General features: G+C 37.8%; 2 protein-coding genes across 2 annotated transcripts; one reads left to right on the plus strand and one right to left on the minus strand.

The window, feature by feature from the left end:
• Positions 1 to 21,493: 21,493 nt before the first annotated feature.
• Positions 21,494 to 49,462, minus strand: myom2b (myomesin 2b). Its single transcript, XM_053318294.1, has 38 exons — positions 49,383 to 49,462; positions 46,493 to 46,550; positions 46,239 to 46,393; positions 45,928 to 46,014; positions 44,060 to 44,148; positions 43,538 to 43,588; positions 43,239 to 43,403; positions 42,675 to 42,836; positions 42,328 to 42,469; positions 41,410 to 41,609; positions 40,652 to 40,705; positions 40,323 to 40,450; positions 39,425 to 39,608; positions 39,162 to 39,336; positions 38,935 to 39,056; positions 38,608 to 38,795; positions 38,263 to 38,389; positions 37,763 to 37,941; positions 36,783 to 36,897; positions 36,313 to 36,475; positions 36,042 to 36,148; positions 34,929 to 34,973; positions 34,386 to 34,522; positions 33,237 to 33,381; positions 32,596 to 32,658; positions 31,912 to 31,979; positions 30,831 to 30,944; positions 30,420 to 30,507; positions 29,442 to 29,480; positions 28,395 to 28,500; positions 27,499 to 27,565; positions 26,979 to 27,075; positions 26,263 to 26,299; positions 24,963 to 24,985; positions 24,748 to 24,803; positions 24,564 to 24,653; positions 22,286 to 22,411; positions 21,494 to 21,893 (listed from the first exon to the last, which is right to left on the minus strand). The coding sequence occupies exons 1-38, from the start codon at positions 49,460 to 49,462 to the stop codon at positions 21,663 to 21,665; spliced, it is 4,263 nt and encodes a 1,420-aa protein (XP_053174269.1). The 3' UTR covers positions 21,494 to 21,662.
• A 4,547-nt stretch (positions 49,463 to 54,009) lies between these two features.
• Positions 54,010 to 61,686, plus strand: rnaset2 (ribonuclease T2). Its single transcript, XM_053322425.1, has 10 exons — positions 54,010 to 54,129; positions 55,471 to 55,548; positions 55,758 to 55,812; positions 57,353 to 57,402; positions 58,027 to 58,084; positions 58,416 to 58,480; positions 58,828 to 58,941; positions 59,958 to 60,003; positions 60,261 to 60,335; positions 60,499 to 61,686. Exons 1-10 carry the CDS (start codon positions 54,125 to 54,127, stop codon positions 60,715 to 60,717), a joined length of 765 nt encoding a protein of 254 aa, XP_053178400.1. The 5' UTR covers positions 54,010 to 54,124; the 3' UTR covers positions 60,718 to 61,686.
• Positions 61,687 to 62,601: the final 915 nt, after the last annotated feature.

Genomic DNA, 62,601 nt, shown 5'->3' on the forward strand with positions numbered 1-62,601 from the left:
AGAGAAATAACAAAATAACAGGCCGGCGCCCCGCACACAGGAAGTACATATAGAAATAAATAAAATACCATTTGGAATCAATTTATAATGAATGCTGACAGGTGCTGAGAGACTAACAGGTGCATTTTACAAGCAAACACTTTTTATCTCATAATTATTTATATTTAACATGTTTAAGTTTTGGAGGGGGTGGCACCCCAGCGCCCCGCATTAACCGGCCACCACTGATGGTGCCACAAACAAGGCCAGACGATGTAAGGAGAGACATTATAAAGAAAGAATAACTGCTGGCTATGTATGGTTACTGTGATCCACACTACATGAACTTTGTTATGCAGGCTGCCTGTATAGCCTCTCCACTAGTTAGAGATTCAACGGGTCTTGTATGAATTGGGGGGCTTCTTTAATCAATCTGGCAAGTTCATGGTGATTTTCCAGGAAATGGCAAAATCAGAGCATGATTTCACGTTGTTGAAATCTCTTCGTCCCACCAGGTGGACATTTTGAACCCCTGTCATCCACTGAGTTCCCAGCCTGTATGAGTCAGCGCTGACAGCCCTTGAAGAAATGGCATCATTCGGCTCATCTGACACTTCAAATAAGGCCAGTGGTCTTCATGCAACATTTCTAAAAGGGAGCACTGTGCTTGGCCCTGTAATGGCTGAAGACCTGATGAAGGATTTGGAGTGCCTGAACACTTACTTGCAGCTTAAGAAACTATTTCAGGCATTTCAGGACTATTTCAGGCATGTTAGAGGCTGTGGATCACGTCAAAACAAGCATACAGGTCAAACGAACAGAGGAACACTTTGATGTCTTGTTCACAAAAGCAATTGCTACGGCAGTAAAGTTTTACCTACAGCCTATTCATATACCTTATATCCACAAACCTACAAAGCATTACACCAGTCAGGCTGACCACATATCCATGCGGATCCCCAGTCTTTGCACAGAGCCCAATTCTACACTGCCTTCAACAGTTGCGATGTGGAGATATGGACAAGGTGGTAGACGGACATCCTGAATTGAATTCAAGTCTTCTGCAGGTGCAGCTTGCCATGTTTAGGGCTAATTATACATATAAAACAAGCTGTGATGTTGCTACCTATATTTGGGAAATGGTGCCAGAGGTGAGAGGTCTCTGTGGATTGGAGAAGAGATGACTAGAGAACAGAGAAGAGGAGAGACCTGGAGATGAGAAGACAGCAGAGGAAAAATTAGGACCAGAGGAGAGAGGGCTAAAAATGAGATAGGTAAAGGAGAGCAAATGCCCCTGCTGCCAACCTAGGTTCACTTGTGTATAAAAACAACAAATGCTAAACCTTTGCAGCAATATCTGGACTTGTATTGATATAACAATGTATAGAATTATGTATGGTTGTACTTTATTGTAAAAAATTGGTTGTACATTATTGTAAAAAAAAAAATTTGGTCCCCCCCAGTGTTGACCATGGCTACGACCTTCCTTTCCGATTAGCTTATTTTGCATAATTAGTTGTGAGTTGCGAGGTGTGGCTGGAGTTTGAGAAATATCATAAATGTCTAGCGCACACATGACTGGAAAGATATTATTCAGCATGGTTCAGTAGTGACAACCAACAGTTTTTGGTGAGTAATGTCTTATTTATTTATAACCGCATTATTGTTTGTTGTTGTAGTGGTGGTTGTTGTCAGTGTAGATGATCTAGATAAGTTTGCATCTGTCTGCTTTCATTTCATGTCAACATTGTCGCTGTCCGTGGTGCTGAATTGTGGATATAATACATTGCTTGCTAAGGAATGATGTGCATATTTCTCTATGTTTTTTTTCAGTCTAGTTATTTATTCTTGTTCAACAGTCTCTGACCTTCTGTTGTTGTTACCATGAAGTCAAACATGACATTAACCTTGGTGAACTCATTGTGCAGCAGGTCAAACAGGAGGACATTCAAAACATCATTATAATGAAGTCAAATATAAATAAATACCTATACAAAACAGAATGAGTATAAAAGAGAAGCTATTGAAATATCATTAAAGGTGAAGGTTGACAGATTACGACTGACTTTCACTTCATTTTAAATAGCAGTATTGTAATTCAAAGTCATCATTATAATTGTGTTTCATATAACATATAACTTAAGTCAAGCGGTGAAAACTACTAAATAGGATGTTATTCATCTGAATCTAGCTTATAGTGAGTCTGGAAATTGCATCTGCAATGAAACAGTATCCTACTGTTAAGTTTTAAAAATTCATGCAGACTTGGCTTGAATTTATATTTTGTGATTCATGAATATCTCTGGAAAGCTGATGTGTAGTGACAGCACATTTCAAACTTACCTCAAATGCAGAGACCTGTCTTGTTTGAGGCTTAAAGTTCAGTTGTTGGCAGAAGACCTTGAGATAAACACCCTGCAAGACAGACAAGTGCTTTATCTGAACTTTAAAGGGAATATATAGAGATGCTGTAATTATTGAAACCCCATAGACTGTTCAGAAATCTGGTTTAACTGTTCCAGGTCAATCGGTTTTTCTTAGAAATTTACCTAGAAGAAGACCCCTCTCCATCAGCATAACGCAGGGGAGCTAATTATTACAGAGAAACAGGGCTTTTACCCACAAGCCAAAACACAAAGTGGTGACATTTAGACAATTACCTTCTGATACCACCACTTTAAGCTAAGAAATATGGAGGGAATGTATATTCCATCCCTCATGATAATCTGCTGCGGTTTAAAGGAATAATATTGTGATATGATATTTAAAATACGAGTTATATCAGCCACTAATTAGGAAAACAACTGTTTTCATTAATTAATTAAGAAGCTGCTGTCAGTACAACTTGAAATGTGACAGTTTTGAGGGCCCCCTCAGTAAATTTATGGGGTTTTTTCACATCACTGTCACAAAGGCAGCTTTTCTACACACACACCACACACACACACACACACACACACACACACACACACACACACACACACACACACACACACACACACACACACACACACACACACACACACACACACAGCTACAGACACTGACTCATATACTGCTGCCTTTGACTATTGCAAGCCACCTCTGTTGTAGACAGTGATGAGGTTTGTATTAACTGACTGTAACACTTCACACATTATTATTATTCATTATTATGAAATAGAGACAAAGTTAAATAGTAGCTCAAAGAGGAGAAATGGATGGAATAAGAGTTTCATTAACCCTCACACTGTCACGTATTAACCAGATAGCACAAAAGCTATTCCACCTTTCGTCTCTGTCATCATCTGCACCTCTTTACTTTCATCACATATTATGGTTCTTTAGTAATCATTATATCACTATTACTCAGGTGCATCATCTACTGCCATTAGCTGTTTCAGGATTTAATATTTTGAGTCTGGTACTGTGCCTAGAAATTGATTTCACATATTTAACTCATATTAATATTTTTCACCACTTACCACCCCAACTAACTCATTTCACTGTATAGACATAAAACACTAAATAAGTGAAAACAGAAAATCATGTTGCTAAAATTGTTAGTTTATAATCAGTAACATATAGGTAGGTAGTATAGTAATACATTTTTGTAATTAGGAAATTCTTAGAAATTTAGATTTTAAATTAGTAGAGTATATCTGCCTGATATCTGGTACTTGGTTATCAACTTGGTAAACATGGTTATCAGTGACAAGGCAAGTGGGAGAGTGGGAGATACATCTTATACTGGAGTCAGCAGTGTGTCTGTGTGTGTGTGTGTGTGCGTGCGTGCGTGCGTGCGTGCGTGTGTGTGTTTGTGTGTGTAGACTTTGCTGTTCTATTGTGATTTTTTCCATATTAGCCAACCTTGGAAGATCATATATTAGGGCCGCACCTAACAATTATTTTCATTCATTAATATGTAAAATATGTTATATCAGTTACTTGTTTGGTCTATAAAATGTCAGGAAATTGAGAAAAATGTTGACCACCATAAGATGCAACCAAAAAAATTTTTTTTGTCCTGAGCAACAATACACAACCCAGAGATATCAGTTTACTATCTCAGGGGACTAAAGAAACATTTGAAGCAGTATTCACATTTAAGAAGTTGCAACAGTAGAATCTTGGCATGACTCAAAACAATTCATTAGTAGTTGGGGATTAATATTCTGTTCAGTTAAAGTTCTCAATATAATGTAGACTATATAACAACATTCTCCAACATTCAACAGGATGAACCCCTTTTTTCAGTATGTGAGCAGAAAAAGTGATGACCAAAGTGATTCATCAATATCTTTGAACTCATGAAATGCCTGTCAAACCTGTGCTCAGAATTGTCTCAAAAGGTGGAAAAAGGGCACAGATGCACTGGACTGTGTCAGACTACTGGGATAAAAGGACAACTTGTCATCCATGAAGCTCATTTTCCCTCATGTCTATCTGATCAGGCCATTATCATGTTGATATTATGTCATCCGGGGAGGTTTTAAGTGATGGTGAAAAACTGTAAACAAGAGTGAGCCAGTCTGGAAGTCAGTATCAGGGAAGGAGCTCCAGCATCTGTCTCTCGATAGTATCACAGATTAGAGCCTTCACTGCTCTGGGTTTAATCTTTGGCAGACAGTTGTTGATTTAACAGGAGAACTTCATCACCACGTGGTTTGCTGTCACAGAATTTCATTATTATTGGTTTCAATGGAGAGTTTTAGTATCACATCTAAATGCTGTTTCAGGGGCCTTTTAACACTGCCAAAAAACATATCTTGGGGAAACACTGAAATGCTATTATGTACTTATTGTATTGGCCAATCGCCTGAAATGGGAAATGGCAATGGATTTTGGCATCATTGCGGGGATTCGGGCATGATTATCATTTTGGCATCATCCACGTTTGGCAGCATGAGTGAATCATTTTCCCTCTTACACACTCTCTCCCTCCCTCTTGGTGTATACGTGTGTCTGCAGCAAGGAATGGAAATTCAGGATTCCTGTCGGGCAAATGCCTCCTGAGTCTCCACTCATCTTCCACTCTCCTGCTCTCCTCTTTCTTCCTGTTCTGTGTTTTTCTGCCCATGCCTTTGCTCCTCTCTTTTTTTTTGTTTTCTCTTTCGCTTGTCTGAACGAGTGCAGTGTATGAGGGTTAATATTCAACATGGCAGCAAGTTAGGGGAGTATTTTTAAAGCCAGAAACACTACTTCCATGTCCCAGGGATCAAATACTTAAACAAATGTCATATCATACAAGCAGAGGCTAAGATGATGTGCATACTGTATGTGTTGGCAGAGATTGCAGGAAGTGAAGAAGTAGGTAAGGTTGAAGACAAGACAATAGGAAGCCAAAGAGAGAAAATAAGAGAGGAGAGATGTGGAGAGACAGGTAAAAAACATGTTAATGGGCAGAGGAGAGAGGGTAAATGGGTCTGCACAAAAACAGAAGGAAAAAAATGACATCTAGGTCAACAGGGCCACACACACCAACACAAACACTCCAGCCAGGTAGGCAGGGCATTAGTGGTTGGCAGCTCTAATAAGTAACCTTGGATTGGAGCTTTCTGTGTAAAATCAATCCCAGCACTTTTCAGAGATGTTGGTGTTTGTGTGTGTGTGTGTGTGTGTGTGTGTGTGTGTGTGTGTGTGTGTGTGTGTGTGTGTGTGGGTGTGTGTGTGCGCGTATGCCTCATGTGGGTGTCAGGTGTTATACCCAGGAATCTGCAGAGGTTATTATGACCTACGCACACACACACTCAGGTGTCAGATCATGAGTTTTGTGATAGTGTGGCAGTCCACCGTAATAGAATCTGAAGAGACAGAGACATACAGAGATTTATAAGTGTATGTCCTTTCCCCTCGCTGCCCCAGCAGCTTCGCTTTCTGGTGCTTTATCAAACACCCATATCCCTGGAATTACATTTTGACCAAAGACTGGCCTTTTTGTAAATCTTATCTCTGTAGTCTGCCCCTCTTTATCCAATTCTTTGATTTTAGATCCTCTAAGGAAATGATGCCTTTCAGTCCTACATCTAACACCCATTAGTACAATAGTGGCAGACATATTTTGGGCACCCAGTCTGGCTTTATTTGCTTCCCCTGTCACTTGGATATTAGATGTCAGGTATTTAACATAATTTTAACATTACAGTCAAAGATATGCATTTGATCACCACTGCTAAACAAGGGATTAATGCTTTAGTATACAGATGCTTCTAAATACCTTCCCACACATGGTCTTTACGCCATACTACCTGCTCTAACATTATAAGCTAACATTAAGAGCTGCAGTCAAGGCAGAAATAGCATCATTGTTTTTGGCCAGAATTTTGGAGCCCTAGCTGTAGGTGAGATAGTATAGTAGCTATTATTTTAGAACCAAAGTTTTTCAGCAGAGCAGCATAGCTTCAACTCTCCCTGTAGAGTTTGCAGTTTGTGTTGCACTCAAATGTCTATCCACCACTTTCATCTTTAAACATGGCATCTCTTCGCAGTTTCTTGTCTTATTTGGCGTAAATTGCAATATAATTTGGAAAGGCAAACAGCTTTTGATGAGTGTCTGTTGCTGTTTTGGCAAAGGAATATATAAGAAAGAATATGGGTTCTCGTGGGATTGACGTGACACAATTGTAATCACAACGTACCCTTTATCCAGTGTTTTGTTTCTGTTTTGATTCAGTCTTCAGTGAGACTAAAAAACCTGTGTAATAAATATTGCATGAGCCCAAATTTGGTGCCACTTTTCTTCCATTTTGCTGGTGCAAAATCTCTTTAGTAAATAAGAAGAAACACATTTTGGCTGTTTAGTACCTAACAAGATTCGAAAATCCTTAGTAAATATGCTCCTTACATCTTCCCCCATGTATGTTTGTATGGGTGTCCTCTTTCTACTCTAAAGTCTTCAGGTGGGCATAAGATAGTACTAAGCTTTGAATTGCTATTATTATCTGTGTTCATTTTGTCATAGACTGGCAGCCTTTCATGGTGTTTATGTACATGTTGTCCAGTGTGTGGTTTGAGAGACTACTGACCATACTGATGTACAGCTGGGTGTAGAATATGAATAAATGGATATTCTGGAGCCATAGCTACTTTAATCTATCATGTATCTGTCTGGTGATAAGATATGAAGGCTTATTGCAAGTGATTCTGTTTCTTCTTCCTTTCTGCACCGTTTGACAGCAGTCAATAAGTTTTTGCCTCTTATGGTTGTGACTTTTGAGCCAGACAGCAGCAGGTAGCAAGCAAGGGAGGATTATTATCTGATATAGTTCACTGAGTTGAATTTAGCTTTGCAAGAGGTGTCTTGGAGTCAAGCAGAAAATAGTGGACAGTAAAAATGGTTTTCTAAGCTGAAGGGTTTCATTTCAGCCTTGGTGGGGACACACTTGTGATCAGAGGAGAATTGTTCCATATGAAATACAGTGAGGTGCTACTTAACTGGACTAATGCTTATATTGGGAAAATAATGATCAGAATATGAAATTATCATTTAAAAATGAAATATGAGAGAGTAGTTTCATAGAAAATGTGATGGGAAACATTGTCATCACTCCCCACAGCCTTTAGTATATCCTAGACAAGAATGACAGTCATAGAATAACTTGAATTTTCTGACAAAAAGTACATCAGCCCCACATTAGGCTAACAGCAATTTAGTGGTACCCTGACAAGGTCAAAGTCTCTATTTGCACCTCAGTGTAGACGTACAGAAGAAATCTTTATTATTGAATTATCTGGATTTTACACTTGTGAGCCTTAAGGTAGTTTCTCTCCTAATCTACATTTGCTAGTACCAGTAGGAGGAATTCCCCTTTATTATAAAACAGACACTATAAGATCAAATAAATATTTTCAGTGATCAAACATACATAATAGGCAGGCAGAAGACAATCTACAGTATGATATTATATTAATATCATATTAATACAATAATGTGTTCATGACAGAATACAAATGTTTGCATTTTCAGTCTGTACCGCTCCTTAAATTGTAAATAAAATAACTACAATAAATACAACAGGTAATTGCAATTATGGAGGCATAGTTATATTGGCAAAACGGCAGTAGATGGTAGTAATTGCATGCACAAAATATAGGAGTTACAACACTCCTATATTCTACCATCATATTATAGCTACAGGATGTAACATCCATAGCACTCATTTTGTACCTGCTCCACAAGAGTAAGCAGCAGAGCAGACACTAAGACCTCCCTTTAAGCTCAACAAATATATGCTGTAATAATATGCTGAGAGACATGAGTAGAAAGAGAGTGACAGAGGGAGAGCTAGATTAAAAAGGTGAGAGAAGCATTGAAAGAGGCTGCATGAATAGACAAAGAAGGGAATGAAGCATATTTGGCTCTTGGTGCTCTAAAGCAGCTGCCATGATCACCTGGCATCTGCATACACACACACACATACACGCACACACACACACACACACACACACACACACACACACACACACACACACACACACACATACACACAAAGCCCAGGACACACACATCACACACATTAAGCAACACCATATACTGTAGCTACCTCCACAGCATTATGTAAGCGCCCCACATGCTGGCTAATGCCTTTGATTGGGAACTAGGACAAAAAAAACATAGACAAAAACATAAATACACACAAACACAAACCTTGCTTATTCAGCCCACAGTTTTTAATCCCTCTGCATTGTTTGGGGTTGTGGGTGCATGTGTGTAAGATCATAATTGTATAAATCTTTTGGTCATTTTATTATTTTTCCACTATGGGAACCTTTGAAACAAAGCAAAATATGAAACACTGTAGCTCCAGATTTAAAAGGCTAATATCTATTTGAATAATATCTGTGGGATATGGTATAAATTGTTAAGATATAAAGAAGAATATATTCTGATATTGACATACTGGCATACTGTGTGTCACAATATGGCAAATGTGTATAAAATAAGATTTTTAAAAATTACAATGAATTTTAGCGTAATTACATGTTATTTATATAAACATAGCAGTGGGCATTGTAGATCCATTTTACACAGTATATCTATTTTTATATTATTGTAGTGATATAGATCATGATAAATATTTTCTCAGTTAAAGGACCAGTGTGTAAGTTTTTGGGGGATCTATTGGAATGGAATTTAATATTCTTAATTTTGTTTTGATTAGTGTATAATCACCTGAAAATAAGTGTTTTTGTTACTTTAGAGCAGGCGTGTCAAACTCATCTTCATTCAAGGGCCACACAAAGCCCAATTTGATCTCATGTGGGCCGGACCATTAAGAGGAAGGAAGGAAAAGAAGGAGGAGAAGGAAGAGAATACAGGAAGGAAAGCTGGAAGGAAGGAAGGAAGGAAGGAAGGGAGCAAGGACAGATGAAAGGATGAGAAGAGAAGACAAGAAGGAAGGGGAAGGAAGGAAGGAAGGAGGGAAGGAAGGGAAGATGAAAGGAAGGAAGGGAGCAAGGACAGATGGAAGGAAGGGAGGAAGTAAGGACAGATGGAAGGAAGAGAAGAGAAGACAAGACAAGAAGGGAGGAAGGAAGGGAGCAAGGACAGATGGAAGGAAGAGAAGAGAAGACAAGAAGGAAGGAAAAGAAGGAAGGAATGAGGAAAGGTAAGACAGATGGAAGGAAAGAAGGAAGGAAAAGAACACAGGAAGGAAGGAAGGGAGGAAGGACGGAAGGAAAAGAGGAAGAAGGAAACTGGGCCGGATTGGACCTCTCGGCGGGCCGGTTCTGGCCTACGGGCCGCATGTTTGGCACCCCTGCTTTAGAGTAAACCTTGTATATCTACATAGTGAGCAAGTCTACAGTAGCCAAGAACACAAACAAAACACTGGCTCTAGAGAGGGCCTTTCAGATTTTTCACAAGTTCCACAGCTGCTGGCTGAAGCATTTTCAATACAAGAAGAGTTTTAAAAAAATGTTGTGCCCATTAGTCACTTAGACTCTCATTCATGATTTTGTCTCCAGACATCTAAATGACTGTAACTCATTATATGCTGGACTGCCCCAGAAATCCATTGGCTGCCTCCAATTAGAAAATACTGCAGCTACAGTTCTTACAAGACCTCCAAAATATGACCACATTTCCTCTTATTCTCATATCATTGCACTGGTTACCCATAATGTTCAGAGTTGACTCAGAAACGTATTGCTTGTTTTTAAATCAATGAGTGGCCTTGCCCTGTCTTATTTTATTGACCTTCTCACCCCTTACACTCCCGCTCATACTCTCAGATCTGCAGACCAACTGTTGCTATCGGTCACCTGAGGCAAGGCTTGAGATAGAGGGTAGTATGGCATTTGCCTTAAGGGCTCCACAACTGTGCAATAACTGTCCAAGAATCAGAAAAGCTACCTCAGTGTCCTCATTAAAACTCATCGAAATACTAATTTTAAAAATGGCTTTTAATTTTAGAGTTTTTTTCTGATTGCGTTTGTATTGTACATTGTAATTTATTTATTGTTAAGATTTTTATTCACTGTCTGTTATCTATGTTTCTATTTCTCAATTGCATGGATATTATTCTAATATGTTGTTGCACCGTTCGGTTTCTAGTTTTAGGCCTGTGAAGCACTTTGCAAACCTGTTTTTGGTGTGCTATATAAATAAAGTGTATTATTATTATTGTATTATTATTATTATTGGTAGTAGTAGTAGTAGTAGTAGTAGTAGTAGTAGTAGTAGTAGTAGTAGTAGTAACAGCATCATCATTATTATTATTTTATTAAATTATTATTATTATTATTATTATCATTATCACCAACCTTTCCTTTCACTTACTTATTTATTTACTTTCTTTTCCTTCTTTCTATGGAATTATTTTTCATTTCTCAGCAGATGATGGAACATTTTGAGCACCTCTCTATAGCTTGAAAAGATCTCTTCTCTTTTTTTTTATTTTCCCTGTGCTTGAACACACACATGAAACACCTACTGTAGTATAGACAATAATTCATACACACACAAGAGTGTTTCAGTTGTGTTCAGGGCCACTGAATATGTATGTAGCTTTGTCTTAAGGTTGAAATGTCTGAACATTGTCAAGGACTTGCTTTGTACAATTTTATTGTAGCTTGTTGATGTCTTCCACTCTGAAAGCAAAGAGAATAACAGGTACGGGTGACTGAATAACTGACCCTTATATTACTAGAGAGAGCAAGAAAGTGTTTGTGTGAATGTGTGTGTGGAGGGGCTGCAGTCTTCTTGACAATGATTGGCCATGACAGGAGAAGTGTACGGGCCAGCTGCCAGGAGCAACAGCATCATGCTGACACAGTGCTAGGCAAGGTACTTGGAAAGTGTAGTGAGCTAAGCTACCAGTTACATTAAATGAAGCTCCACTACACTGAAGCTAACTCTCAGAGAAATGTAGCAAATGTAATATGGCAAAAGTAGTTTGCTACATCAAAGCTACTTCCATTATCATCATCATCATCATCATCATTAGTAGTATTACTAGTAGTATAATTACATTTTATGTAATTCACAGCTTTTATTGTGTCCACTCTGTCCTAGTGGCATACATTTTCAGGAAATCATTTTGAGTAGTCACTTTGATTTTGTAGAAACTTGTTTTGTAGCCTCTGTCAGGTCAGTGTTGGCTATAACTATAAAAAATAATATTTCAATGTAATCTAAACCTTTCCATTGTTCCCTCATCACCCCCTCCCTAGTCAAGTGGTTACTTCTGTGACATATTTCCGGTTGCTGTCACAGCACTTGGTCGCTGTTGATTAATATCAACCTTCAGTCACTTGCGCAAATACAAGTACACAATCCTATGAATCCTATGACAAGATTCTATGACTTGTTGAACTAAGAGTTGAACCAACATAACAGTGTTACAGTGAGTCCAATGATGGTAACAAACAAACAAACAAACAAATACGAAAAGAAAAACACATTCAGGAGATGAGAGGAGAGATACAAAGCAGATAAATCAAGTTATTTAGAAGCAGGGAGGTTTAATTTAAGCTACATAAAAGAGACATAATAGACTATCATTTTGACTAGTTTTTGACTGATAATAGTTTTTTTCTCATAATATTTGAAATGAATCTTGACAGCATCAGTCAGATATGCAGTATTAGTTTTATCAGTCCCATCAAGAAGATTCATTGTTAACATTCAGTGATAAAAATGTGTAGGTTCTGTCACACTTAAGCATTTGTATATTAATATTAATATTAAAAATTCAATTGATAAACTTCAACTTATTTTTGTATGTTGACTATTGTCGTCCTAAAAGCAGCTTATAGGCACACTATACCAACAACAACTGGAGTGATTTTGCGCAGTATACCATGATAAATTTGATTCAGACTTTTTTTTTTGTCCTCCATAGAGGGAATTTGTTTTCACAGTCTGTACGCAATCAAACACTCAACACAAGTAACACTCAAAACAGATATAAACAAACAAGAACATCACAACAACACAAGTCTGTTACAGTGTCCCCAAGCTATTTAAGGCAGTGATTGCTGAGGGCACAAAACTCCTCCCTAAGCATTTTTTGCAGAATAGTTGTCTGCAGCCAGAGGGTAGGAGGGTGAAGCATTGGTTGATGGGTTGGCAGGGGTTGTGTGTTATGGTCAGTAGTCTCCAAGTTGTGGCAGTATCAATGAGGGCTGGCAGTAACCAGCTGGGAGTGGGGGGGTCAATTATTTCAGAAGATATGTTGGTGATTTTCAGAAGCTTGTTTCTATTGGTGAGGGGGAGTGTGGCAAAATAGCAGTTGGTGCAGTAAAGGAGGATTTATTCAATAGTACTGTACTTCAGTACAGAAGGGAGAGCAGGGGGTCTTTCAGCCAAACCCCACCTCCTGCTTCTTCTACATTGAAGTCTTATGAGGCAGACTTCTGAAGAATTGTGGGGCACATTTGGCTCTGAATATCACTTTGAAGCAGTATTAAGAAAAGTGTGCATTAGTGTGGATTAAGTGCCGTGTGTGTTCATATATTTCAAGCATGTGAAACACTTGCATACTACCCGTCAGTGCATGAGCAAACACTGAAGTGCTCAAGACAGCAAGTGTGCGTATTTGGATAGAGCCTATATTCCACTGCAGCAAAGATATCATAGGCACCAGCCCAGGAATTGATAAGTGATGTCACTGTCATACAGAGGTACCTCTGTCGGCTACACGCGGTGGTGGCGTCACATACCGATCCATAGGCTTCGTACTGATCCTTAAGCTGTTTTATTTCAGAGCGCAGCAGAAAGCTCTGCTGTGCTTGAACTTCAGAAATACTTGGGAAAATATAGCTTGTGCAGACACTATCACACTACTTCATCAATAAAAGAGCAACTGAGAAATTAAGTTAGTAATGCTGCTATTTGTAGCACTATCACTGCTCAACACTGCTGATATACATACTCAAATGCAAACACACAGACAGATCTTCACAAAACAATTGACAGGCATTTATGCTTATGTTAGTCTTACACTGTAAATCAATTGTTTGCACTCTTTCTGTGATTTTGGTGTTCCATTTCTCTTTCTTCACCTCCTTCTAACATTTCATGTATCTTACTGCCATTGTTATATCAAACTAAATGCCCAAATGAAGTAGGAAACATGATGTATTAATGCCATAATGTTCACAAGGGTATGACAATTTTAAAACTGCATTAATTTATTCATTTTTTTGTCACTTGGGGGCAGCAAAAACAGGTTTTGTACACAACACTGACACATTATTAACTTTTAATGGTAAACTTGTTAGCAAAATGTTGCTTATTGCTTATATTTACACATCCAACAGTTATGGAGCAACATTAACATTCATCTGAAGTCAAGTGTGTCCAAGTCCAGTATTCACTCTCCTTTAGCTCTGTTTTTTCTCTCTATCCACTGCTGAGGGAAATGGATTGCTCTTTAGCTGCTAATGGCTCCATTATATTGACCAACTAGTTACTAATTATGTCTGTTTGCTGTTTGGTGCTGAACAGGTAGTGAACAGTTTGTTTTAAGTGCATTTTCTCTGAAACTGCAGCCAGCTTCTGCTGAAAACAGTGAGAGCTGAAACTCATTATATATCTCTGCAAAACTGAGCTGTAGAGTCAAGTGATACTTCTCTATGGATTCATTCCTACCAGGGATGCCTCAGACATTACACATTGTCATTTGATATATTATTATAAAAAATATCAGTTATAGCCACTTTAAGGAAAAGCCTGAATAACTTAGTGGGGACACATTATGAATGCAGTTGCTTCTGTAAAGGACACAGCAGTCATTGAATAGCTTTAGTCACCAGATTTGAACCCAACTGAACACCTGTGTGGATTCTACATGTGTTAGTCAGTGCTCTTGACTGCCATTATCAAAATTCACTCTGATCTAAAAATTGGCAAGAAAATGAATACTTATGTTCTTCCAAACAAATAAATAATTAAAAGATTATTTTAAAATTTACTTAAACATTTATTAGTTTGTTAGACCATTGTGGGTTTTTTTAGGGTAATATTTGATATTAGTGTCATCATTTTCCATTAATGTGTGTAAAGTGTCTTGATTTTTCTTGATTTGGCTGGTATTAATTCACTGAGTTAGACAGATGCAGACATTCCCATGGGGTTATTTGATCCATAAATGGTTTCTTAATTCAATTTCTAAAAAATGTACTACCATATTAGTACGTATTGCTCACTCCTCTTCTGAAAATATGATGCAATGCTACATTTACTAACACTTGAGTCGAGGATGTTTTAGCAGAAAGCACATGGATGTCCAAGACAACTAAAGATTGCATTCAATTTGGAATAAATATGTTACCGGCTTGGCAACAGTTCAGAAAGAATTCAGTTCAGATTTAAAACTGAACAGAAGACCAGAGCAAAGATTGAAACATTTACTGCTACCTCCTGACTGGGTTCTGCACACGTGGACTTTAGTAAAGCTAAAAGATTTTGCACATTTAAGACACAGAAATATATATATATGCTGCAACAGGTTGAAAAGTTCAAAGTGAATCATTTTATTTAACACCACAAAGAGTAAAAAAGCAGATCAGAGACAGGCAAGACAACTTGAAGGCTTTTATCTCAAATGTTGCAACTTTCAAGTAATTTCTTGTTGGTGGATGGATTCAGAGAGGTGTAAGATTAAAGAAAGGAAGTAAGAAAAGAGACAGAATGACACTGACCACGAGTCAGTGTCTGAATGCAATAACTTTGAAATCTGATAGGCACTTCAACCTGTGGGTCCATCACAACATAACTGACTCACACTGCCCCTGCATGTAGCAGAAATGGCACATACTTAAATACACATACAGTATAATGCATTCAGTGACAGCAGGTGTGTCTCAGGTTTGAGTCTTTCTCATTACACTGCCGCCAGCGAATTTGATCCTCAGGACCTTGTGGGCAAGAGTCCTCTCCTCTAATTGTAAGGTCACAACCACAACCACTGTACTTTCATGTCTATGCATGCATATTAAAACACACTGCAGTAATAGCTCTCTGCTGGACTTAAATGGCTCCTTTCACCTTACCAAAGGCTGGATTTGACCCAAGGACTTTTGACCTCAAATTGTCCTTACTAAACAAAATGTAGGCTGCAGTCTCTACAGTTTTATCAACCAATAATAGTGTAAAATTAAACCCTTTTAATTAGAAATACATGTAGTGCAAGCTCTCAGTTTTATCATATTACTTACTGTTATATAATCTATAGAACACATTATTGATTATTGCCTGGTTTATTTTAACAACACAACAACATTCTCCTCCTGACCTTAACCAAATAGTTGAAGTTGCCTAAACTAAACCAAGCAGCAGATCAGAAAACACCAATATGAATACATTTTGTCAAGTATTGTTCTGATGATGGTGGTGAAAGTGCTTCAGGTTAAGGACTTGTTCAGTGGGCTAACATACTGGGCATTTGCATAAAATGAAGTTATCATTGCTGCTCCATGACTTCTTTTATATTGTAGTCATTCATTGTTGGAGATAAACCACAAATTGTTTTGTTTTCACTGTTTTGTATTAACACTTGTTCACTCATTTCATTGCTTATGTAAGTTCAGAATATGATGAATAGTCTACAGGGATTCATGTGAGGATCAATAATTTAGTATTTTAATTTAGTAAGAAAGCAAAGACATTCATAATGACCTGAGATAAAGCTGCAGGAACATTTTGGAGTATCTGAAATGATACATGGTGTTGAAATCAAAAGTGAATGAATGCCCATGACTTTTGGCAGTGCTGCTTGCTGTTGATGGCTTGATTGATTTGGAAGCAGGGTGAAAAATTGAATTTGAAGTGGGTGATTACAATGTAGCTTCTTCCTCTGAATCTGCCCCTTAGCCAGAGGAGGTGCAGACACCTGTTCACTGTGCCTCAGCAGTTTAACGCAAAGAGTCAAGAAGAACATCTGATACATGGAATAGACAGGTGTGGAAAACCTGGTATTGTGCCTTGACATAATAATCTCAGTAAGACAGCTGGCCCCCACACAGGAAAAAAAATGAAAATTGCCAGCAGACTCGACAGCTCCCTTTGTCTGTGTGTCTTCCACATGTTGACACACATCAGAGTCTGCGCTGTTTCCAAGGAGCTAAAATTCATCTGCATGCAGTTTGGAAGAAAATAAGGCATTATTGTGTGACAGTGCATCATAGTGTATTATGCAACACAAATATGCACCAGGATAAACATATTATTCCTCTTTTAATGATACACTTTTTGAAACTGTCACTCCATCTATCCGCCTTCGCATCTCTGTCTCTTCTTCCAGCTGCAGCCTCCCTTCGTTTGCCTCTCATCTGTTTCCTCTGCCGAACAACTCAGTGAAGCAACTATATGGGTCCCTGCTTGTTGGCACCTTGCCAGAAACACCACCTTTAGGTGTGAATTGTATTTTTGGATGTGTATGTTTGTGACAGAGAGAAAGAGAGAGATAAACGAAATAGTGAGTGTGTGCAAAAGAGAGGGCGGGAGACTTGCAAAGTGTCATTGTGAGTATGTCTGGCTGTGTGGGTGGGTGTGCCCATGAAGCTGCAAAATAATTTAAATTGGGAAAGGAATGCAGGAATGCTCACTAGTGATTCTGATCAGAGCCAAATTTCCCTGTCAGAAAAATTCCCAACCAGCCACCTTGCAATTTGACCGTGATTGGAGAAGGATTGACAAAAGAGTGGAGGAGAGACTGAAAGAGAGAAGAAATAAAGGAAGAAAGGGGGCTAGAATTGAATAGAGAGTAGAAAGATATGAGTGAGAGAGAGAGATGGAGGCAGAATGACAGAGACTGAGAAATAGAATGGTAATACTGACTTCATTTTTGTTAGTAATTCAGCTGTGAGGGTAGAAGAACAGTGCTGTCAGATGAGTCTTCTATCTTAAAAATAAGTCAGCTTTCCAGGAAAAAGCAGCTGAAGTTAAAATCGCACATCACTCTCATTCTCTCTCGTTCTCACAGATGCCATTGAAAATAGCTTGAAAACATTTTTCTAGTTTCAAAAAACAGCTATTCATTTTTTCTCCCCGCTGTCTCTACCCCATTTCCATGCAGGGCAAGGTGACACGGGCTCAGACAGATGGTGAGTCACATTCATAAATATGAGCAATTTAGAAATTCAAATCAAACCAACTTTCATGTCTCTGTAATGTGAGACCTGGACAAATCCACAGGAACATGGAAATGAGAATTTGCATGCTCTTTTGTGGTAATGTACAGGTAAGACAATGAGCCACCGTATCACACCTTCCAATGTGGCTTTACCAAAAACAAAGCAGATCCTTATGGTTCTTTCAGTCTAGAGGATGATTTACTGCACAGTGTTGACACAAACAATGCTTCTTGATTTAATGTGTGTAAGTGCCTACAGTATCCCAGCAGAGTGACATTAGGGCTACAGCGTGGAATGGCAAGTAGGCAGGATGTCCTTGGACCAGAGATCCAGGGTTTCTCCACATTGTCAAGCATACATCCCCCTGAAACCTTCACTGGCCAGTAAGTCACTACGAGCTTCCTGAGCTACTTCCCTGCAAAGGAAGATGTATGTTTCCCTGCAAAGCATCACTTAATATCACTGGAAATATTCCAGATGTGGACAATAAGCTGACCTCTTTGTTAAGATGAGTCAGTTTTCACTCACTAATGCAACAGTTAAATTTAAATACATGTAAATTTAAAACCTTGCATTCAAATTGTGTCTCCTTCCCTCCTCATATTTCAGTCTTATCATCTTCACCTCTGTCCCTGCCCTTTGCTCTGTATGTGATCAGTGACCTTTAAATAATTTATATGATTTCATTTGTATTATACAGGACAAACATTACACCAGTAAGGCTGAAGGTATAGCGGAAGATTCCTGGGCTGATTTACTCTAGGGCTGGGATCTGTCTGAGAGGACATCCTAGCCAGTGGTTAGACAGGGCTGATGGTCAGCCAAGGATTTTACCAGCCTAATCAATGAACAGACACATTCCAGCTGCGTTGATTATGTCAAATTTTCTATTTACAATGCAGCATGTGCAGAGATTTTCTGAGCGCTCCTGTGAGATTGGAGGTGCTGACAGAGCTGATGACTGGGAAACAATCAGGGTTATTTTCACTCATAGTAGTCTGTGTGACATCCCACTCAATTCTAATTGTGTAGTGTTAGGATTTTGTATGGCCATGAGAAAAAATTTGACCAACCAACAATGTGCACCTGATGCAACACTCTTTCAAAAATCAAAGTCTATTGCTTCAATCAATTCCATGTACTCCCTTCCACCTTCACTCGTATCTGTCTCTCTTCTTTTCTCCTCTTTTCCTTTTTTTCCCATCCTCTAGATTTTCCTCTTTTGTCTCCCACACATCTCCCTTCTTACTCCCTCCCAGTTATCTTACTCTCTCCCCACATTACCCATCACCTCCTTTCCTTTCTCATAGAGACAAACTCACAGCAAAACATGTTAAAGTTTCTCTTTTCTTACTCCTTTCTATGTTAGTTGCTCTACTCTCTCTTCTTTCCTTACCTCCTCCCATATCATTTTCTGCACTTCTATCCTCCTCTCTCTTTAGGCAAAAAATCAGTAGTAATCAATATCATCACCAGAATAATTGTCAGCATTTACCTCCACAAAATCTAATCTGCAAAATGCAAATTAGGCGTGTGTCTGTATGTGTGTGTGTGTGTGTGTGTGTGTGTGTGTGTGTGTGTGTGTGTGTGTGTGTGTGTGTGTACTGACAGTATTTTAAAATGTGCCTGTGTGTCAGTGCACACCCAAAAAATGTCACTGCTCCTAGTTTATCTCATTGTTTGAACAGCGCTGCATTAATTAGGACAGGCCTGTCTATCCGCGTGTGTGTGCATGAGCAAGTCTGTTCATGTGCCCAAAATTGAGGAACAGTGTTTCTTTGTGTGTACATGTTACCATAGTGCCCCCATGTGGAGGACTGTAGAGGAGCATATATTCTGTAGTCGTCTTTCTCTCAACACACGCATACACACACAGTCACACACTCCAATGACACGGTGTTATATTTGGAAACACAATTTCATGCTATCAGTACTGGCTAGCTATTCCATTTAGATAGCAGCTGTCTACGTGTGTGCGCACATGTGCATGTGTGCTTATGGTGGTGGTGTGTCTGTATGGATGCATCTGTTTGTGTGTCAGATTAGTCCTCTTCCAAGTTTATTGAAATTAAAAGTTAGTTGTCATGGCAACATTTGGATTTTCAGTAATTATGTTGATTAAAAATGTGAAAATTAATTAAAAAGTCAGGAAAATGATCTCACAGCAGATGATCAGCGAAACATCAAAATGATTCAGATCTCTGTCTCTCTCTCTTCTTCTCATTCTCTTGAAAACATACAAGTCTCGTTCTCTTCCCATCTTTCTCTGTCACACTTCAGAAGTCCTTCATTGCCACGCAACACTGAATTATCTACATTCATCTCTCATACACATTTTGTCTCAGTGTGTCTCTCCCTTCTTTTCTCACTGAGACACTCCATTTATGACATGTTGAGATCTGTCTTCATGTCCACAAGAGACAGCAACAATAGCAAAACAACTTACACATAACTACACACACACAGGCACCCCTCTTACTATATCCTTCTCCTCTTCATTCAATCACTCAACTCATTCTCAACTTGTTAACTAGCATGACAAGACTTGTCTCATATCGCCACAGCAAACACATCACTGACAAAAGTAGCACAAAACAATAGCAACCTCGCAGTCTCACTTACTCTTTTTTAGCTTCTCTATTACTCCGGCTCTCTCACTCACACAATCCATCTCTTGTTCTCTGACAGAATGAATAAACAGGCTCAGCAAAGTGAAATCTCTTTTTTCTTTTATTAGCAACAGCAAACACAGAAACAATGAATTTACCCTCCGCCCCTCCCTATCTCCTCTCCGTCTGTTCTCCTCTCATCAGCTTTAATGAACCACAAATCTCATCAGCCATCTTTTCATCAGCTCTGCCATCACTACTTCCTGCGCTTGGGCACAAGCCTTTCAACCTGTGGTCATATAGCATGTCTGTTTCTGCTATTGACTGATGACCAGAAGGACTGACTGTACTTTATTGATATTTAGCTGTAAGGTAGAATGCATATAGATTTTCCCCAAACATTTTTAGTGCAAACAGCCAGACTCAATATTAAGCAGAATTTGGTTTGTCAGTTTGCTGTAGCGACAGTGTCAGTGTGACAGCCCTGCTTCACAGTTCTGGTTTACTAAATGGTGATTCACTGCCAGCTGATCTTCAGCATGCTCAATATCTCACGGTGGTGTTATATTTGCAGCCATCAGTTGTCAGGTGGCAGTGTTGAAGAGGTGGCAGCTTAATGATGGCTTTGACCTATTTGTCTCTGTACCTGTTAACATGTTTAGTTTTTTTTGTGAAAGTTAGCATTATTTTTTTAAGGATGGTAAGAACTACATAGTGTGAATGTTCATCTTCTTGGACGCAGTGGTGATAATTAGACACATACAAGACTTGTACATCAACATTCTGCAGGAACCATTATAGGACAGAGATTTTTTGAAACGTGTTATGAAATCCTTTATGTACAAAACACATTTCATGACCATGAGACCAAGCCAAGCCATTGATCATATGCACAGCTGCCCCTGCCTATAGGTAATGCTTTTTTCTACCACTTATCCAGGACCAGGTCACAGTGGAAGCACTACGCACTAATCACTATGCTTTGTACGGCATCTTTTTAAACATATTATATGTCTTCATCTCTACTTTTTAAATACCTTTAGTTTAGCCAGATATACGTTAGATTCATCATTATTATTTACTGTGGAGTTTGATAACATTTGCATGGCTGTCATGAAAGTGACACATTTCAGTTAATTAAAACAGATTTCATTCATTTTCCAGCAATAGCTTTATTCCAGTTCCATTTCATTTCAATGCAATCGTTTCCAATTCAGTCATGTTCAGATATGGATTAGTTATATATTTCATTTAATATTTTTGTGTTTTCATACAATGATCTTACACACATACACTTGATATTTTCTAACTTTTTCATTAATTTGCTTTCTATCACAGTACTGAGAAAGTTATTAGGATGTTCCCAACCCTCTAAATTAATGTCAAGTGTATTAACTCCATTTCATTTTATATTTGTTCAGATAGAGGATGCCAATGAAAACTTCTAAACTATGGGTGGTTTATACGTGCACCAAAATGTAAATATGTTTTTTCTTGTTATGACAGCCCTGCTTTCTACTTCCTCCTTGTGGGAGTGGGGCTCTTCACCCCTCTTCCTGGAGCTGCCCTTGGAGGGGTGGGGCTATGAGGTGGGGGGGCTGGGGTATGATGTTGGGGGGCGGGGCTAGGAGCAGCCACGGCCTTGGGCTGAGGGATCTCAATGGGGAGTTTGGGAGGGATCATTGTTTTCGGAGTCAGAGTTGGTTTTGCCTCAGGAATTTTCTCTCCTTGACGGTACACACTGACCTGGAGATTGAGAAAGAAAGATTCGGACATCATTTTAATATTATGTAATTTACCATTCATACATTTTCTCCATTGTATGTACATGTGACAATAGAAAGGAGAGAAGACGTGCTTGCAAATATTGTGCATTGAAACACATCATAAAGTAAGTAATGAAGTAATGAATTTTCTAGGTCAGTATTTTGCAATATTTTCCATGTTTTAAACTGTCAGACAAAAGTCACAAGGTCACATATCATCTTGGTAACAGCCCTGAGTTACATAGAAGTGTGATAAAAATATGTCATTGCTAGGCCCCAATGAAAGTACAAGATTTGCACCACAGATGGTCAGGAAATTTTCATGGCTTTGAGTAAATCCAGTCATTTGTGGTACACAGCGGTGACACTCACCACTATATCCACAGACTCCCCTCCGTATTTGTTCTGGACAATCATGGTATATCTGCCAGAATCCTCCATGGAAACACCTTTAATCGTCAGACTGGCAAACCTGCCCTGGTCCAGGGAGACCACGTACTGAAAAAATGAAATTAAAAGTTAAATAAGTGTGAAAGGCTGCATGGGGAGTTTAGCATGATTTAACATTTAAAATGCCTGTCACTTAAGTTTTATTTAAACATTGATTTATCTTTTTGTCAGAGGAGCAGCATGAGCTTTGATAACCACCTCATGTTAATGAAAACCGAGCATCGCTAGATGGGCTTACACTCCACAGGAACCAATGTTCTATTCTATTTTATTTTATTCCACTGAGCCCTGTCAGCTTACCAATGTGGACACGTGGGAGGAGAGCAAAAAGAGCACAAAGAAATGGAATATGATGATAAATTATATTACAAATAAAAAATATATTCCATCTTTACTTCTTGAAAGCACAAAAACAAAATATCTGTTTGATCTATGTTTAAGCCACCTGGGACACGATAGAGTACTCTTTTCCACACATATACCATGTGACTATTGGAGAGAGAATACAGTATTTTTTTCCACCCTCGTTCATACCTTCCTACTCATTTGCAAGGTCTAGACATTTGTTAATTTTCATGGAGTGGCTCTAAAACAGGAGCAGGGTATACATTCCTATTAAAAAGGAAACTTGCTTTTTTAATTTTGAGAAACTAAAAACTCTACTGTCTTAAATGTCAAGTAGACCGAGAAAAGATCCCATATTTTCAATTAATTGCCCTTTTATAATTACCATGTTGTATGGTTTGGATAATTGCATTTGTTTATTAGACCAAACCCAGGTGAATTTATAGGTGATTACTGGGATACTATTTAAGTACGCTGAGTAGACACTGAGGTAAATGCTAGCCCAAAGTCTGAAGCAGCGCCTGAGCAATGCTTAGTTAAAACTTCCAATAAGGATTTGTTTACCATACGACCTTGGCTCTAGACAAAACACAACTAAACCTTTCTATTAGATTGTTTAATTTAGCACCTGGATTTCAATGACAATGGCCATGAAGATAAGTCAGCTTGACCAGGGAGAGGAAAGCTTTCTGCTCCTTTCTGTCTTCTGGGTTTAAGGTATGTTCATATAAGATATACATGAATATTTCTTCACAGATGAGTCTTGTCATGCTACTCTTTCCTTAATTTGACTTATAATATTAAGAGCTTATATGATTTACTGGTGTTTACTGGTACTGGTGTACAGACAAATCATACTTAGTATCAAAATGTTTACCACCTGCTCCAAATCACTTCTGTTTAAGCTTGCATAGTTCTTCAATCATACATATTTATACTCAGTGCAATGTTCTCTGGCTCTGTATGTACAGTACTTTTGACTGGTTCTACATTTCTGTTTGTTTTTCTGTTAATAGCTTCAATAGCCAAGCTCTCCTGAGGTTTGGAAAACAGACCACCAAGGACGTCAGTTCCTGTTATAGCAAAATTATTAGCAGGTGAGGGAATGAATAAAGAAGAGGGCAAACTTCAACACATATTCCTCCCGGACTGGGGTTTTCTCAAACCTAAATCTTCAAAGCCAGTAGGAGCTGCATGATGCTGAAGCTGTTAAAAGAGCCTCTTCTGACTGGGGACAGACTGTAGACTTTACTGGTTGGCAAGTAGGTCAATGAGTTATAAGAGGTAGATTTGTTCCTTACCACATCCAGCAGTGTGCTGATAATATTGACCTCACCTAAAGTATGTAGATCCCCCCATTGAGGGATTATGAGTGGTGCTTAAAGTCTCCCCCAAAAGCAGAGGCCCTTTGTTTCCCTTAATCCTGATCACCTCAGTAGTACATATGGAGGCTGTATAGAGACTTCCAGCAGTGCAATCAGTCATTTCCCAGCAGGGAACTAAAGTGTGTCAACAGAGATATTAAGTTTTGATTTTGTGTGCCGAAAATGAATTAATCTTGCTACTAAGAAAGTTCTTCACATTTCCAAGATGTTTACATATCGAAACATTAGTTGTCTATAAATTTGAAGTAAATTGCATTTAAGAGATTCAAACCATGCTATCACCAGACAAGTTAATAGAAACTCATAATTTTGTCTGATTACTAAGGTGATTAATCATAGAAAGGAAGGGGAGGGGCGTGGGGGGAGTAAGTAGCGTTACCAGTTAGTAGTAGTGTGTGGCAGAAATGGAAAGCAGAGAAGAACAGGACTGTGTTTGAGGCACTTTATCTGCTTGTTACAGAAGTTTTTACCTGATCGTCAGGTGTGACCTCGGCTCCATTCTTCAACCATGAGACCTGAGGCTTGGGATCTCCACAGACTGTACATGTTAAACTCAGGGTCTAAAAGAGGCATAAAGATGACACCTTAGACAAATATGTACACATTTACCATACAGAGACAGAAATACCACAATCACACATATTCAGACATTACCTTCTTCTCCATAATGGTGACCACATCAGGCAGTCCTCCCACCACCTTACCACGGTCTGAAACAAACCATTGTTAATTGTGCATAATAATTGTGCAGTATCTTGTTATCACTTTTTAAATGTATGATTTACTTATTTATAACTTTTAAACAACAATCTATGGGAGGAAAGTAACCATTGTACAAAGAGACATGGAGAATGGAAGGATTCACTCACTCTTTTCAGCATAGGCCTCAGCCCTGAAATGCACAGACAGAAAAGTTAGAGATATTCCTCTCTCTTATAGCAGCACTACATTTATCATAGTATAAATGTACACTGTAACCTAAATATGACCCTTTCAGTATGACTTTTTCTCTCAAACTAAAAAAAACAAAAACAAATAATAATACAATTCTATGCAACTATTGGTGGAGCCAGGTTTTATGGTATGTTTCATTACCTGGCTCTGCTCACTGACCACACACATAATGTCTTCTCAATTTTTGGGTTAGTATCAGTGGTCAGATGGAATGCCACAAGGTTTTCTGGGTTAAGAGCCAAATTACATTTATACTGTAGTTTAGTCTCGGACTATACTGAATTGCCCATGGTAAAAATGAGACTGCTTTGTAATAACCGGATGAGGGCTGTCGGAGCAGCATGGAGGACCAGAGGTCAGCCACAGGACCAGATGGCTCAGGGAACTCTGCTCTCCTCTTGGCATGTTGATGCTCAATCAAAAGGGCAACAGGGTGTCATTTGTTTCAATGTGTTGCTAAAATCTTGTGCTTAAATGTCTCTTTTTGAATGTTAATTAGAAAAGGGATTTGGATGGCTTCCACTCTGCATGCAGTGTTTATTGTTTGGACTTTCAATCGATGTTTCTAAATGGGTTTGCAAAATTCAGTGTGTAGGGTTTTGCTTTGGCCCAATTAGCCAACGGACCCCAAAGGATCTGTTCTACCTGACTACAGTGCCTCTATTTTTCACATAGATTTATTTTCCTGATACTATAGTATACTGACATTTTTCAGACAGACAAGGGTTTGGGTTTTTAAAATGAGAAAAAGTTACAGAAAGAACTTAAATCAAAATAAAGCTCTGTTTTCTTTACATCACAATGGAAACGTGTAGGCTGTATTGTACAGAAAAGTACATCTCATTATAATACACAGTAACTCAGGTGTTTGCAACCAGTTCAGATCCAAAAAGTGAGCAGTGCATTGACTTGAGGGTTGCTACATGAATGCTGTTATAAGTAGATTATTGCACTGTAGTGTGTGTGTGTGTGTGTGTGTGTGTGTGTGTGTGTGTGTGTGTGTGTGTGTGTGTGTGCGTGTGTGTGCGTGTGTGTGTGTGTGTGTGTGTGTAAATGTTACAATAAATAATATCAATATAATAAAAATATATAGATATAATAAGAATTACAATAGGGCCTTCACACTGTATAGTGCTTGGGCCCTAATAATAATGATAATGCTATGATGCATCCTATGCAAAGTTAGACCAAAATACACAGATTTGGGAGTCTTACTTGAGTTTCTGGAACTCAGCAAAGGCCTTCTCATATACTGTACAAGACAAAACAGATTTTCACTGCCACAGTTCACAACATTAAATCAAGGTCAAGGTTACATTTATTGTCTCCCTCAGGAGAAATGTGTCCTGCATAAAGGGCATAAAGGGAATTATTGCTGCAAAAAACACTCAACCCTGCCCTAAAAGGTGGTTATAAAAAGGTGTGCTTTGCTTGCTCTTTCATGAAAAAATGCAGCAGTGTCCAGTTTCATTGAATGTCAGTTTAACATTACTTTATGAAATGTATGGTAATGCTAAAATAGCTAAATGCACTACTTCTGACATAACTTCTGAACTTGAAGATGGACATAATGGCACATGGAAGCAGTCCCAGTATTTGCTTAGTTGTTTCCATATGGATGGATGAAGGACAAGTTAATTATGGCTACTGGAGTGGTTTGCAAAGATTTTGAAAAAAACCTTTTCAATACATTTTTCACATGAAAAGTTGACACAACTGGAATCTGTTGCAGCCAATGTAAATTCAAACTGTCCACTGAAGCAGTTATCTATAAAAGAGCAAAGTGCACCTTTTTACAGCTCAGTACTGATACTCAAAAGGTAAATTGAATCCAAAAACTCAATAAAAACAAGTGAACTCTGTTGTTTCTAACTCCTTTTTTTTACTGTAAAAAGAATGAGTGACAAAAGAGAGAGTGAGGGTATACTGACCATCACCGCTGAGGTCCAGTGTGCGTTTATGTGAGTTTTCAGGGTCTGTGATCACGATGGAGTACTTTCCTTTGTCCTTATCTGCCGGTTCAATCACCTGTAATTAAATCAGATAATTAACCAATCTGTCATGCAACCAACAAACCCATCAATTTACTTGTGTCCGGCTGTTTATTTTGGCCTGCATGTCTGTAATTAATGGTTTAAGAAATATTAATTTATCTGCCAGATAACTACACTTATGAATCTTAAAAGTAGAAAAAGCCTATACTGTTTGAAAATATACACTGTTTAATTAATGAATCTTAATGAATTTCAAAATGTATGAGTTTTTTGTATTCATTAGCTACCCATTCTTAAAGGTGAGATTATCTTTTTAATTGATTTAAAGTTGCCCTGGTGTCACATCTTCAACGACACTATGATGACTTTTTAAGCAGCATTGATGGGCGACACTGCCACTGCATGACATGCTTTATTGTCCAATTAACTACCCACATATGATCTACATATGGAATACCTCCATTGTTGCCATAGCAGGGGTTCCTCCAATCACAACCTTGTCACTGTGGGAGAGTTTAGTTTCACTGAGGAGAGAAGCGGGGAGGAGAGGAAAGAGGTTACTGTGCATGTATGCGTGTGATACTTGTGTGTGTGTGTGTGTGTGTGTGTGTAGTGTTTCTATGTGAGTGGGTGAAGCCTGTTTCAGAAGTAATGGAAAATCATGTTTACATGTCTCCCTAATATTATGCCTAGGGATACCAATTTCTCTCTTTTGCTATCTGTCGCTCTCACACATGCTCATAGAAAGGATGAGGAGAGGTTAAAAATCTAATCTCCATAATTTTTGTTCTTTGAATAATTCAATAACAAAATGCCTCTTCTACCCTGTCATATTTCTCTCTTTCTTCCTCTATCGTTCTTTTTCTTACCATTTTTTATCCCTTTCTTTCTGTCCACTCTCTCTCACTCTCTCTGTTTCCCCCTGCTTCCACATTTTGTAATCTCTAAGGTACGATGGAGTGCTTTTAAGCGCAGAAAAACCTTGCTTCTTTATAGAAAATGATAGGGGGGGGTGATTTTTGTCACAAAACAGGGCAATTTTATTGCAATAACCAGGATAATGAAAACACTTGCCAACAGCCATCACACGTTTTATTATGTGGCTTATTGTTTATGCCACTCCCGGTGGTTTAACTTAAGAGAAAAGCAAAATAATGTGTTTGTGGTCAGCATGCTTGTGGCAGACTTTAAAGAATCTCTTACTCCCTCTAAAACCCCTACAAATACTGGCATGAATTTTTCACTTTTATTGTAGTAGTAGTAGTAGTAGTAGATATTATTTTTAGTAGTAGTGTTTTTCAGTGGTAGCAGTATAAGTATTATTAGTGTTAGTATTATAAAGTGATTACTTACCCATGATACCAGGCGATGTCCATCTCTGAGGTGTAGTACTTCATGTGACACTGCAGCTGAATGCCTGTTGCTGTGCAGTTAATCACCAGCTCTGCTGCACTGGCCCCTAAAGGAGGTGATAGAGGTGACAGAGGTTGTGGAGGGCACATTCAAAATCATCTGGCTTATCTCTGCTGTGACAGCTACAGTATGCACATTTTTGCTCAGAATGAATCAAATAAAATTATGTTTCCATCTGGGGCCATTTGTAGGGTCAATTTTAAGAGTTCCCCTGATATGTTACTTTGTTCACGTTGGAAAGCAAAATCATATTAATGAAGGAGAGTTCAGATTTTTAGAGATCAAACTGTTTGTGTGCTTTCTTAAAAAATGTATCAACCATCAGATGTTCTTTTTAAAGCTGTTACAAATTGAGTTTTACACTACTGTATATCTGTATGGGTCTTTGCTCACTGCATATTACAAGTGGACACATGTGTCTTCCACCTGGTGACATCACCATGGTTTTCCATTATCACAGTAATGAACCCTCTTCTCCTCTGCAACCACTGCTGTAACAGTTGCTGCAGAGCTGTCAAGTGACTGACTTTTAAAATAGGAGCAAGATGCTCCTCCACACTGTCACTGTGACAGCGCAGTAGAATTTTAAAGTGATTTCACCACATGATGGCATGATGGCCAAATGCTTCCAGCATGACAACTTCTGCCACACACCGATAAGTGTGTGTGTTTATCAGCAGCATTTTAAAACAGAAATCTATCAGCCTGTTGATGGATCTACCCAATGTTTTATCACTGTGCTGTGATTGTGCCAAATTAAATTTAGATCATTTGCACTTCAACCCCTCTGTGTGATGTTTAGTACTGTTTATAATAGGGATATCTGTTAGTGAACTAATTGATCTCTCTCTCTCTCTCTCTCTCTCTCTCTCTCTCTCTCTCTCTCTCTCTCTCTCTCTCTCTCTCTCTCTCTCTCTCTCTCTCTCTCTCTCTCTCTCTCTCTCTCTCTCACTCACTCTTGTGCATAGAAGGAAGGCAAATACCTACCAGCCAGGTGGTTGATCTTGTTTATTGCATCATCAAATACTAAAGGAGAAGCAGAGAAATATGGGGTCAGTGAAAGAGTCATGAGGAAAAAAGGCACAATACTACCCTCTGGTGGCTGCATTCAAAGCTCAGTAAGGATAGTTTCAAATTGAATGTGTTTCTTTACAGTAGGAGTGTTGGTATTTGCCTCTCCCCATTTGAAGAGTTACAGGGTGTCCTGGTTGCCATTCCTGAAGCAATAACTTTAATGTTTCTGTTTAATTGTGGTGTTCCATTTTATGTGTACACACTTCAGAAGTACAATCTTAAGTTTAATTTACAGGGGGGAAAAGTAAATACAGCCAGCAGATTAACAAGCTGTCATGTGGCTAAAACTATTTCTATACAATAGTTAGAGAATAAGGTTATATAAATATGTTTTTCCTGCCTTGCAATATACAACTACATAGAAATATTTAGGTTTTACTTTTGATGAGTTTATGATGATGGAAGTTGTTAGCAAATTCAGCTGGGAGGGCATTAGGGTCTGTGGTCAGTAAGTTTAAGATATGTAAAACTCTTGGATATTCTACCTATTCACAACTTTATGATGCTTGTGTCTCTCCCATATTAAGTTATGCTTCAGGGGTCTGGGGATTTAAGGAATCTAAAACTGCAGATTCCATAGAGAACAGAGCCGCTCGTTGCTTTTTAGGTGTCCATAAGTTTGCTCGGAAATTTGGCTTTTTTTCTTTTTTTTTGGTGTCTTGTAAGCCCACTTGGGCTGAGCACTTCTGGTGCATGACACGTTAATTAAAATATATATATATTTTTTAAATGCACTTTTTAATGAACATCCAGCTATGTTTCAGTTTATATTTTCAATTTGTAGATATTATTTACTCTTGCCCAGTTAGACAACAAGCCAGCCAGCCAGTGAATTATTACCCTAATTATTTTTTTTATATAAGTTAGGTAAGAAAAATACAGAATGTTTACTTTCTCCGGAGATGTCAATATGGCTCATATCTTTTCCTCTGTCATCACTGATGGTGGCCTTATAAAGTCCTGCTGTTTTCAATGAAAACTGGAGAAGAAAGAAAACAGTAAACACATACAATGGTATAGGGGACATAGGAAGCACATTTTTGTTGAATTCTGAATGTAAATCCATTCATAAGTCTTGTTATTGTAAAGTAAAGTGTCCTTGTTTGTGGTACTCAGAGATATACTACATTGTGTAATAGTGCAGCAATTTTGTAAATTCATTCAAAGTCATTGAACAAAATATAGGATACATGCCTATACTTAGAATAGCCACTGCACCACACTATATTATTACATGTGCAATTATAGCCATATATAGTATTATATACAGCTTTATAGCATTCAGTACCAAAGTGCAATTACCAATTTAATTGGCAGTTTACAGACTCCTGCTCCAAGATCAGACTTCACGTCAGGGATGATTTCTGTGTCTTCTCTATACCAGTGCAACTCTGACTCCTTCTTCAAGTTAGCAACCTGCAATGAAAAACATGTATATAATGAACACATTCAGTCTAATTACCATTAATAAGGAAGGAAGGTTTTAGCTCTTTTTGAAAATAACTTCTATAGAACAGATCATCAAATCCCAATGGCACTGAATAGACTCGGGTGGACCCAGTCCAAAAACTGCCTCTTGAAGTCACTTATCATTCCCCCGTTTAGATGTGGTTCATCTCATCTTCCATCAAGGCTCATTAATGCTTTAAGTGCAACATTTCCATTCAAAATGTTTTGTGGATTAAAGCACTATTATATATACATGTTAGTTCCACCCTATAGAAATCTGCCATTAATGCTGCATACCTCTGATTTTATAACTCATTACCAGATGCAAATCCAACACATCAGTGATGTGTGTAAAGGTCAGTTTATGCGGTGATTCATTACAACCAAGAGATCTGCACTTTGGGCAGTTACTATTATCCCATCTTAAAGAAAAAAAAGCCACTCTCTCCCACAAGATAACTATTGCCTGTAATATGTTGTTGGAATGTTAATGATAAGGAATATGTTGCACTAACTAATCACTGACAGTAACTACATATAGAGCCTATTTTTGCAGAATGGATGACGCTGGAAAAGCAGCCTGTCTCTGCTGTGTACATTCTTAGCAACCATCTAGCATGTGTTTGTTGTTTCTACATTATTTATAATGCACTTATTGGGGCCAAACAGATAAAACAGACATCTGCCTCAGATTTTCTCAAGTGATATGAGCAATACTTTAATTTCAGAATTGTTTTAATTATATGCTACATGCTTACAACGCCAAGACAAAATCCTGACAGTGTAATTCTGGCTATTCTCAGCCTGGACCATATCATTACACAGCATTGTCACATCCCGCACTCACTCTGTGTGGAATGACTAATCAGCTATCCAGCCCTCTGTTTATTTGGAGTGTAAATATCCAATAATTATTGAGTTTGGCTGTGTTTACCTTGCAAACCAGAGTAACGGAGCAGTCATCTCCAACATGAAGGGACAGGAACTCACTGAAGTGGGGACCTGTGGTGGATAGAGACAGGATAGAAAAGCCCAGGGAAAAGACATAGGCTTAAAATAAATTACTTGTGGGCCTTTATTATCAATCAATCAATCTTTATTTATTTAGCGCCAAATCCCGACAAAAGTCATCTCAAGGCACTTAACACATATAGCATGTCTAAGCTATACTCTTTAAATTTAATTTAAAGAGACCCAACATTCCCACATGAGCAAGCACTTGGCGACAGTGGCAAGGGAAAACTCTCTTTTAATGGGAAGAAACCTCAGGCAGAACCAGGCGGCCACCTGCCTCGACCGGTTGGGGTTCTTCATGCATAAATCAAGTATGAATTTAAAACTTTTAATCTAAAATACTACAGTGATTTGGATTTTTTTTAATCACATCTCCAGTACTCTTTAATAATGTGGAACCTATGTCCTCATATAGTGAGTGATTTAAAGTAGGTTTATATTGTGTTATTTTTCCTCCCAGTGTAAGTAATGCTGTCTGCTTCGTTCCTGTATTGTCATGGCTTAAATTAGTTGTCTCTCAGTCATCATAGTGTTCTGCTAGTCAAAGGCTAAATAAAGTAAAGCTGAAACAAGCTTAAAATTGGTGATGTTTTGTGTTCCTTACCCTCCTTGACTCTGATGTACTCTCTCCTCTGGTAGTCAGCCTCAGCCAGCGCTGCCTTGAAAGCTGTGTGCACATACAGATGCACATAAACAGAGAATAATTAAAAGATCAAAGTGTTGCCAGTAGTCACTATAGATTATTTCAGTGGATTAGCAAGCTAATGGCCTCCTGTATGAGATCATTTATTAAATCAATCGTCTTTGTTTGAATCGCAGTGTCCTTAATGTATAATGATTTTCAATGACAATGGCACGTACCATTCATTGCACACAATCTACAGCAGGTGCTACTTAAATATATGTATATGTGCAGTACCAGTCAACAGTTTGGATACACTTTCTCATCCAAGTGAATGCAAAGGTGTGTCCAAACGTCTGACTCATACTGTATATATATATATATATATATATAATTATATTGTATTTCTTGTCTCAATACCTTGTGCAGAATAACACTACTATAATACCCGAAACAGAGAGGAAAACATATAATTTAACTAGATCGTAGTCTGTTCTGGCAAGGTTGTACAATTTAGCTGGTTTAGCAGTGCACATGTCACGTTTAGCCCAGTTAGGAAGACAGTAAAAATACTAATATTGAGTAGTCAGGTTGGGAGCTCAGTCAGACTTGGCCTCTCTTACCATCTCCAATCAGAACCAGTGAGCTCTGTCCTTTGCCTCCTCCATCTGTTATCTGGAAGGTGAATGTCCCTTCATCGTCCTCAGTAAAGAGATCCATAATGAACTCAATGATACCTGTAGACACATCATGACCCATGTGGTTGGGCTGCAGAGAGACAGTTTAGCAGGCCAGCTGTTAGAGTTGAATTACATCTTTTTCATGCTATATAGAACACCATCATACACTTGTGAATAGGCAATGGGCCAGATTCAAGAATATGTTCGTATTTGTCTTCTTAAATCTGTCGTACTTTCATTACCTACATCCTCTGTAGTTCACACCCATTACTCAGGGGTCTCTAAAATACTGACAATATAATATACGATCAGCCTGCGGATCGACATTATTCATTTCTCTGTTAAGTGGTAGTCAGCATACAGAAAATCCAAGTCAGTTGACTCTGAAGCTCAACTGCTGATGTTGCACCTGCCCCTGCCGGTTTGTTGTCAGCACAGACCTGCTAACACCCGGGATGACAACGCAGGGCAAGCCGGCAGAAGAAGTTGGAGATGAGGGTAACAGTTCAACAGCTCGACCTCTCTGTGTCTTTTGTGCTGATAAACTACAGTAGGTTACATCACTCTGTAGTACAGCTACCGTATCATGCTTGGCTGTACTGTATCATACAGTGTTGTTTGGTCTTGATACCCATGTGGAGATGTTATGTGTTCATTAAGTGATTATCATATCTTGCTTATCTAGTATATGATGTCTCCCCCCCGGAAAGATTTGACTTCCCCCAAAACACATGATATCGTTGGCACACTGCCATTAGACAATTAGACAGTATATAACAGTCATGTTTTATTGCTTTGGAGGACTGCAGGTTGGTTGTGCATGACAGGTACGACAGGTCTGCACCACTCCAATCCAAAATACGAGAAAATTGGTGAATGCGGCAAATCCTCGTAAATCACGGGTACGCATTGTTTAGGAACGAATCTGTACGTACGAGTGGTTCTTGCATCTGGCCCAATGTGAATATAAAAGCTGCTTTACTTATTGTGGTTACTATGTTGAAGGTGACTGAATCATCATCAATATACATCGTAAACAGTTTGAAGCCAGAGGTTTAGTTTCTCTGTCCATAAAACTATAGTGTATCTTACATCAGCTCCAGACAGTTCCTTGTTGTTGGCAAAGAATTTGTAGGTGACATTGGAAGAAATCTCTTCCGCCTGCAGCCAGAACCTCATTCTGCCTCTCTCCAAAATCTTGTAGGCCAACTCTGACTTCAGCGGGATAACTAGAGGTAAGAAACAACGAGAAATCAAGGTTATGAGTTTAAAAACATTATTACACTTTACTAATTACTTATTCAAATAGTTTTTCCCTGTCTGGGAGAGGAGAGTGGAAGAAAAATAGGGGAAGAGTCAGATGGGGAGCAAGAGAACAGGAGTGGTGAATAGTGGTAAGGTGATGCAAAAGCAGGTAAGACGTTTTTTTGGATCAAATAAAAAGAGAAATATGCTCAAAGGGTTCAAAGAGAGTCATAACAAAGGAAAGCAATGGTGCAGAAAAGAGAAACAGAAAGATAGAGTGGGTAAGACAGATTAAAGACGAAGCACAGAAGAAGTGTAAAGGAAGAGAGATTAAAAGGGGCAAAAGAGAGAAATTATGAGAGATCGAAAGAGTCAGCTAGGAGTACCTACCTGGGTGTCTGATTTCGTAGCTCAGTGCCAGCATCTTTGCCATCTCTGAAACACAGAGACAACTTATTCAATTCATTCTGCTGTGAGTATGAACAATCAATTCAAATACATGCTAAATGTTTTACATCAATGTAATATAATCATGCACACATGACAGGGTGGTTCAAGTAATAAACTATGTGGAGATAGACAAGCCAGTACGTTAACTGAACAAGAAGAAGGCATATAAACACAAAACATTAAAGTGAATACTGTATAGCCAAAGGGAAGACCATACAATGTTGCTCTGTGTTTTTCAAGGCGTGAAACTAGAACCAAAGGTCCATTTTTAAACTCCTTTAAAAAAAACTGGATTAAGAGTTCATAATTCATATTAACAGAGCCTTCCTAACTAGTGGAATAAATGGAATCATGTAAGCTTGCAGGTTAAGTGTTATTGTAAGTTTGGCTGAAAAAACTGTGGACCAAATGGGAAGCAATCAGTGTAAAGCATGCTGAATAACATATTATAGCCTGGTACTTCAATAGCAAGAGAAATATTGTGAAACTTTTGGACAGAGAGCTCTTGCAATGAAGATGTGGTGTTAAAACACAAACACTGCCCAAAGCTTAGAGAGATAATGTGAGCAATGTGCCCTACTATTATTCATCAGATGTGTAATGAAATCATTTTTTGCCTACATGCTAGTGTGATCATTTTTAAACAGTCTCATTGCTTTCATCTTTATTTCATCCTACATAGCCCCTCAGTTCACCGATACATATTTTCCTTTTGAATTTTATTTAAGTCCTTGAATAACCGGATGTTGCAGTAGAGCTACTCAATCTTTCATGATCAAGATCTGAAAGACATTCACATGTTATTGCTTTTAACATATGAATGAAATAAATATCTAATTTAATGATAATGCTGACAAGATGAACAAGTTAAAGGTTCAAATGATTCAAATGACACAAGCAAGCCATCTGAAATGAGATGTAATAGGATTGCATTAGTTTCAGTCACAGATTGAATTTATAATCAGTTATTGGTATTGGATTTTTGTATATTTTGGGCTTGGCTAGATGACTATGCACCGGCACCAAACATAGACAGCCATGGGTAAACCGTACCTTCAGAAGAGATTGAATGGCTGGATGAAACTCCATCAGTGTGGGTGACAGAAACAGAGTATGTCCCAAAGTCTTCTTTGTCTGCATGCTTAAAGATGAGCTTAGAACTGCAATGCAGGGTATGAAAGAGACACAAAGAGACAGATAAAAACAGATAGATGTTTCATATTTAAGATTTCAAAATGCTTTCTTTTTTTTCTTTTTTTTTACAGTTTGTATGTTATAAAACAAAGATTTGTGTGGTATTGTGTGTGCATGTGTGTGGTCTTACTGATTGCCTTCATTCTTAATCACAACTCCTTTGGAGAAGTCTGTGATTTCTTTATAATCTTTCTTCCAGATGAAGTGAGAACCCTCATTCATTTGGCAGGACTCGAATGACAGAACAATATCACCTGTCTTCTCCTCCACAACACAGGACACCTCCTGGGAACCTTGAACAAACAAGCAAATGAATTATTTTTAAACTGCATGTAATTCTCTAAAAAGACACATGGAAGGAGTTGTCCATAGAATTAAATTTAAATTTAAATTGCAGTGGGTTTTTTAATATATTTGTCCACTCCCCTCTTCTCTTTAATCTTGCTCCCACCTCTTTCAAAAATAATGCATCAAACAAACCACGTGCTTTTGTTGTTGAGTCACTTTTAAATACAAATAGATATTTGAAGAAGTTTTTTATTAAACAGAAATAGAATATGTTAATATAATTATCTATTTCTGTCTGTGATTTAATGTTACCTGGCACAGCCTTGGCAGTCACAGGGTCAGAGGCCATTGAGGCCATACCCACTCCTGAATCATTGACAGCACGCATACGGAAAACATAGTTAGCATCTGCCTCCAGACCTGTTACCTAGGAAACAAACAGACAAGGAAAAACACAAGTTTTAGTGAAAGGAGGAGAGATAATGGTAGTTGGTACACAGGTGTTAATCATCAGTTTGGGAAAGTACAGTACAGTTTTCAACAATAACAGGTTTATGATGTTTTTTGGGCAGATTATTATCATTATTATTATTATCATCATCATTATGTATTCACTTAGTTTTCCTGTACTGTTTTGTTGCCAATGTTTTATAAACCACTCAATACTCTTGGCATTATAGTAATCAGTTAAATACATATAATGTTTATTTGTTCACTGCCTCACCAGTGTCACATATGAGATGGGACACCTATTCACTGTTGCTTAGTAAAAAATAAAAATAAAAATGATAAAAATCAGTCTAAAAGCAAGTATATCTATCTTCCTATTGTCGCTTTTTGTACTGTACTTAACCCAGTAATTGTTAACTTTATCCACTAGATGTCAATGTCACACAGTTGACTGTTCCCAAAGTATCTCTGTATTGTACAATAGGATGGATAAAGCATAGTACACCGGTAAAGAAGATTGAAATAAAACAATATGGTAGCATCCAGGAGCCCATAGAAAACAGGAACATACTGTAGCACTTACAATATTAACACTAGAAGTGTGCAGTTTAGTGTCCACATTTTTTTCATGAAGTGTTGACATCAAGAACCATCATTCTCTTTCTCCACAATAATTTTACAATTTCATGCATCAAAGCTATCTATTGAAGTGCACTGTGGAAGATATTAAAAATGATTTTATAAGTTGCTAGCCAAGAAGCTTTTTTCCACTTTATGACAAATGTCTGATGAATCATACTGGTAATGAACCCAAATAACCATAAATATAAAGTTGGCCTTACCTTCAAGAAGCGGTGACTGACTGCTTTCTCATTGGCTGTAGTCCAGTCATGAGTACCCTTCTTAGCATACTCAACATGGTAACCAGTGACTGATCCAGAACCAGTATAAACAGGCTTTTGCCATTCAATAAGCAGCGAATGATCTCTCACTTCACCGAAAGTCATGTCATAGGGAGGGCCTAAAGGACACACAGAACAAACATTTACACTAGTGCTTATGTGAATATTTAAATGAGCACATTTATCTTAATGTGTTTATTTTTATATTTATGTGGATGCCTGCTAGCTGGTTACAGCAGCTAATCTTCCTTGCCAACAACTGAATGTGATTATGTAAATCAAACAAAGGTGAACAATACATCATGTATATGCAAATACATAAATACACAAATATTCACTTAAATATCAAGGATATGATTGCCATATCCTTCACACTTAGTGAAGTCTATACAAACGTAACAAAGTTTGATTGCGTCAGTCAGAGGAGGACATTTACTAACCTGGTTCAGGCATAGTCCAAGCCTCACAGGTGAAGTCGGCTGAGTGTTTGGAAGCTGCTCCAAGGCCAGCAAGGTTGGCTGCATACACTTGGAACTGATAGACTGCTCCCTCTGTCAAGCCCTCTACCTGTCAATGATAATATTACTATGGTTACTATGATACACTATTATCCAAAAAAAAGGAAATTTGACTGTGGCAGGTGTGCCTCACCTAGATGACATGAAAGAGTGCCACAGTGGTTTTCACAGCAGTATGAATGACTGTCTGTGTTAACCTTAGAATTGGCTCCTTTGAGTAGGAATTATTAGGTAAAGAAAACAAATAATGTTAAACACAGACATTACCTTATAAACTCTTTCTGTGATTGGTGGGATATGAATCTCCCTCCATGTGGTTGTACCACTACGTCTCTTGTCCACATAATATTCCTTAATTTTTGCCCCTCCATTATGTAGAGGCTTCTTCCAGTTCAGAACCATTGAATGTCCGTCACAGTTCAGCAATGCAATGTCATAGGGAGCAGAAGGGGAGGCTGAAAAGAAAGCACTGAAATTAATACTTAAAATTTCAACAATAACACTTTCACATTATCAAAATGACCACCATAATCCAGCACTAAGTAGAAAACAAAATCTGATAATAATCATTTTCATAAATATTTCAATACTGACTGAGGGCAGCCATGACAGTCAGAGGTGAAGACTCCTGGGACTCATCACTAAGACCAATCTCATTGATAGCTTGGACACGGAACACGTAGGTTTCTCCTTTGGTCAGACCACTAACCACAAACCTGAATAGATAGAGTAACATACAATTAAACATCACCTCTAGTTACGCTGTAACCCACAATCAAAGAGACACATTTATGGGATTTTTTTTCTGTAAATAAACATACTTAGTGGACTTGTGGGGTTTGTGGTTGGCTGATGTCCAGTTTTTGGACCCGTGCACACACTGGTCGATGTAGTAACCAATCAAATTGTTGGGTTCCTTTGGAGGAGACCACTGGATGAGGACAGTGGTGTCTGTTTCTCTGGTTGCAATCACCTGACCGGGAGCTGATGGCACACCTAAGGACAACCAAAAGAGTTGCAAGAATAATTTACAGTAAATTACAACAATGACGATATTAATAAAAACAAAATGACAGGAACATACCTTTGAGTTCCTGAGTTTCAATAGGTCCAGTCGGCTCTGATGGCTCGCTGATTCCATACATATTGGCAGACAAAACTCTGAACTTGTACTGTGTGCCCTCAGCCAGGTCAAAGACAGCATAACGGGGGGAGCGAATAGGGACCTGAGTGTTAACACGGTGCCATGCATCGCTGTCTGCCATGCTCTGTGGGGACAGAGAGAAGACAGCATGACTGCTGGTCTACACACAATGATATACAATCATGATTGATCATAATGCTACATATTTGCCTGGATTTATTGATGATCTCAAGTAGTTGTAGAAATTATTCTCATGAATGTAGTCATTAGTAATTTGATCTAGACCAAATTGTGCAAGAAAAACTGATTCTACATATTCATCATGTTCTACAGTTTTTATTAAGGCAGTAGTGTATACTGTCAGGTTTCACTTTTGTCACAAGAGTAGTTTGCATAATAATATGAATATCATCTTTATTAATAATCTCAATAAGTCAGTTTTGGGCTTGTTATTTTTTATACTAAAATTGAGGCATTCTACAAAAACCATCAGAAATGTAGTGTAGTTTTACAAATCACATGAATATACAATATACAATACAAGATACAGAAAAAGTATGTTATTGTACACACATTTAATGCACTTTGTGTAATCCATTCTAATGTGTCTGTGATTATGCAATCTTTTTTTTAATCCATCTCAGGCTTTCTAGAGGAGAGAGGAGTATCATAAAATTGCACTTAAACAAACAACCTTTTACCATTAGACTTCATACTACACTGGAGCTTTACTGCAGGCAGGGGCTTTTAAACACATAAGAATATGCATTGCTAAATGACTGCAGTATGTGTAGTGTAGTACGCAAAGCAGCTTTGGTGACAGCATAATGTGTCTTACCTTTTCTATAAAGTACCACATGGGAACGTTGCTGGAATATGCAGGGGCTTTCCAGCACAAAACAACATATGTCCTGTCTGTTTCTGGGGCATGAAGTCCTGATGGAGAAGCTGGAGGCTTTCCCTCAACTACACAGAAACGCACATACACAAATACACACAGATGGGATTAAATACCCTTACACACATGCCCTGTAAGACACCAATTGTTTCCCTCCTAGTCTCTACAGTAATATACAACAAGAATGTTGTAGATTAGATATTGTATATAATATACTGTATATATATATTGTATATAAATAAATGTGTTAATTTCGATTAAAAACCCACCGTCAATCTCATCATGGTAAAGCACAACATCCAGTTTTCCTCCAAGTTTTTTGGCTGCAGAAGGATTAAAAAACACATGATCAGTTTGTTGATGTTGGAGGTTAGTTCATAGTTCAGATAAAAGTCTGGATAAATCTGGTTCTTATGTACTTGATCCATGGTTCAAACCAGCTCATAAGCATGCTAATATTACTCTTGATCACATTATGTAAACAATTTCCATATCACTTCAGTAATGCTGACCAAGGCACATCATTTAAACATTAAACAAATCTACAACTTCCCTTACTTGTAGCACAGTCTAATAAACCAGTTTGTTCAATCAAGCAAAGTTATCATACATGCGCTAAATTCTGCAGAATACAATCTAAAGTGACCTCTAAAACTTACACATTAAAAACATGTAAACTACCAGAATTTACATTGAATAGAACATAAGTGATGAGTCAATCAAGTCTTACAAGCAACTAAACTTCCTGTGCATAGGTTTCTTTGACATAGTATCTGTTAGTAAGTATGCTGTTTTGAAGAATATGTGTGCATGAACCTGCTTCTGTGTTCAGCCAGTGAAAAAAGTAGCAAAATATTTATTGATCTGAAATGTGAGAAATCATTTCTTGATATCCTTCCAAACATACTAGAACATCAGTGTGGTTTGGCATGTCACTGACTACAGGACAAATTTGTTAAGTCTTCAAAAGTATGTAACTTAAAGAAGGCAAGGATGGCCTTTTTTATGCTTATCAAGTTAAACCCACCATGGAGCCTCTCAAACTCAGTAGGATCCAGTGCAGCGATGGGATCAGACATGCGGGATGGTTTACTGATTCCGTGGGAGTTGACAGCTCTGACTCTGAAGTAGTAGGAGTGTCCTTCAAACAGCCCAGCCACTGGGTATTTACAGATCTTTATGGGGTGATCATTACACTGAGTCCAGTTTTCTGTTCCAACCTCACATCTAAAAAAGAAGATGAAAAAAGAAGGAAAAGGAAAAGAGTTAAGGAAAGGAAAGTATATACCTAGGTGTATATTTAAAATATTGCTGATATTAACAGGTATCTGATTATGTAGTTGAATTTGAGCAAGTTTATGTTTTTATGTCTGCAACCAGTCATATCTGGCAGCACATGCATAATGGAGGAACTCAGACAAGAGATATCATTTAGTTAATAAGATTGTAATAGTGATCAATACTGATGCATGACAATACAGTGACTTGTAATTGTTGATGCATATAGTTTTACAGTATAACTAAATGCATTGACAGAAAATTGCTACTATAGTTATTGGTGTTTGGCAAAAATTAGAAAGGAAGGTAGAAAGTAGAAATTAAAGCTGTGACGGCTAGCAAAGGGTTTTTTGTTAAGGCCACTGTACATAGATAATAGAGATAATAAAGATATATAGAACGCCAGATGGTAGTGGTTAAAAATGTAATGTACAAAATAAATCTCAAAAAGTTTTGCTTAGCTGTAAAATTCTTCCACAAAATCCTGACATGAAGTGAGGGATAGAGGGATTATGATTTGAGAAAATGGAAGGATTGCCTGTACCTAAGACAATAACCTCTTTTTGTACAGATAAAGAAAGCCAACTTTATCTGATCACTTACAGTAATCTGTTTGTCTTTCTGTTGCTCTGTTTATCTATTTATGTTGTTTATCAGTAACTCCTACTTATCCACAAAGTATCCCAGGATTGGACCCTCTGTGGTGGTATTAGGAGGCAACCATGACACAATGACATAGTCTCTATTGGCATCGTGGATCTTCATGTCCATAGGAGCACCAGGTGCATTAGGGACTGGAGGAGGACCATCTATGCAGGAAGTGACATGGTGACATTGTTTTCAGTAACTATATTGCAAGTAACAAATGCATATTTAAAGTTAGTATGATAAATATGATAACACAGTCCTGTAAAATCTGACGAAGAAGTCAAAAGAGGAAAACATTATGTTGATGAAACAATAGCAATGAAATAAAAAAATGGATGGTTTAATTTTAAGATACCAACTTCTCACCTTCAACAGAGACAAATGCACTATGTGAGGCAGTGCCTCCTTTGGTAACCATGCGAAGTGTGTACAGGCCTTCATCATCTTTGTCGAGGTGAGGAAGAGTCAGGGTGCTGACTCCTCTGCCAGTTTCAATCTTCACCCATTTAGAGTCAAACAAACGAGTGTCTGGAAATGAGACAAATAGTTACAGGATCCTGAATTCAGTGTTACATCCTGCATAATTTGTATAAGCCTGCATTATACATACTGTATATAAATTGTACACATAGCTCGACTAAAGATTGTGATTTGTAAAAAAGATGAGCCTATTAGAATGACTTTTTGTACCATGTAGCAGTTAACGAGATAGCAAAGTACACTATTCATTTATCAGTCTGTTTAACTACTTCCAGTATAATTAATTAGCAATAAGAATAGTGTCCGTAACATGTTCCCATTTTTCCACTGCTGTGCCTCTGGCTGCAAGTTGACTAGATTGGGTTTGGTAGTCGCAGTGGCAGGCAATACATATTACTGGCAATTATAAAGGAATTACACTGTCATAAAATTTCACTTTATAGCAATTACCATCTCTATACCACTGTGCATCAGGCTGCAAGTTGGCCAGGTTGGGGCTCAGGGTCATAGTAGCCTTCAGAGTTGCAGATCCTCCTTCACTAGCAAACACTGGGCTAAACTTTTCCACAAAAGTGATGTGGATTTTAGTGTAATGGATCTTAGGGAGCATGGCAGCTGGGAAACAAGTGGAGGGAAGAAAAGGACAACGAGAAAGGGATATGAACAATGATATCTTGACATTTAACACATTGAAAAGACATCTATTTTACAGCCTTACAGGGCAGATCACATCTAGTTGTGATGCTTACCTGTGAAAGGCAACCATGCATATGGGCAGGACTCCTCCTCCTGCTTGAACCCTAAATTATTAACAAAACAAACATAGCAAAAGTTAACCACTATCATCACCATTATCATTATAATTGGTACACAAGATGAAAACAGGTAGATAGTATTGGATGGCAGTAATGGAAAACTGACGACCTAAAATGTGCAGTTATAAATAAAAGAGCCTCAACTAAATGTGATGGAATATTGTAATTCCAGATATTGTGAATTGAGCAGTCACTATCGCTGTTAGTGCAATTACTAATTGATATTAAGTTGTCAAGGGAGTCGCCACTAATTGTACTGTGCACAGAAAAAATATTTTTAGTAAAGCTCCTCAGATCTTGAATTAAGAGTAACATTACCAAAACACTACCTCTGTCCTCTATAACCTTGAATAACAGGATTTAATACTTTGATTAAACTATAGAACCCACAGATACCATCTTGCAATTGATTTTACAAGCCAGTAGATACATTAATAATCAGATGGATAGACTTACTCTTGACAATAATTGAAGCCTGACTAGAGGCCTGTCCATGGAGGTTACCAGCCATAACAGTGTACTGGGCTGTATCTTCAGTTGAGCATCTGTAAAAAGTATAATAAAACAGATTCTCATTACATTTTGATCAAATTGTTTCTTAAAACATCCTACAGATTAGAGTATAAACAAAATCATGGTTTACTCGTCAAAGGTTCTTTGTCATTCAGTAGAAAAGCCCTGTTTGTTTATGTGAGCCATATTTACATACTAATCCTACCTGACATATTCTGGATGGATGAGGTAATACTTTTACAAGATCTGGCATTTGTCATAATCTTGTCTTCTGTCTGTATAAATAACAAATCTCTTCAGTCATAACTAGTTCAGTTTCCAAGACCTTCTCCCATCGTTTAAATTTAAATCTGCGGCTGCAATATACATGGCATGATTTGACAAAGCTGACATGTAATTCCTAAAAAAATAAACATCAGTTCATCAAGTGGAAGAAAAAATGTAAACACAGTTTCAATGGGATGTTTAATGAAAGTAAAGTATGGCCTGATCATGTACAATCATACATGCTGTGGTGGTTACATCAGCTGGCATACACCAAATGGTAGGACTGCTGCTAATGTCAAATATAAACCAGCTGAAGAGGCACAAGAATGCGCCTTCAGAGGTCAAAGCCATGTTTCAATGTCATGGTTGCTGCATTCCAAACATTCATGGCAACCTCTGTGTTGAATCTCTTTCTTCTTTCATTCTCTTTTTATCCTTCAGTCTCTTTTCTCTTTCTGTCCCTCTTTGTATCTCATTCTCACCCTCATGCTCTTCTCACCAACTTTTCCACAACCTCAACAGCAGTACAGCAGTATCTTCTGACATGGGAATTACAACCTGTGCAGAATGTGCAAGCTTATGTATTCATAAGAGGATGATGTTATTGGTGGAAGTAACTACAGCAAGCAGGGAGCTGAGAAGAAAGTAGCAAAAGTGTTCTTACTCTGAATAATAATAGCAATAAATATTAAAAAATGCACAGAAATGTTTGCACTGGTGTGTGTGTGTGCATGTGAGTGCATGCGTGCGTGTGTGTAGGGGGGTTGTACAAGAATGTCATCATGTAAGGATCTACATGGGGGTAGGGATTCTGCATTTTCTTTCTCTGTCATGAGCCTGGCACTAAATTACCACAAACTGCTAGTAATTTGCAATTCAAAAGAGATTGATCCTCCAAGGCTTAGAGGCAAACGTATTCCAGCCTATTTTTAAAACCTGAATACTATCCCAATCCTTTCATGGTAGCAGTCATTCTGACCATTCTGCTATATTGTAAGCTGAAACACTTACTATTTAGGGTGAATAAACAGTCTAACAGTAGATTTTTTTTGGCTAATAAAATATTCACAAATAGTCAGTTAGTCTTACTTTCAGATACTCATTGAGGCACTTTTTTCTACAAGCAGTAAATGGAGTGAACTTGGTTGTTGGCTGAACTGTAACTATCAGACATAGAGAGCTACAGTAAGGGTGAGTGGAGGCGAGGCGATAGTGATGACTGAAAGAATCCTGGAGTATCACGTAGCACTGAGGTCAGCACTTGAACAGCTGAGCTATCTAAGATTGGAGGGAGAGCAGGATATGCTCTTGTCCCCTGTCTTAAACCACACAGCGGACCTACAGAGTCAGTAAGTTGATTCTGACGTTATTAGTTCATAATGAATTGCAAATTCAGTACATTATTTCAAAGATCAGGAAGATTTAAGTGTAGCTGCATTAAATGTTTTCCAAATGTTTGGTTTTAAAAGTTTTAAAGCTGAAGTGTTTACATCAAATATTTAATTAATTTTAAATAATGTTGATATATTTAAATAATATTGTACCTTGGAATCTCCAGGGTATGGATTCCACCTTTGGATCCCATCAGGTACTTTCCAGAGGACACGTCCAATATCACACCATCTTTATACCTAAATGACAAGAAAATGTTAGCCAGCTTGCCAGCCACTTGTTTATTTTATTGCTAAGATAATCATATTATATCTAAGAGAGATGAAAGTCCAAACATATCTACATGAAACATTGTACAGTTCTGTAACTGTGATGCTGTGAGGAATTTAAACAGAAATTCTAATTTTAATTATTATATTTTTATCAGTTTTGGTAGAAGGTAAAAGGTTTTTTTTATACTCACCATTTTACAATTGGCATCGGGAAGCCCTCAACAGAACAGCAGAGTTTGATTGGAGTGGTTTCATACACAGTGTGAGACCTGAGTCTGACCAGGAACGATGGTCCCCTGATCATGTGCTCCTCACGCACATATTTTTCTGTCATCTTTGTCCTCACCTAGACAGGCAATAAGCATACCAAAAAATAAATAAAACAAATTAATAATGTAAATCTTATTGCTCACATTCTGGATAGAGGAGATTTATAGATTCTTACCACATTCTGGATGTGAGCATGTGTTTTGTGCTCATATCTGTCCTCCATCGCCCCAGAGCTTCAAGACAGATAGCAAGTTAAGTCCACAAAACAGATACAAAACTAGTTTCACTTCAACATAGGCTGATAATTGTTAGAAATTCCAATGAATATGGGTATACTATGCCACTTTTTTTAATAGATAAAAATGTGATATTGTCTTCATATTAAGGTGTATCCCTGTTCACAAAACATTTACACTGCTGGCACTGCTTCCATAACAATGATTGCAAATGACTAGCTCCCAAAGTCATTGTGGTGTTCAGCTGTGTTGTTGTTTGTTTTGTCTTTAAAATATAATAAGTGTAGCCAGCTACATGCAGTCTGCAGCCAGTGCTTTACTTGACTTGTAGTCAGAGTCCACACAATACCTTGTTGTTCATACATTTTCGAGAACTATCTGATTTTTGAGGGAATACTAATAAAGTGTGTCAGTGAGTGAAAACTGTCATACCCTAACCTAATCCGATAGGTTTTACAAACTTTACAAACCCCCCCCCCCCCCCCCCCCACACACACACACACACACACACACACTTTGGGATTTATGAAACAGAATCCTTCCTGACTGAACAGAACCTTATACAGTAGGCTATCAACAGTCTGTCACCTCTGACCCCTGTATGAGGTGAGAAGACACACCAGCTTAAATAAAATGTCATTAGTGGATGCACATGGTCTCACATGGCTGACATCAGTGGGTCTCAAACATCACAGAAAAAAAGCTGTTTTTTTTGGGGGGGGGGGGGTTTAAATTACAGTAATGTACTACAGAGGGCATTGTTATGAAAGAGACCATTATAATTTATGTGTGAAAGAGTGACCAAAATTAGCTTTACATGGAATTATTATCATCTGTCTGCACATCATTGAACATGGCAAACGTTGTGATCAAGCTTTTAATATCTCTACAAACAAAAATGTAACTTACAAATGTATATCACCTGTTTTTGTAAGTTGTATGAATCTTCTGAACAACAAATATTGCCCATTTGGAGATATATTTTTAACCATTGTGAACCAAGAGAGAGGAGAATGATTATTTACTATATCCTTTGTGTTTATTTGCTGCTATACTCAATATTTGTGTGCATAGCCAAATCCCATATTCAGCAAATGATGCCATTGAGAGCCCAACCCATAAGAGAGCTGCCATCTGGCCTGTTGCCTGCAGAACCAGAGCCAGAAGTAGAAAGCTCTGTGTCCTTCAGCACTGTTGTTTATAACCCCTTCAGGCCAGAGGTCATTCCACCACTGCCATATACAAATCGAAGGGTGTTTCCTGCAGGCAGAAAGTCTAGGGGATGCTGAAAGTGAAAGCTCAACCGTAACAAGTAAATAGTGTTGGGATTGGCCATTGTGATAAGACTGGGCAGGAGGGACAATTTTGCATCGTAACAGAAGAAAATTAGACCAAAAGTAATGTCTTAGTTTTTGTGCTTGAAGTGAATGCTAGGGGTATGATGGCCATTTACAATTGTTGAGTCTTAGAGTTGGTTAGTCCTAATTGACAAAACATGTATGTGTACATTTTGGTGTGAATAAGCCTATGTGAAAAGAACAGACTCTATATATATTGTCTTTAGACACAATGATCATTGTATTTGGTAAATATAGCTGGAGTTGCCAGTTTTCTATACAGAAATGATCATTTAAAGCATACAATAGATTATTCATATTTGGTCAGCAAATCAGTCAGTCATTGTTACAGTAAGTACACATAACACACAAGCTTCATATTAACATGAGTTTGAATAAAAAGATGAAATTAGATCACTACCACTTCCACACAGGATCACGCATTAGTATAAACAATCTCACACTTAACATTGAACCCTTTGTTAAATTTATCAAGATTTTTTTAGAAAAGATTATTTTTTCAGTTTTCAGCACTGATTAGCTGCATGTTATATAAAACAAAAAAAAGAACAGAGAAAAAGTGAGAAGCAGCAAGAAAAAAGATTGGAAAGGAACACAGCAAAATATACACACTCAAAAACACACTTATATAAACACACACACACACACACACACACACACACACACACACACACACACACACAGAGTGAATCATTGTGTGACAGATAATCTGTGAAAGATATTTTACCCATAATGTTGGACAAATGAATTACAAGAGTTACAGCAGCCATTTTGTTGCAGAGAAAACAAAGGATGTCCCAATTTTTTCATTATTTTTAATTTTCACCTTGATTTTTTTCCACAAGTTTTCCCCAATCATACATTTCTTTTTTTCTAGATAATACAGCTTCACAGAGAACAAAGTAAGTCTACATTGTAATAAGTAAAGTCAATCCAGTTTTTGGCATCTAACCAGGCAGCCTGCATAAAAACTTACTCAAGCTCACCCCACTTACTAATGCAGGCTGTCAGTATAGATACCATCATGCATTGCAAATATGTTTAAGTGTTTTGACAGAGTGCATTGGGTTGTTTTTGACTGCTGGCTAACCAGTAAGCACTAAGTTACTATGAATGGAAGACTCAACTTAGGGGTTGCTTAATATAGCCAATAATGATCAGTTAAAGATGTTCTCATCAAACCTGATACTGACTTTGAAGACAAGCTTGGGACATCCCTTGTGAAAGTTTTCTAATTTAACTTCTCTCTCTCTGGATTAGCCTGGTCTTGAAACCTATGGCTTTCAAGCTAGTTTTTTGCTGTATGTGCTATATTAATGGTTAGGTGGCTGAATTTGCAGGTTTAGTGATGACAAAACGTATTACTGTTACAGTACTACCATTAGTATACCATCATATTAGGACTATCTAGGTGCTGCCAAAGCTTTAGTATATGTTTCAGTTAAAATGAGCCTCAGAGTGTGTCCTGTACCTGGCGTATTCTTTAACCACATATTGGCTCTCTTTGTGGTGGTATTCGTGGTTGTAATGTCCATGTTTCCTCACCGACATGGTGACACTGTTGATACTGACCTGTTGGACCAGCAAAACATGCACAGACTGACATGGTAATATATTACAGTGTATCTTCACCTACAACAAGTCAGACCACCATCACAGTGTCACAAACACACACACACAAGAGGGTAACCAAACCTAAAGGATTGTCAAAGAGATGTCAGAAATGAGAAGACAAATGTAAACGAAAAAAGAGATGGTTACATATTGTGAAGAGTTTCTTAGGCTTTTGCAAAGAAAAAAAGCTTGATTCTTGTGTGGCAACAGCAATGGACAATACAGTGTATTTGTGTTCATTGCTTCACCCTTTACAAAAAGAGAAAACCCCTCCTGGAATTTGGACACATGGAGATGACAACAACTGTCACATAGACAGACACACACACAAACACAACAGTCTTTGTGGTAGTTTCAGGAATGACAAGGTGACACTTTATTGATTTAAAGACACACAGACACATGTCCCCACACATAAACAAAAGGCATGGCTGTAGACTATTGCTGGACCAGTAATGGATATGAACAGTAAGTGGCAGTACAGCTGCCCCAAAGTTCTTCCAACAATCTGACAACTCTAAATTCAGTGTTAGCAGTCATAGCATATTTATTTAACAAATGGTGGACTGGAAATTATTTTATTTTCCACTTAAATTTTCCACTAGATTACAGCTCTCATCCTAACAATTTCCTATTATTCACTATTCATTCTAGCAACAAGACTGAGATATATATCATGAATTCGACATCAATTCTGTCACCACTGGTATAAAAAAGAAAGAAAGGGAACTGCTGCCACAACTATATTACTCTGTATTTACATTCACAGTGCTTAGTGTTAGGTCAGGGCATCAGCAGTATCTTTAAAGTTTTTATTTTTATTTATTTTTTTGTTTTTACAATAAACATAAACATTTTACATAAAATGAAGTGTCTTTAATTCCAGGCGATGACAGCATTCACTTTTTTAATGATGTCTATTCTCCTTAGCTGGATATCTGATATAAACACCAAAGCAAGAGTGTAGCTTTGTCTTACATCATCATGCACACATTGTGGTGTAGGAACATAATTCCCTTACATCACCTAAGACCTCAGAAACTAGAAATAAGGTCAGATGAAATATGAAACTGATTCCCCCTGCCCAACCTCACCCTGAAAGCTACCAAGACGTACTGCACCGGCAAAGACATTTCAGTTTCCACATCTTTGAAACACTTGCCCCAGCTGAAGGATCAGCATAACTATCACCAAAGTCAAAGTGTAACTCACCTCTAACGCCACAAAAGTGTCAATCAAGCAGCTAGTCAAACAGATAGATGAAACCATAGCAGCCTAACCCCAGACCTCTAACCTCTGAGCCCTAAAATGTCTTTTAGATTATCAATATTTTCTTTCTCATAAACGTACATGTATGTAGACATGTATGTATGAATAATAGTTGCCAATGAAAATGTCAGTATCACTTCTGCTGTATTTTTGTAAATACTTTTACAAATTCATTTGATAACTCAAAACTTAGTGTATTTCTCTTACACACCTCACTCGGAACAACAGCTAGTCGACCAGCATGGCCAACACAGATAACTTCAGAATCAAATGAATCTAAACTACCATCAGGTAAGGGTAAGTCAGTTCCTCCACCTCACTAGCAGTGTTTTCTGTCTGTCACAGCAGCAAAAACTGTAACAGCACAAATGTGTGCCAAGTGACACTTGAGCCTCTCTGTCTATAACAGTAAACCTCTGCAATTCTCAACCATAACTGTACAAACTACTGAAATCCTTATATATGTGATAAGTTGCTATTTGGATAAAAACACTTGCTGTGGCACACTAATGGTGAATGATAATGGGTAATGTATGTGGTAAGTTTCTTCATTTTAGATGAAATGTGAGTGAACATTATGTATGAGGTGAAGTTCAACTGAAAGCGACACACTGTAATTCCCAGAACAAGACTAGAAACAGTCCAAAGAGTCCCTGAAAATTTTGACCATCCAGTGGGAGTCCATTTTATCCAATAATAGTGTTGCTGTAATAAATACACACAAAAATGCTGTCATTTCCATCATTTTTCATTTCAAAGACATTGTAATTACTGTCATTATCCTCAAAGCAGTGGTTATCATTTATTCAGACCAAATCCCTACACATCCTTAATAATTGATAAATCCAATGATTCATCACTTTAATATCAACTCTAGTTAGGGACCATGCAACATCCCTTGATTGTGCTCTAATCTGCTCCATTCCTCCATCCTAGTTATCTCGGTTTCTTCACTCAGGTTTAGAACAAAAGCAGTTTTAAAAAGTGGAAAGACAGAGGGGTCAGCAATAGAAAATTGAATAAAGTTACAGTTTTTCTTACCCCTTGAAACTTTCTTTGCAGCGACTTCAGTTAGCAGCCTGAATCCGCAGGGAGTCAGCCTAAACCAAGTACCAGGCCAACACAACCACCACCCGTTTCCAACCGACCCCCACCTGCCTCTCCCTAAGACCTTATAAGGAGAGAGAGCTACCTATATATAACCAGTATCCTTCAAGACTCAAGGCTGCAAGGACCAGTCAAACTATTTGATTAACAGAGTTTACCGATTACAGTTTTTAGTGGAAGCTATGTTATCCCAACTGCTTGTTCTGGTGCATTATCTTAACAGCTGATGCAGAATAATTGGTGATAATTTCTACCAGCTGATCAAGACAATGCTGAGAATTTGACTATTGGGATGTTGTGGGGGCACTACCACACACATCGACAAGGAGCATTTTAGCTCTGCAGAATAGGCAGCAATACAGTGAGCTTTCTCAAAAAACACTTTAACAGTTGGCTAGTTACTTTAATTTGTTCCATGCCACATTGGCATATTTGTTGAATAATAAAATTGATTTTTAGGCAGTATTTCAAAGTTGATTGAACATGTGACTTCAAAGCCTGACAATCAATTTGCAATGTTTCAGTGCCAACATACAGCATATCTACAGTGTCTAGCTGTTTCACTTTTACATTTAGATCATTCTAGCTGCACTTCAGACAGTGTGCACTGCACTCAGGAACATCTTAAGACACAGTGTTGCATGCTGAACTTTGGCCAAGGGCCTATTTATAAATCTAGCTACAGTTACAGCTAAGACTATTCCTGACACACTGGAGGAGCTGTGAAACACATTTCACATCTGAGACTGAGTATGAACTGTGCATTATGAGCATATGAAATCCAATGTATCAACTTCAACTCCGGCAATCTCTTTTTTCATTCATTTGCATTCTGTGTGTGTGTGTGTGTGTGTGTGTGTGTGTGTGTGTGTGTGTGTGTGCGTGTGCGTGCGTGTGTGTGCGTGTGTGTGTGCGTGTGTGCGTGTCTGTGTGTGAGTGTGTGTGTGTGGTAAAAACAGGAATAATGTATCCGCTGTGGTTGAAAAGAGCCCTCTGTTGGTCAGGTGGTAGTACACACCAAACCTCAGTGATAATTTTAGTACATCATATTGCAGGCAGACAGTGAGAAGTTTGTTGACCATAGATCAAGAGTGACAAAGTTGCAGTAAGCAAGTTATCAAGGTGGAAATAACTTTAGGGAAAAAATGTCACTGTTGAACATGTATAGCTTGTTGTATGGTCAATCTGTTTCTTCCCATTTTGAAATGTTGACTATTCAAGGCAACCATTCCTGACATTGCAGTAACTGGAGACATGGCAAGATAAATTACTTCCTCATTTGACTTTCCTGACATGCTTAATTTTATATTGCTTATAATGAGTCATTCATTTAAAAGGAACCCCTGGGCTATTCATACACTTCATAAGTCAGGCCTGTCTCATTAAAATGGAATAGTAAAACATTGAGTAAAATGACTGTAAAACATGAGACAGATATGCTAAATTGATACTTTTAAAAGAATATTTAGAATACACAACTTTCTGTCAGAACAAGTACAGTAAACTATAATAGCGCATGATATTATCCAAATCCAAATTAGTGTTTGATTGTTGGATACCATGTGAATAAAACTGGCTACAGATTAAAAACATTTTGGACAGACACACTGTCAAACTGATATTCTCTGCTGACACAATGAGTGCTTGCAATTTTCACAGAGGCCATTGTTTTGTTTATCAAGCTCTGAAGCTTTTCACACATTGTTTGCATCAAGTATATTCTCTCCTAAATCATTAAAATTGTGTTAATCAGATTGCATGTTTTGTCACAAAATGTAAGATCTGAGTTGAGTGAAATCAGTTCATACAAGTGTGAATTGATAGGTTAACATCTTATGAATGGCAATGAATTCATAAGTAGCCTACATACTAAATTAGTTACTGATTCGCAAGTCATGTATCTATCCTCAAACTGTCCTAAAATCATAGCGCGTTTACAGGGCCAGCTATTGTAAGACGACTGAACACTGGTTGTCAAAGGTTTAAATGAACATCAATAAGAAGGCATCAAGACAAGGAGCAGCCGGTAGGATCCGGACAGTAAATCAAGCAACCCACGTTAACCACGTGATGACGCATGACCTCTACGGCGCTCGTGATTGGCTGAGCCTACAGGCAGGTACTGACAAGTGAAGCCGTTGCTACACATAAACAACAGAGTACTTGTGTATAGTGCTCACTGAACCATAAACTGTAACGAGTCTTTGTTACAACATATCCGGCATGAGGTGAGGAGAGTTTTTAAGTATTACATTTGTTTAAACTGATGCCAGATGAGGTTTAAAGTTTTACGCCGCGTGTGCTGTGCTTCGTCGACAATGTTTGTTATCTGAGTGAGTCGTTAAAATGAATTTCTAGCTATGACTAACTATCGTGTTCACTAAATTAGCTGCATACTTTATCAGTATTATTGTTTAATACACGTACTTTGAAGTTGTTCTAAGTGTATGTACTGTGCTATAAATAAAGTTCCCTTGCTTTATTGAAGCATTAATAAGTCCGTGTCTCCTAAGTTACCATTTCTTCATGCCTAACGGCTTCAACTACAGTTCAGTCAGTTTTTCCTTTTTTCCGTTGACTCTGTTATCTGCACTGCGGTGTTGTGAAAGTTGCACTGTTTGTAGGAAGTAGATTATGACATTGTGCCTTGTTGTTGGGACACTGTATGTTCTTGGGGTTGTTATTGCTAGAGACGGGACGTTTTCATCATACTGCAGCACTTTTTCCATTTAAATAGTCTCCTGCAATGTTTTATAATAATTTAGAGTCTATCTTCATAGATCTGTTTCATCAATCAATCAATCAAATTTTATTTGTATAGCACATTTCATAGTGTAGTTCAAAGTGCTTTACAGTTAGTTGATTGACAAGCTGATAATAAGACAAATGACGAAATTTAAAAAAGAGGGGAAAAATAACAATAATATTAATTTTAAAAAGGAGTAAAACAAAGAACAAATTAAAGACAAAACTGGAGACCAGTGCACGCAAGAGAAAATAGAAATGATAAACATGCTTAAAACATTTAAATAAAATATGTGGAAATAAATATGTAAAATAAGAGAGAATAAGAGGAAAGGTTTATTAAAAGTTTGAGTAAAAAAATGGTTAACATAGATTAAAAAGACAAAAGAAAAGTAAAATAGAAGATGAAGTTTGATAAAAGCTGGACTAAAATTAGGTTAAGAAAGAGGCTAAAAGACTAAAGATATATAGACAAATGAAATTGACTTGAGATAATGACATTGCTGGTTGAAGGGTTTTCTCTTTGTTGCTGATAAGTTGTCAAACTGTCATCGATACCAGTCATTTCCTCCAGCTCAAACCACAACCTGTTTACCTCTTTCCTGTGTGAGTCAGTGAGCATGATCAGTGAGCTTTGTTTCTACAGTTTGAAGGTTAATGCATTAATTCTCTACAGACACAAATGATGTTTTTTCTTTAATTCTGCACTTGTGTGATGTTATTTTAATGGTTGTTGCAAATACCTTGAAATGTTGGTTATTTTGATGTTCAGTAGTTCTGGATAAAAGCAGCTACTTATTGTCTATTCTGTTATTCTTTTTCAGATCAGAGATGAGGCTCAGATCTCTTTTTCTGCTCTCTCTGGCAGCAGCCCTGTCCTCTGCCTTTGTGATTTCACCTCCGTAAGTACAGAAAAATCATATAGTGGGAAAGAAGAAAATTGCGTGCTTCCCTCTTTGTCAGGCTATGTAAATAATACACAAGATGCATCCATCGAAAGTTTAGTGTATGTGTGTGTGTGTGTGTGTGTGTGTGTGTGGTGTGTGGTGTGTGTGTGTGTGTGTGTGTGTGTGTGTGTGTGTGTGTGTGTGTGTGTGTGTGTGTGTTTCAGACACATGTGGACCAAGCTGATCCTGACCCACCACTGGCCCACCACCTTCTGTAGTGTGAGTTTTTTTCTGCCATTAGCTTTTGTTTTTATTTTACTTTTTTAACAAGGTATTATTCATCTTCCACAAACAATTTGACATAATACTAATAATACTAGTAAAATAATAATAATGATAATAATAATAACAATAATAACATGGCTCCTCCATTCCATTACTCATCCCATGTAAGCCATGCTAGTTAGTAAGCATGCACAATATCAGAATGCATGAACTGGTTAACCTAAATGGGATGCACCTTTGCCTTTGCTTTTCCTAATATGACAAGTTATACAATTATTTTGACCTGATTCAGATTTGGCTCTAATCACACACCCTTCAATGACTATTTATTTGTAGGATGAAAAGAGTTTTTAACTTCACATGTGTGATCATGATAAACAAACCTGTGGTGGATTTTTCAGCTTTCAGTTTCACGCTCATCTCTAAAGCCTCATCAGTCAGTGTGGGGAAGCCTCTGTGTATTTTTATATGCAGCGTTCTTTGTCCTGCATTGACCTCATGTCTCTGCCCAGCCAGAGTATTATGTCTGTGTCTGATTTGGTCAATTCCCGCACCAGTAAAGATGAATATAACCCAGCAGAAAAGCCGGTTAGCAATGGATATAAACAAGATCTGTCTGAGTGAACATTTAAATCTATTTCTAAAGAAGAAAGAAATAATTAGCTTAGGTTTACATTAAGGGTTATCCTATTGTATGTTGAGAACAGTGTGAATATATAAAGTTTTTCCAACAATTATTGTTGAATAACATGATATCCCATTTTAAGACTTACCTGTATATGTTTTCAGAATGTTTACTAATGATCTGTTTCAGCGTTTAATGTTTATCATGTGATGTCTCAGTCATGAGACTGGCGGTGTGTCTTGGCTTGATTAAGCAATCCTTTCTAACAGGAACATGCTGTAAGACGCAGAACACACATCCCTTATTTGTGCTTTTTGACCACACTTTTATGCTGTCCTAAGAGACTCCTTGGTGGTTCAGACTTATGTGGTTTTGTATCATATGCTTGACTGTGTGACAATATGTGGTACTGGTATGGCTTCCTTTCTCATAGCCGATTTCTAGTTTCTTGATGTGGGCACGTCTAAATGTCTTATCATTTTCCCACGAGACCATGTGGTATTACTGCAGTTCCTCTTTCCACTCAACATTATGTCTGTCCTCAGCAGAAAAAAGGAGAACTGTGTTCATTTAGTGCTTGGCAATGTATCATTAAAATTGTTGTTCTATTCCTTATTTGCATGAGACACTATTTTCTAGTTACAGCTTCTAAAATTAAGTTTTTGCATTCTGTTTCCACTTATATTTAACGTAATGTTTGTTGTTTTTGGTCACAAAAATAACCAACTGAAATATTAATCTGTATTAAAAATAACCATTAGTTGCAGCCACAACAGTTACTACTTTGTTCTGACTATTTATTCTTCTATATATTTCAAGTTGTAACAGATTTTTGGTTTGCTCCTCAATAAGACACTGCTACTTGAGTGTGCTGTGTTATAAGTGTCCAATTATTATCAATCATTTCAGATGGAGCACTGTCATCCCAACATTAGCTACTGGACACTACATGGATTGTGGTAAGTGTGTGTTTGGTGTGTGTTCTGTTCTGTATCAGTATGGTGAATGTTTTTATTGCATCCTAAATACTGAATATACAGAATGATTATATGATCCAGCTCAGACCTTGAAAAGTGGATGTTTTACACATTTGCCACAAGCCTACTTAGCATGTTGTAACACAGAACACACTACTTTTTTACCACACTTTTAAGCTGTCCTATGAGACTCTTCTGTTCAGATCTATAGATGTAAATGTTTTCTGATTAGTTGCTTTGTGATTGAAATAGCTTCCTTTTTCATAGCCAATTTCTATTTCCTTGATTTTGGCATGTCTAAATGTCTCCCATGAAAACGTCTCCCACGACAACATGGTATTATTGCAGTCCCTCTTTCCACTCGTTATGTCTTTCCTCAGCAGACAAAGGCAGATATTTGTTCATTTGTACTGAAAGACTATATGAAGCACATCCAGTTGTACATCGTTGTTTATGTGTATTGTAAGGTGACCTTGAGTGCCCTGAGAGACGCCTTAAATAAAATGTATTATTATTATTGTTTAGGTGAAGCAATTAATGTTAAATTGTGAGTATTAGCAGGTATTAAGTGATATATCTAATAGTTTGAATGTTTCTCTTTTTCAGGCCAGATAAAGGGATTCTTTGCAATTCATCATGGCATTTCGACCCTTCTGAAATAGAGGTATAACACTGTTCAGACTAAATGAGTCTTTATAATTAGGACCAAAATTCAAAGACATTTCTGTTAAGTTAGATCAACAGTAGTTTAGTAAGTGAACACTGGTTGAAGATAGTGACACCAATGAGAAAGCAACTCTCAGTAAAAAGAAGAAACATGAGGATACGTCCCTCCTCGGAAAAGCAGTTATTTTTATCTAGAGCAAACAAAACCAAGAAAAACTAACATAAGGCATATAAGAATTTTGGAGGATATATGAAAGATTATCACTTGGGATGTAGTAGACCAGCTATCGATAGATAAAACAAATGTGTTTGTCTTTGTGTGTTTTCAGGACCTGCTGCCAGACATGGAGAAGAGTTGGCCTGACTTACTTAACCCCGCTTCTGTTGAATTCTGGTATTTCAACAGTCAATCCTCTAATTTTCTTGTTGTCAATCTCTCTGTGACTAATGGCATGCAGCATCATGCATTTAAGACCTCACTTTTATAGACTGCAGTTGCTGACACTACAGCTGAGGCAAGGGGAAAGATATTTAGATCCTTGACCTTTATATTCTATGGCATAATGGGCATGGTTTGTTGTGGAGTAGCTATTCATTCCCTGTGTTTTGATCAGTGGAGCCACTCCATGAAATCAGTCATTAAATTGAGATTTATCATTATCATATACGTAGTGTATTCTTCACCTCCATTTTTACAGGATGATAGTTAAACCGATTGTCCTTGTTTGTCTGTTTCAACAGGAAGTATGAGTGGCACAAACATGGCACATGTGCAGCCAAAGCAGCCACTCTGAACAGTCAACATAAATACTTCAGCAAGGCACTGGAGCTATACCATAAAGTGGACTTGGATAGGTACAGGACATGTACACATTGACACCAACACATATTCATACAACCTTTTTCTCTGAAACATTTTCTCATCTAGTTCCCAGTATTGTTTTGGTGTTCCTGTTTACCAGCCTGCATGTTTTCAGTCCATACACCTGGGGAGTATTCCAGAAAGCGGGTTATGTGTAAAACAGAGTAAGTTAACCCTGAGATGAGGGAAACTCTGTGTTATCCATTCCAGAAAGAGAGGTAACTGAAACTCTGAGTCAGTCACCATGGTAACGGACTCTGTGAACATAACCTGCTCGCTGGCAGGTTTTCTATCAGAAACCCTGAGCTTCTACCTGTCTACTCCCACCTTAAGTAAGCTGCCAGACATAGATGGTCCGTTTCTTCGCAATCTGATAGATATCAAGGCAGAATTAATTCTCATTGCCTTATGTCAGGAGATGTATTCAGGGCTCAATTGGTTGTGTTTTCATTCCGAGATGAATATCTGTTAGAACGGTATCACTGTTCATTACACTCAATCATTTCTTAACATTCTCCGGCCATATCTGCCTTCTTGTTAATCTTAGTTTTAGGAAGTATTTTATTTAATATTCATGTAGTACACATCTCACATTTTAGTCTTAAAATCAATGACTCCAATATGTATAATAAGTAAAATTGTGTTAAAGTAGTGTAAAATGTTAATCTACTAAGCAGGATATTAGAAGAGAGGACATATGTGTTAAACAGCTTTCTGTTGGTGGTTTAAATTACTACATGTTGAAATAGCCACTGAATGAATATTTACTTAGTTTAATAGCCTATGTCAACTATGAATAAAATAAAAGCGAGGTACAATCATAGCCCAGCAAAATGTGCCTTACTTTTCTGAACTCAGAGTTCAGGGTTAGACTCAGAGTTTGTTGAACCTCCTACCTGGAATACCCCCGAGTTCACTGAAACTTGGATACCTTTTTATATTCATATTATGAGTCACTCGTGACAAAAGCATCAAATGAATGACTGAAAATCTGTTTCTGTTATTGTAGCATCCTGAAGAAGTTTGACATCATCCCTTCAGACAAATACTACAAAGTAAGTCTATTTATATAATTCATGTTTTACAGCTGTCACAGCTGTAAAACACACACTGAACAGAAGCTGAAAATAAGAGCCAACTTGGTCAATAGTGTCTTTATGAATATCAGTCTTAAAATCCAAATCTGACCAATGTTTTTTACATTTTATATTCTCTCCACCATAACAATATAATCCTGAGATGAAAGTGCCTTGTTATGATAAGGTAACAGTTATAACCTCTCATCTCTCTACGCACTATGTGTCTTATGTAGTTTTCACAAATTGAAGGAGTCATAGAAAACTTCTATGGTGTCAAACCCAAGATCCAATGTGTCCATCCATCAAAGGTATGACCCTCTTTTTTTCATATTTTTTTCTATACCATCTATGTGTCTATGTATGTGTATGTAAATATATATATATAGATAGATAGATAGATAGATAGATAGATAGATAGATAGATATATATGTGTATATGTGTGTTTCAATTGTGTTTTTTGTGTTTGACAGAATGCTGATTTCCAGATTTTGGGACAGATTGAGATCTGTTTCCACCCTGACTTCACCCTCCTGGACTGTGAGAAAGAGTTCACACTGGAAACCATTTCTAAGGCAGACTGGGACATTCTCAACCTCATGGGTGTTGACAAGCCATCTGGGTTTAGTGTGTGTGACCATGACACGCCAGTTTACTACCCACCTCTGCACACTACAACCTTAACCTACTAATGCACATATACATAAAGGTACAGAAACAAATGCATTCTGTCTTTACTTCAGTCAGTTGTACTGTAATTCAGCACACACACAGACATTTCTAACTTACTATAATACTTTTCTCTGGCTCCACATCATATCACATCATACCCTTTAATAATAATAATCATATATGTCAGAAATAGCATCATACAATCAAATTTTGAAATGTTGGATTCAAATTCTGGCCGTTACAGGTTTGTAAAAAAAAAAAAAAAAAAATCACCTTTAAGTGCATTGTGTTTTTTATATCCTACAAAAAAAGCAGGATACAGAAACTCCACTGCTGTATAGTACTTTAATGAAATTATGTCCTTTGCTGACCCTTTCTAGTAGATGAATCTGATAGTGCACAGCAGGTTTTTTCCATTGCCCAACACGAGGCATCATGGCAGGTTGAGGTCAGTCTTTGCACTCTGTCTTTTGATGGTGTTAGCAAACAAGTGAAGCCTTTGTATGTGTATCTGTGTTGTATCTTCAGGGTACTCTTCATGTTATTGAATGTGTTCATGTCAACCCCAAGTGTGCATCTTGTGAGTCTGTTGCACATATTTTATACTACTTTGTGTCCTTATGTTCCACCTATTCTCTTTGTAGACTTAAACTATGGTTGAGTTTATACAGAACAGGAAATGCTTCAATTTTCATCTATGTCCTTTACATTCAGTAGATGTGAAGCAGATAACTCACTGTGCTTTGTTTCTCAAGGATGTAGCAAATGCTTTTTTGATCAACACTATTTAATCATTCACTAAAAGATTAGGCTTTTTTATCAAAATGATGACTTGTGATGAACTGTTTGCTGCTGTTTTTGTGTACATTTAAATCAATTTACTGTTAATTGGAAGGTCAATGAGGTTATTATTGCAGCTACAATTGAGTGCTGTGGTGTATTTTTTTGTTTTGTTTCATTTTTTAATGTCAATAAAGCATTCAATTCAAGTCAGTGTGTCCTCTAGTCATCAGTGGATTATGTAACCTGCAATATTGATAAAGTGTATCTATTTGCATTTTTAATGTAATTGTAGTGTATTTGAAAGTGAATTGGACCTATAAATAGCTCTTGGTGAATAAATATAGGACCATTTCACCCAAACATTGTTCTAAGGATGGATTTAACCATAGATGGTGTTGTATAATAGTGTGGCAATAGTGCTGTCTTTCTGTCCGTCCAGATCTACTGTATGAATATTAATGTTGTGATCTCCTTACAGAGTCATAATCCTGTCTGGACAAAGACACCAGTCCATAATCCTGAATCTCCTCCCACAGCACAGCACAGCAGATTGACTAAACACATCTGATTACATTTTCATAGTGCTAAAATGCCCTGTAACTATGTGCCAGCTATACTCTAAATGTGGTCCAAATCCTGTTAAACACACAAAAACAGCTCCATGAGCTCTCTTTTTAGTGATGTTCCAAGTTTAGGGATCACAGTTTGAGCATCTGAGAATGTGAAACCATTTGAATTAATAAAGCTGAGGTCAGCTTGGACACTTGACTCAGGTAGAGAAGCAGTCCTGATTTGCCCCCTGCTTCCATTTAATAAACACCCACACACCCATCTCACTCCCTCTGGTCTCTATTTCCATCTCTCTTCCTCTCTGTCTCTCCTGTTATGTAACACTGCAGTTCTGCAAAGCTGCTGATGTGACAGATCCAACACACACGCACACGCACACATTCCCAGTGATCAACCAGATCACGCTGTACTCTCTGTGATTGCTGTCCTTGTCTCTGTCATCATTATTGATTAATTGATTGCTGTCCTAGTCCTCAATATTTAATTGAATTCAGATGTCCTGTCTCTGAGTCAGAGCCGCAGGACTTTCCACACACATCAGCTGCTCTGCT

The sequence above is a fragment of the Scomber japonicus genome, chromosome 1 (assembly GCF_027409825.1).
Source record: "Scomber japonicus isolate fScoJap1 chromosome 1, fScoJap1.pri, whole genome shotgun sequence".
Taxonomy (NCBI): Eukaryota; Metazoa; Chordata; class Actinopteri; order Scombriformes; family Scombridae; genus Scomber; species Scomber japonicus.

What these genes read in the sequence shown, in the direction of transcription:
- myom2b (XM_053318294.1), bottom strand. Translation starts at nt 49,462, where the DNA reads ATGTCGGTGAGGAAACATGGACATTACAACCACGAATACCACCACAAA. An exon ending in GTGGTTAAAGAATACGCCAG is followed by an intron (nt 46,551 to 49,382) that starts GTACAGGACACA and finishes TCTGTCTTGAAG; the next exon opens with CTCTGGGGCGATGGAGGACA. An exon ending in TCACCATTATGGAGAAGAAG is followed by an intron (nt 24,654 to 24,747) that starts GTAATGTCTGAA and finishes TGCCTCTTTTAG; the next exon opens with ACCCTGAGTTTAACATGTAC.
- rnaset2 (XM_053322425.1), top strand. An exon ending in CCCGCTTCTGTTGAATTCTG is followed by an intron (nt 58,481 to 58,827) that starts GTATTTCAACAG and finishes CTGTTTCAACAG; the next exon opens with GAAGTATGAGTGGCACAAAC. An exon ending in CATAAAGTGGACTTGGATAG is followed by an intron (nt 58,942 to 59,957) that starts GTACAGGACATG and finishes CTGTTATTGTAG; the next exon opens with CATCCTGAAGAAGTTTGACA.